We start from the raw sequence: 72,089 nt of genomic DNA, 5'->3' as shown, positions 1-72,089 counted from the left end.
TCAAGAAAACGCCCGATGTCAGCTTCCGCCGCCGGGCGAAAGCGCGCTAGTCGAATAGTTGCCTGATCGATGTTGAAACCAATGCGTCGGGATGGCTAATCGTCGAGCTCAAGGCCGATGCCGAGCTGATGCAAAACACCAAGAAGAACCGCTAAAGCCAAGCCGGTAAATCAGTGTCGGAAAATGATGCCAATAGCTGATGCTCGAAGCCATGGAGGAGAAACGCTAGGAAATCGTCGAATTAGTGTCAAAAACTAATGTCGAGAAAGTCAAGAAAACAAGCCGATGTTGGGTGATGTCCGGGCTTACTCGCTGCCTGTAGCCGAACAGAATGTGTTTGCTCTCTCTCAAGCTCTCTCTCTCTCTCTCTCTCTCAACTCACACGCTCACTCTCACTCTATCTCCAAGCTAGGGGTGTGTTCACCGATACCAGGTTTGGCCAAAAACCTATCCGCTCTCCCTCTCTCTCGGGGTGAGAGAGTCGTGATGTGAGAAAGGCGAATGGCCATAGTGTCGAGGAGTGGGGGGGGGGGGGGGGGGGGGGTTGTCGAGAACCCTGTGGGAGCTTTCCCTTGGACATAAAATGGTGTGTAAGGATGAGATTTAAAAGAAAACTAAATTCACTATCGTGATGCAGGTTCACAGACAAGCATCGAGCTTCCCCTTTCCAGTTCTCCTCGGATGCTGCCCGACTTTCTTCCCCCAATCTCGATGCCTTTGCTCACACTACCGTGCTTGCCTCGGCTATGGTCGCTACCTACACGAGTGTATGTGCTGTGTGTGTGTGTAACGACACACACAAGCTACTGGGTGAGCTCCACAATGCTTTGATTAAGCCCAATTCCAAATTGCTCAAGGCCTCGTTGCCCTGCTCCAAAAAACACTGCCTTTGCTTTCTTGCTTCAAGATTTTGGAATCCCCCCTGCAAGCTTCAATGCCTGGTGCCTGATTCTGCCGTGATGCTCGCTATCTTCCAAGATACTGCCTATGTGTGTGTGTGTGTGTGTGTGTGAGAGAGAGAGAGAGAGAGAGAGAGAGAGAGGGCAACACAATGCCATCTAGACTCGCTGTCGACTGGTTGCTCATTAAGGTTGCTGCCCAAATTTTCAGCCTATGAGCTCCACCAATTTTCACCTCTAGTAATGCTCACACAAGCTCTGAATGTCTTGCCAAGCTCTCAAAGCTCTGTGATGCTCGACCTGCTGGCTCTCTTTGCAATGCATCTCACAAACTACCTGCATTCAATTCCCCCTTTGCTTCTCACTGTCCCGATTGATTGGCTGCTTGCAAGCTCTCCCTCAAGTAAGGTGCTCGATTGCTAACGCCTCAATTTCCCCCCAATTTACAGCGCTTGGACTCGCTCTGTTTCCTACAATGTTGAGCCCTTGCTTGGTGCTATATTCTTCCAAGATCCCCGTCGAGCGCGATTGAGCTGTTGCCCAAATTCCAACTACAATTCCATCTTTGTCTTGGTTTGCTTGTAATTTTCCAAGCTCGCAGTGCCCACATCCAGTTACCTGCTTTGATTAGTGCCCGATACTATCTGATTCAAGTTGAACTGTCTTGCCAACATGAGCTCTTGATTTGAAGCTTTTCCAAGCATCTATAGAAGATCTCCTACAGGTCTCTATTTTTATAGAGATGCCATGGTTTCTCTTCAAGATTCTCTCCTCCGGAGAGGGGTTGCACATGCCGAGAAGCCGGGAACCACCCGATTCTCTTTGATCCGTGTCGGATCCACCCCGAATCAGCTTGTCCGGTGCCGTGAAGTGCTGAGCTCCAACTGAGCTCCGCTGTTGCAAGAGATCACCGCCACCGTCGAGCCGTAGCTCTGATACCAATTGATGAGTGCACGTGTGCACAATTGCATACGTACGTGCACGGTGTGGTGTGTGCGGGAAAGGGGGAAGAGGACATGCCGGTGTGGGTGGAGCAGCCTCACAAGACTAAAGATGAGGAGCTCTTTATTCTCATATGTAGTGAAGAATAAGGATATGTGCACACGTGGGCGGGCAGCCGGACATTGGACGTTCAGGTGGGCAAAAGGCGTAGCACCTTTACCCCAACAATGCGGTGCGCAAAAGGCAAAAGATGTGCGCAAATCGGCAACCAGAAGAGCTAGTTGACCCAAAACGCACATAGACAGACACGTCTGGGCGTCCGCCATGGGAAGGGGAGGACATACCAATGAAGCATAGGGTGGGCACAAAGATGTTGCCAGGCCAGATGGGCACGATGCCATTTGGCTTAGGTCGCCAAATTGTGGCCGGCAAATCACTGCCGAGAGGAATGGGTGCCATGCCTTCTGATCAACCCAACAATGATGAGCGTAGCAATGATAATGAGGATTATGATCTGGATGAAGATGCCCCCCAGCCACCTCCCAAGCACTATCCGAAGTCAAAATTCTATAGGAAGCCACAGAGGCCACAAGGAGCTTAGAGGCCCCCACAACATCGACATCCAAAAACACGATGATTTTGTCGAGCGTTTGCTGAAATTCGGCATTACCAGAAGACAACATGCCTACTTATTAGGAAATCACCATTCACACGGACATGTAAGGAAGTGCTACAAAGCTACAACATAGAGCTTTGGATGTCTGCAATTGCCCTCGAATCAATTTAGGAGGCTAGAGCCTTATTTTGGTCAGTCTCTTTGAGGACATGTTCTTATGTGCTGTCCATGCCAAGCCTGTAACAATCATGGCCAAGGGCATGCAACTTGCACATGGCCTAAGGCATGAGTGATACCCTCTAACTTACAAACCTTTTTTTGTAACTAACTGTTGTGTTGGAATCAAGTTTAGTTTGGAACCCTTGTACTGGATTCAAGTTTTCTTGTGAACTCAATGTATTTGCACTTTGTGACAAATACAATACGTGGTGCAGCCAAAGTGTGTCAACCCTAGCAGAGGGCGCATACAATGATGTGTATGCTTACAGGTGCAGGCACGGGTGATAAGGCAAGTACGAAGGCCCATTACAAGCAGGGAGATCTAGGAAGTATATGTTTTATGTGGTTATGAAGGCCTAAGCGTAGAGATTTCATGTTTGAAGAAAAGGTTTTTACATGTGAAAAGGCTCTTAGGACATGCAAGGCAACTTGGGTTGAGGATAACATGTGGTCAGTGGAAAAAAGGAAAGTGTGTGAGAGATTTCACACCTCTGCATGAGGGAGGCCAAAAAGTCTTAGTCTATAAATTTTTTGCAAAATTGGCTTTTTGTAAAACTGGGCCATTCAAGGACAAGGAAAACGGTGTTTTGAGCATTTTTGTGTCTCACGCACATAGGAAAAGTCTGCACCGATTAGGAGATATTTAAGTTTTTGAACTCTGTTTTATTAAGAGGGTGGCAGACAGAATAGAGAGGGAGAGAGATTTGGTTGTTGTATGCTCCACCATAGCTCATCAATTGAAGAAGAAGCAAGCTCTGGTTGTGTTGCTTTTGGTGTTGTTCCCCCTCCCCTCTCTTTTCTTCTGCTCTGTTGCACGGTGTTTCTGGGTGTGTGTAGGCAGGTGTGTCCCCCTCAAGGGTGTGATGTGCAAAGAGAGAGAGAGAGAGAGAGAGAGAGAGAGAGAGAGAGAGAGAGAGGTGATTGTGTGCAAGGGAAACAAGAAATTGATGTGTTTATGGGTGTGAGGTAGATTGTGGTCCACACGAGTTTGTGCGCATTGATTCGGGTGTACTTACGAGCTTGTTTGAGAAAAGTGTGTGTCTGTGTGTATGATTCTGTGTGGATAGGGGTGCAGCGGTATCCCTGGGCTATAGAGAGGCAAACATTATGTGTGCTGGGTGTGTTCCCTCTCCGCCCTTTCCAACGTCTCTTTTTATCGCTCTATGTAAACTTAATGTCCACATTTAATGTCTATATTTGTCTACATTTATTTTGTTCAATGGTTGAAGGTGAGATGCTAATCAATTGTATAAAAGGTTCTCTACTTGGCATGCATAGCTTAGATGATGGCAACCAAAGCTAAATTATTTTTTTTGGTTGGCTTGAAATTGTCCATTAGGTAAAAGATTTTCTCTTATTAACCAGAATATTGCAAAACTAGTCAAATTGGTTGTGTCCACAAGATAGCAATGTTTAGCCAGACAATAGGCTTGCAGGGCTAATTCTTGCTGCCTTGTGGATACATACAAAATTGCACAAAAAAAGCAATTATATGCTATTTTTTGGACAAGTTTTTTCCAATGTACAAAATCAACATTCAAATAGTTATACATATTTCAAATGGGTAGAATTTTCACAGTTTTGCCTTCACTGAACATGAACAAAACAGCAAATTGAACTTTGCAAAAGATCATGGACAAGAGATAATTTTCATTTATAAGCTTGTACATCCGGTTTAACTATCTTTTGATAGGAGGCACTTTGCGATCTCTCTACGATGCTCTATAGCAAGGGGTAGAATGGATGTAAGTACAGAAGCAGCTATAGCTTGGGCACTGTCAACCCCCAGGGCTTGAAAAAGTGCTATGCATGTCATGACCTTACTGCAAAAGCCAATGCCAAAAGTGGCGATTGCAAGTAATTTTTTCACCAGAATAACTACATGGGTTGTTTGAGGGCGTGGTGGCTAAGCATAGAAGTTTAATTGTAGCCTTAAGCACCCACAAAACAAAATGGTAGTTTGGGGAGAAATCCTTGTGTATGATGCACACATCCAGCATTGATAGTTTGTTAATGTAGTGTGCTAGGCTGCTTGAGGCCCAAACACCGTGCGCTCTCCCCCCTTCCGGCTAGCCCACTCAGATAAACTTAAAGACAGTGTGCTGCCAACCCTCCACTCCTCTTGCCCTCTCATGGTTGCCTCCATCCGCCTAACAATCTGAAACAAAAAAAATGCTTTTATAAAGACTACCAATTAGCACATGTAGACAACATAAAAATTAAACACACCTTTTTTCGATTGAGACGAAAGTAAGCATCTTTGATATCTTTGTAGCCCAAGATAATCAAATGTTCCTTTATGTTGGTGAGTCTCTAGTGTTCACTAACTTGCACAATCTCAAAAACACCATTTGACAAAGTAACGGGTATGTCAAATGTCACAAAATTAGCAACATTGGATTGTAAGGGTATCCACTTTCCACTCTTACACATCCAATGCTCATATATAGTGGAAATGTAGGTACAAAGTAGTGCACACTTTCAAATATCATATCCCTATATTTGAAGCCCCCACTTTACACTTGTATTATCTCCTTGGTGCACTCCCTCAACCAGTTCCCAATTATCTCCAAATACTAGTTTTAGTGATTCATACATGACATTCTTGCTACAAAGCATAGTAGGTGTGACACTAAATGGCAATGTCTTGAACATGTGTACAAAAACATGCATGGGGAAGCACCAACTAAGCCCTATCGATTTGGAAGCCTTCCCAAATTTTAATGAGGAGCAAATATCGGAAAGCATCTTCTCCTTCACTGAGAAGAGTGACCACGCATCGGGTTGTGGCCATTTCAGGCTCAATAATGAAGGTTTGTCAACAGCAATGATCTTACGATTCCATCCTTTGAGGCCGACACTACATATGTATATGAGTAGAAGAAGATTCTGTGTTGCAACAGAATCGAAGGTGGTGAGTTGGGAAGCATCATAACACCAATGTCGACAGGAAGAGCATTGAAGGTTCCTGTGAGACTCTTGATTGGTTGTTCCTTAACAAAGTCGGATGGGAATATGTCTATGACAACACCAAAAACTATCAATTAAAAAATAAATAACAAGCGTTTAGAATCAGCAACCAATAATGTTTTACGACTTACAATGTATTGGAAAATCTCTTGAGCTTCCATTCCTCAAGCGCATGGAACGCCAAGAGTACACGTGTTGAACAATGGCCGTTGTACCATTGACTCTATGGTTCTTGAAACCAAGAAGCCTCCCCTTTCAATGTTCGTTAAGGTTGCCACGGTTTCAAACTCGATAAGGCACGATACCTGCAGGTTGCATGAAGATCCAAGATCCTTTAGAAAACACATGCGACACACATTTGCCATCAAAATCCCTAGTGTTATGCAAGCAAACTGCCTCTATCTCATCCTTTGGCTTCCTTGATGTGGAGGGGGGTGACATGGTAGCACCTGAAGCAGAAGAGTTGTGGTGTTAGAGAGAGAGGCATGCTCCTTCAGGAATGAAGTGAGAAGGAATGGTTCAATGGGAAACAAGGGAGGAGAAGTAGTTCAAATGGATGGTGTGGATGAAAGATGGAGGCAGGTGGTGCAGCTATGGAAAAGTTCCATTTGTGATGCAGCTATGGAAAGCTTGGAGGGGGGGGAGAAGTGGCTCAATGGGGAGCAAGGGGAGAAGAAGTAGTTCAAAGGGATGGTGTGGATGAAAGGGGGAGACAAATGGTGCAGCTATGGAAAGCTTCCTTATGTGTTGCAGCTATGGAAAGCTTGGAGGCAGAAGGAAAAATAGAAGAGAGAAGAGGTAGAATAGAGGGTACTGTTGATGAGAAATGCAAATTTTGGTAAAAGAAAATAGTTTTTTCACCATGTATTTGGTTAGGAGATCTTTTGGAGAGTGAAAAGTGAGATTTATAGATTTTTTAAAAAAATTGAAATTTTAGGGTTACTTCATGGGTGCCCATGAAAATGGAGGAAACCCCCCCTTTTCCCTCTTCTCTTTCGTTCTAGGGAACAAAGCTATAATGAGGGGAAAAAATAGGCCCCCATGTTTGCTACTACCCTACCTTTTGAGAGGGTATAGCTGTGGCTACCGCTCTCTTCCTATTGCTCCATGCTTAATCACCCCTTAAGCTAAAGAGCCCTTTTGGGGTTCATAATTTTCCTAATGCTCTTGTGCTTTCTTGACAAAACCGCAAGATTGTGTCATATAAACTTCTTCAAATATATCACCATTCAAAAAAGAAGTAACAATGTCGGATTGATGTACATCCCAACCAGAATGAGTTGCCAATGCACAGTAGTCATGAGACAAGTGGGAGAAAAAGTCTTTTCATAATGTATGCCTTTTTTCTGTGCATAACCTTTTGCAATAAGTTGAGCCTTATGGCGATCGATCTCACCATCCGGCTTGCATTTCAACTTGTAAATCCACTTCGTACCAATGGCCTTTTTACTAGGAGGCAAATCACATAAAGGCCATGTTAACCCTCACGGCTCACGGACACCCATCACCTACGATGGACGCGTATTATGTATTTGGTAGAGTCAGGTACCGGGCTTGTCGGACCAATAGGGAAAGGTAGAGTGATCGTCGATGAGAGGCGCACTTTAACTGGGACATTCAAGGGATTAGTTGGTTAAGCATGGGCGCCCAAGTGTGAATGGGGTGAGCTCCTATAAAAGCCAACTAAACCTAATTTTTACTCATTCTCTCATTTGTGCAATTGAAGAGTGCTCTTGCTCCATCTCCATCTTCTTCTTCTTCACCTCCTTGTGTGTGTGTGAGAGAGAGAGAGAGAGAGGGAGAGTGTGTGTGCGATCAAGCATTACGAAGGCACGACGGCGGCGAAGCGGTTGAGCGCGGCACGACTGCAGCTTCTTCTTCATCGCGGCGAGGAATCCACCACGAAGGCGAGCGTAAAGCGGTGAGTGACACACCCTTTGTTTTCTTGAGCTTGCTAGTTTAGGCTTGTTGTGTGTTTGGAGCCGTTTGTGGCTCGCATACGGTGTATTGGCAAGTCCCTTGCTTCGACAGTGCGGCAAGGAGCGCACATTTTTGGCGCCGTTGCTGGGGATATGCCCTACACTAAGCTCGGTTAGCACTTTACGCTTCCTTGTGGTGCAATTTCTATCATAGGAAAGGCAGGGAAGGAGTGTGTGGAGATTTCTGTTTTTTGCGTTTTCTGCATTTTCTGCCAAGTTTCAATTTCTGTTATTGTCTGCGTTTTTTCAATTTTTGCAATTTCTGCATTTTCAAGTTCGGCGTTTTCAATTTCTGCAATTTTCAATTTCTGCGTTTTCAATTTCCGCAATTTTCTGCATTTCTGCGTTTTTCCAATTTTCTGCATTTCTGCATTTTCAATTTTAGCGTTTTCAATTTCTGTATTTTCTGCATAAAAAAAAAAAGTTTTTTTTTGGAAAAAAAAAATTAAAAAAAATCTGGGAAAAATTTTTTTTAATCAAAAAAAAAAACAAAAAAAAATCGGAAATTAAAAACGTGAGTGAGCAGGCGGCGAAATTTTTCGAAAATAAAAAACGTGACTCTTAAAACGGACGGGTTGGTTTGTATAAAAGATAGATCGGGATCATTTTCCCAAGCCCAAGCCCAAGCCCAAGCCCAGGCCCAGGCCTCAGTCTTCAGTCTTATGATATATACTAAACTCACTCTTATATATATACCCTACTCCCTCAAGAGAGAATGAGAGCATGTGGGACAAGTCCTCCACTCTCCTCCTTTCTCTTCCCACTTGCACCCTTAGACTTTCTAGTTTGGGCCTAGTTCCCTACTGGAAATTGACAGTTTTAGGGATTCCGAGGGCATAGAGTGACCAAACGGAGGGCTGTAAAGCACGGGACGACCCTCTGACCGATACGCTTGTTTCTAGCTATCACACGGCCCATTCCACGACACGCTCTAAAAAATCTAGCAAAAAAACAAACAAAAAACACGCTAAAAACTAGTCACAAGGCCTCCTAGAGCAGCTTTTTGACACCTTAGGGTATCAAAAGCACATGCACTTACGCTCTGGGCGGGTGCTAGAACACGAGCACATTGGTAGTTCCTTTGTTCATACGGACACCCATTACCCATCCACGATAAGCTCTAGACCCTCAGCAGGGACACAAGGTAGCACCACCCAAGACCCTAAAATAGCCGCTAGTGATTCCTCCTCCGACTCAGAAATCATGGAAGCATACCCTACCCAAAACACTGAGAGAGAAGGCCATGCACCTCCCGAAGCTCCACAGCCTAGTACTAGTATGTTTAGCCGTTTCATGGAAACATTAGGTAGAGCTACTCGCTCGGAACCTGATGCAAATGAAGCACACGAAGGGGGTGGGGAAGTGGACTCTCCTTTCACATCGCACGTGGACCCCACACCCCCAAAGAGTGTCCATGTGGATATCCTGCCAACTTCTTACCAAGAAGGCCCTGTTGAGCTGCCTCCTTCAGAAGTTCCCTCTAGAGTACCGTTGGTGACAAGTAAAACCACGGAGAGCAACATTGCTTCTACCTCACAAGAAACCGTTAACACGTCGACTCTAGAAGGATTGTTCATTAATGATCATTGGACATACGACCTCCACACTGAGGTGTTGACGGATCTACACTCTGGCCACGCCTACCATGTAGGATGGATAGAGATTGTACAATCCACCTCTAGTGCCACGAGCATCGAAGATCAACAGAAAATGATCTGTGATGTTATCCATGGCATTATTCAATCAGAAAGGCAAAACCGAGGGGTAAATATACTCTCAACTGGCCCCATGAGATTTTTGGATACGAGTAAGGCTCAACAGCCTACTCTATCACAAATGGAGACTCCTCTAATGAGCCCCATGGACCCATCTTACGTCATTTCACCTGGGGTCTCTATGCAATCTGAGCCTCCGAGCGAAAACTTTAGCTTCCCTAACTTGGCTCAACCCTCTATTAAGGAAAACCCAGTGCTCACTCCAGGGATAAGCCTGACAGAGAATGTACCGATGACATCTACGGTTAGCGCAGTGCCACTACCTAGTGTCGTAGTACCTAATATGGGGCCTCGACCATATGTGCCTCTAGCCCCTTATGCACACATGGCCCCCACACCCCCAATTGTACCACTTGCTTATGCTCCTCGAGTGCCGCTCCCTAGCTCTTATCCGAGTGGACCTATGCCCGGTTATGTTCCATATCCTGCATCATCCACACATATGCCAAGACCGGCACCCATCCCTCTCCCACATATGATTCCAAGAGTACCTCCACCGGCCCTGCCTCCTCACATAGGTGACTTGGCAGCGTTTGCTCAAACCATAGGTCGATCTATCGCGGAAAATATGCGTCACGCATCTGATAGAGAGCCTAGAAGTAAGGCAGTACAAATTGCCAAACTCACGCAAAAATTCAATGGGGACGAAGATGCTAGAAAACACATTGAAGTGTTTGAACAAGTATGTGATTCCTTAGGGGAACGCAACGAACTACATAAGTGCAATGCCTTAAGCTTGACATTAAGTGGGAAGGCTGGAGATTGGTATAGGACCCTAAGGGTGGACGAGAAAACAATCTACCCTACCCTTCGAAGGTTGTTTCTAAAGGAGTACATACGAGAAGGTGTGCTTTGGGGTGTAGCATCTCAGCTACAGAAGGCCGAACGTAAGGAAGGAGAGTCAGTAAGGGACTTCATTAGTCGTCTAAAGCACTTAAACTCTCGCTGCCCTGTAAATGAGCGCTTCAACAATAACCAACTGCTTGATCGATTCATTCGAGGGTTGAGGAATGAAGGAATCTATAATGGACTAGTGATTAGAGGTATCACAACCTGGGAAGATGTCACTGCCAATGCAATCCAATTAGAGGACAACTTGATGATAGCAGGCATGAGGGTGTCTACTGACACGAGATCCACTAGCTCACAAGCCATTGAGTATGAACCCATGACTGCAAAGCCCATTGCCAATGAGCCAAAGGTATTTGAGACATTCTTGACAGACCTCACCAAGGCAATCCAAGAGTCTCTTAAGGATAACCGACCTCCTCAAAATAGTCACATGTATCCAAGAAGGGAGCAACAATGGTGTTCCATTTGCTTAGGTCCACATAGCACTAGTGAGTGCCCTACGTTTAGAGTAAAATTTAATGGAACTTGCAACGCATGTGGTAGGTATGGTCACCAAGCTAAGGATTGTTTAATGATCAAACGTATGATGGCAAATAGACCACCTGTAGCCTGGACGGATGCGCCTCGAGCTCCTGTATTGATGCCTACTCCACCTGTTGAGCAACTACCGCAACACATGGTCCCTAGATCTCAAAATGTTGTACAAGCTACACCGCTACCACCTCCTGTGCTAGGACCGCAGCCCCCACATCCAAGAGTCGCCCCTATGAACCAAGTAGGTTGCGAGCCATCAAATGCTTATGCAGATGGTTGTGAGGAGGAAATAGACACTAGTATTGCCTACGGACTTGATACATTGGAAGAGTGTCCTATATACTACATGGAAGATTGTTGGGGGCAAGTCAAGCCGGTTTATCAAGCTGCTGCTCTCGCATCCAGAGGTCAAAATATCAACACCCAAGCTAGGAGGCCACCTCTTCAATGCTACGAGTGTGGTGGACCACATCGAGCAACGGAGTGCCCTATTAGGCTGCAAAAGAATGCTGCACAGATGCAAATGAATCAAGGGAGCACGTTTGCAATGCTAATACTCACATGTAATCGTTGTGGCATAGATCACTTGATTGCCCAATGCCCCTATAACCCAAATGCGCCTAAAATCACACCCCTAAATTTGGTCGAAATTGCTAGTGTGACATCGCCAATACCACCCGTCGCACCTGCTTATGCGATTACACGGTCCATGCTTCAAGGGCCAGGCCATATCCTCGAAGAGAGAGATACCGCGTCAGTTATCCAAGCAAAGAAAAAGAAGACACGAAGGAAGAAGTCGCAGAATACGGAAAATTCAAAGCCAAGTTCCAAAACAAACATAGGAACAGGAGATGACCCCGTGTATATGAATGACCTCGAGGATGATTCAGATTCAGTCGAGACAATGGAGACTAGAACCAATACCACAAAGGGAAAGACCGACAAAGAAAACCGTAACATGGAACCAAATGAAAACCGAATAAGAGAAAACCATAAAGAGCCTCTGAAAACACCACAAGTGTTTCCAAATCCAATCCAAGACCCCCAAGATAAACCGCAGGGGCAAAAAGGGAAGAATCGTAAAAAGAAGATTGGGACGTACCCAAACCCTGTAGACGAGATTAAGCAGGTGAAACATCTAAGAGGTTTAGTGGAGGAGACTCAAAGGAAACTAGAACCAGAACCCATGCATATCAAAATTCATGACACAGTGTTTCCCACGCAAGTTCATCCACCCCACATGAACCATAGACCGTTAGCCATATCTAGTATCATCCAAGAAGGGAGTGAGGACGGGACATCAGAAAGTGAGCATACACCCTTCTTGTTGGAAGGATGTTTAACGAAGGAATACCTGATCCCATTGAGGAATATGAGATTCCATCCTCACCAGTTCCTAGTCAAGGACCTACACCCTGCAAAACGCCAATGAATGTTGCCAAACTAGTGGACTTCATGTCTTCTGAGGTCCGAACCACGATCATAGCAAAGCTGTATGGAGATCCTGAGTTATTCCTTGCACTTCGAGCATTCCTTAACGGAGAGCTACGAACGGGATTACCGCAGTTTGCGCAACCAAATAGGCCTGACTCGATTATGATTGATGAGGAAAATCATGTGCAATCACTTGACTTAGATGGACACGAGTCTGTGATCGAGGTACCCATTAACGAATTAGGGCAGTATTTTGAAGGCGACGAGTCTAATGCGACCCTACCCATCACTACCAAGGGATTAACTATAAAGGGAATTCTTGATGGTGGTGCAGGAGTTAGCATCGTTACAAAAGATTGTTGGGAATCCATGGGAAAACCCCGCCTCAGTGTTACTAACATTGTGGTAAAGATGGCAAATGGTACCATAGCCAAACCTATGGGGATGCTCAAGGATCTTAAGATCAAAGTTCTAGGACACAAGGTACGACATACGTTCATTGTAATGGATTTCTCTAAACACCTTATGTCATATGAAATGATTTTAGGACGACCATTCATGAGGGAAGCACAAATGGTTCACGATTGGTCTAAAAATCATGTCTATTTGCAATTCCAAGACTCTGTCCTTAGAGTGGATTTGGTGACTGGTAAGGTACACCCCTTAGGGAGTAAAACCATTATTGATCATCGCTCTGACACCACAGTTCACTCGGCCCCACTACAATATTGTTACACTTGTAAGAAGGATACAGACATTGGCAAGATTCTCCTTATATGGATATCTTACCTGGGATGACTGAGTCGGACAATGTGGATTGGGTCCACCTAGCATCAACCATAGACACTTGGGGAAATAGGGGGACGACCTGGGTAACACCTGAGGGGGATGAAATGCATATACCCTTAAATATGCTACAAGCAATGCATATCGCTTCTGACAAGACTCATCCTAAGGTAACGAAGAAAACATACAAGTGGGTCCCTAAAGCTTCTTTAGTGACCATAGCTAGTGCAAAAAAACAGAAGCCTTGTAAGAAACGTACCACTCGCTCCAAGAAAAGTAAGAAAATGTTGCGATGGATCCCTAAACGACTATTGGAAGCCCAAGGCTACTATCAAGGAAATGATCAAATCTGGGTGCCAAAACGTAGATTGTGCTCTTACCTAACACCTGACCCAAGTGAGCCCAATCCCGTAGCTCCAAAACGAATCAATGATCATGGAAAGAAAAAAATCACAGAATGCTACACACCCGCTCCCGAGCTAGTTTGGGTACCAAAGAAAGAACGATTTGTTCCACCTAGCTCAGGAAGGGGGGAGTCCCATAAAGATTCTAGCTCCTCATGTAATACATCCATAGAGGTAAAAGCTTCTACACCGCTTCCATCTATAGTAGTGGACCTCCATGAAGCTACAAAAGAATCCACACCTCCCAGTGTTCAAGAATCACGTGATGAACCACTTCAAGTTCGATCCTGGGAGAGTACCTTACCACCCTTGCAACTTGACGAGGCACCTAGGGTAATAGAAAACTACTGGCAAAAATCCTCACCTATTACCAACTGGAACAATTGGTTTCAAAGGGTGACAAGCTCATTTCAAATGGTATAATCTACCCAAGGAAGGGGGGAGTGTTTGCTGACAGTCATCATTCACTTGCTTCCCTCTCAACCTTTTTCCCTGACCTCTCAATCACCAATCTTAGGGAATGTACATATAAAGCTTTATACTCACAAAAAACAAAAAAAATAAAGAGCAAGAGCAATTAGCAAACGAGTATGCACATTAAAAGTCAAAACATTGACTCAGACCTACACATGTCACATTTGGTACAGTGAAACAGAAACCTATGCCATAAAACACCTTTGATCCTCATCACTTGAGTGATGGAGGGTAGGTAAGATTAGTACGATAGAGTGTTTCTGTTTTAGAGTTGAGTGATTAGCAAAGATCTCTTTTCCCACTAATGTGCCTCCTGGAGGTAGTCCTTTTGTTTTCTAGTGTGTACAGGAGCGTGTTGCTATTGATAGGATTTGGACCTTCATGGAACCTTCAAATCAAGCGTGACCATCAACACAAACAGGTGTTTCTTGTCCATTAGCATTGCCCTTATCTTTTTGCATCCATGTTTGTCTGCCTTGATTGTGATTGGTAGCATAATATTCAGCGCATTGGCTTAGTATCAAACATTTAATTCAATGTAATGTTTTGTCATAATCACTTGTTTAGGTGTAAAAATCAAGCAGTCCGACTAAGCTAGTTTGACCAAGCTAGGTATTAGAAATCTTCTCTTAATACCATGGGGAATGCCTTCCTAATAAGCAATGGTTACTTAGGTTCTTAATCCGATTTAGGCAGCATTGTATGAAATGTACTAGGGCTTTCTAGTGGGCTTAACCCTATTGACCTTTAGCTTAAGTATTATAAAGGGAGTTTACTAATGTGATGAGCCTGGGGAGGGTAACAGTGTTATATGACCCCCCAAAGTTAGAAATCTTCTCTTAATACCATGGGGAATGCCTTCCTAATAAGCAATGGTTACTTAGGTTCTTAATCCGATTTAGGCAGCATTGTATGAAATGTACTAGGGCTTTCTAGTGGGCTTAACCCTATTGACCTTTAGCTTAAGTATTATAAAGGGAGTTTACTAATGTGATGAGCCTGGGGAGGGTAACAGTGTTATATGACCCCCCAAAGTTACAAAATTAAAATGCTGAAAATGAACAAACAAAAAATCAAAGTGCCACAATGTAAAATTTTAAGCTGGAAGAGAAATCTCAGCTTGATTTGGTACTTCACTCACATGTATTGCCTATGGTACTTGAGCCCTAGAGGTTCCCAGTGTGGGCGCTTTTCCTTGAAAAGCAAAAAACCCAAGGCATACAAAATAAGCACCCACTTCATAATTGAATCAATGTGAAAAGACTTTGGGGGGTCAAAGAAAAAGTAATCAGTCAGGCGATGATTTCATGAGAAATTCCTTTTATGGTAGCTTAACTACAAGGTTTTCTAGATATAGCCTCTAGTCAGCCCTCGAACATGAATACTTGGCTCTCGCGATTAAACAACTTAATTGACCACAGAAAATTAAGAAGCTTACCCATGGTATTAATATTCGATCTCTAGTACCTTTCGACCGTCAAATTAGTGACCCCAGACTTGTTTAATTTTTTACCTTTACATCTGTTTATGCATTTGATTACATTGCAATTTAATGTTCATTGCTAACAAATTGTTTGAAATTCTTTTACCAATCAATGTGTCTACCTAAAACTGCATATGCTTTTTAAGAGAATGCAATTACTGTGCCAATGTTGTTTGATTTTGCAGTGACTGAAGAAGGCTAAGGACATTCATCTCAAATGCTCTTCCACCTCGACGAACCAGCTTCAACTCAATAGCTTCCGAGGACGGAATCTACATCAGGAAGGGGGGCATGTTAACCCTCACGGCTCACGGACACCCATCACCTACGATGGACGCGTATTATGTATTTGGTAGAGTCAGGTACCGGGCTTGTCGGACCAATAGGGAAAGGTAGAGTGATCGTCGATGAGAGGCGCACTTTAACTGGGACATTCAAGGGATTAGTTGGTTAAGCATGGGCGCCCAAGTGTGAATGGGGTGAGCTCCTATAAAAGCCAACTAAACCTAATTTTTACTCATTCTCTCATTTGTGCAATTGAAGAGTGCTCTTGCTCCATCTCCATCTTCTTCTTCTTCACCTCCTTGTGTGTGTGTGTGTGAGAGAGAGAGAGAGGGAGAGTGTGTGTGCGATCGAGCATTACGAAGGCACGACGGCGGCGAAGCGGTTGAGCGCGGCACGACTGCAGCTTCTTCTTCATCGCGGCGAGGAATCCACCACGAAGGCGAGCGTAGAGCGGTGAGTGACACACCCTTTGTTTTCTTGAGCTTGCTAGTTTAGGCTTGTTGTGTGCTTGGAGCCGTTTGTGGCTCGCATACGGTGTATTGGCAAGTCCCTTGCTTCGACAGTGCGGCAAGGAGCGCACAGCCATGTGTCATTTTCTATAAGTGCATCATATTTTGATTGCATGGCAGCATCCAATTTTTTGAATTTTGTGCTTCATCAAAAGATAGAGGTTTCTTAGCATCATGTAAGTTAGACACAACCAAATTATAACAATCTGCTAATGCATAAGATGCATGGCGAGAACCTGAACGAGTACGACTAGACAAAGGTGCATCCAATTTACTGTCACGCAAAATATGCACCAGCCATTTAGGCATACCTCTAGCTTGCTCATTCTCAGCCCTTTCCTCTTCAAGTACATCATGTACATCTGCATCAGTAATAGGCTGATATGTAACATTTTCAAAAACCCCCATAGGCTGTACATTTGCCTCATTAGAATTTACATTTGAACTTTCGCCATTGAAAAGAGGCAACAAAGTGTCATAAATGTCATGTGAGCACATTACTATCTCTAGTACATGACAGTAAGGGCTGAATAGAATCTTCCACAAACACAACATCCCGTGAGACCAAGATACACTTTGTTTGCGGATGATACAACCTATAACCTTTGCTTTCAGCACTATAGCCAACAAAAATACATTTGATAGCCTTATCATCCAATTTTTTGCATTTTGTTTGTGGCACCAAAGCATATGCCAAATAGCCAAAAACACGCATGTGCTCAATAGAAGGCTTTCTATCATGCCATGCTTCATATGGAGTAGTAGACTACAAAGCTTTTGTAGGACACATGTTAAGTACATAAGTGGCACACATGATGGCCTCAAGCCAAAAAAAACGTGGAAAAGCTTGACTGTTGACCATACATTGTGCCATTTCCGAAAGTGGCCTGTTTTTCCTCTCAGCAACACCATTTTGTTGAGGCGTATAAGGCACTTTACACTGGTGTTTTATCCCATGACTAGAAAAAAGTGCATTAAAGTCATGAGACATATACTCTCCCCCTTGATCGGAACGGAGGGTGCTCATATTACATTTCGAGACATTTTTAGCCATAACCAATTTTTTTTTGAAGCACATCAATACTTTTGACTTCGCTTGAATATACCAATGCATGCCTGGAGTAAACATCAATGAAATTCATGAGGACGAAGTTTTCATGGGCATAACGTGCAGCCTACACGTGGCCCTAACTGAACCATCCTTTGGAAACTTTGAACAATACATCTTACCCAAAATATAGCCTTGACAAACATGTTCCACAGGTGCTTCAAGAGGTGGCAAAGAAGAAACCATATCAAATTTCTGCAAACGCAACAAACTAGCAAAATTGGGATGTCCAAAACAAGCATGCCAAAGTTTTGCATCTGAAATAGCCTTAGAATCCACAAGTGCATTTGCAAAATTCTGCCCACACTTGTCATACAAAGTGAGACTATACAGCCCACGATATAAAATTCTAGATGTAACAATTTCATCACCAAAATTGAGATCATGTACTGTACATCTGTCATCCACAAATTTGACTACAAGACCAAGTCTAGCAAGTGCAGATATAGACAAAAGATTCTTCTTGATCCCAGGTACATAAAATGCATCATATTAAAATACCACACATGTGAATTTGCAGCAACTAACATGCATGCATCATGGACATCAGGATTATAAGTGCACGTTACACTAAAAGCCCATTCTGCATCAGCATCAACATCACAGTCTCCTTTCAAAGAAGACTCAACAATAGCTGCATTTGTAATGGAAACAGCCTCTTTCTTCTTAGCCTCTTTGACCTTCAACTTAGGACACCGCTTGATCAAGTGATCATTAGCTTCACAATAATGGAAATGCATCTTCTTTTTGCCCTTATCACTAGAATTTCCAGACAAATTGTTGCCAACAGAAGCATTAGGAACATGTGATTTCCACTCCCAGAAGAACAATAAGAAGTGGCTGCATTGTTGTTAGCACCTTTTATTTGAGCAACAATAAAGACATGTTCAACTGCACGCTGTCTAGTTCTGTTTTTTTATGGAAAGTGACTCTTGCAACATCAATGTGCATAGTGCATCAAACTTGACAACTTCAGGATTTCCTTGGGTCATAAGTCTCCAAGTACTAGCAAAAGTTTGGTAAGAATCTGGCAGGGCATCAAGAAGAGTCTGCACAAGGGAATTGTCTGAAATGATTTCTCTTGCAGAAATAAGTTGCTCATTGATATCCTTAACACCAACAAGGAAAGAGTCCATGCCATCTTCCTCATGCATAATCTTTGACTCCAGCTCTTTACGTAGCAATGCAATTTTTGCCCATTGCGACTTGTATAAAGACCAGCCAGAATATCCCAAGCTTGTTTTGCAATTTTCACTAAGCAAATGTCAGGAATAATAGAGTGCATAACAGACAACACAATCAATGCATGATCATGTGCATCTTTTATATCCCAACGAGCTTGTTCTGGTTTAGGAAAAACAACTTTAACAATAGCAATCCTTGCAGCAAGACCTGCAACATCCTCAACATCGTCTGTATCCTCAGAACCAAGACGTACATCAATGCCTTGCACAATGTTCAAAATGCCCTTTGACACAAGAACATGTTGCATCATATAAGCCCACTTAGGGTAACTGTCCCCATCCAATCTGTCCTTAGCAGCAAACATCTTAAACACATCTGTGTTGTTGTCAGCCATGGTAAATGCTGCACCTGATGTGAAAACTGCCCAAAAAGACGAGAAGGAAAGCGGGAACAACGCATGCTATATAGAAAAAATCGTAGAAGACCGTACGGGACCTGTTATGCAAAAATGACACTGACAAAATTTTTGCACAAAATGACAAAATAGCTTGCACAGTACTGCTTGTAGTGGAAACAGACGTCCAAATGAGTCTGAATCAAAAATCTAAGCGGAGTAAGCTCTTAAGTTTTCCCCAAATATTTGTCAACCTGAAAAGGCTTGCCAAAGCTCACTAAAATTGGAGAAAGTGAGCAGGCGTGTGCTGGGGCTGCTAACAACTAAGCCCGAGAGGACGCAACCTGCTCTGATACGATTTGGGTTGCAAAAAACACACATAGCTTGAAGAGGACAAGGGAAGCTCAAGACACACAATAGAGAGTGTACTACTTAGTGTGCAATGAAGAGATAGATAGCCCTAAAATGATGGGTGTATATACAAATGCACGAGGGAAAAACCTCTTAGTGAGGGAAAAAATGCCATGGCAGTCCTAAGTTTGTTCACACACATCACTACCATATGTATATGGTAACATCAAGCCCTCTCTCTCAAAGGGGTAAGGAGGAAACTTTTCCAAAGACTACCCATGTTTCTTGAAATGCATTGTGGATGTGATCGGCTAAGCCTAGAGGGGTCCAATGAGCTTCAATCTTGAGCTACAAGGAGGGATCAACCAAGGCAAGCTGGAGGTGTGCTTGGGGGTATACTCTCTCACACACACTCACATGTTCTCATTCTCACTTTGTGAAAGTGAAAGAACTCCATCTTCTTCTCCAAGCTTGAGAAATTGAGAGCCTACACCAACACTATTGGCTATGGAATGAAAATTCAACCAAGAGCCATGCTTCAATGATATGCTTGCCATCTTCTTCATCTCCATTACTATGCTACTATGCTATGCTAAGCTCTATGAGTAATGGTATGAGAGGACACTATTTCTTTCTCTCATAAGAATAGTTCTTCTTCCTCTTCCCTTCCCTGATTCCCTGCTAGGTCTCTCCACATTTGAAAGGTGTTTGAGGTATCGGGATTGAGGCCGGGGACAAGTTAGTGCTTTCATTTAGCTAAGTTGTGGGCATACTTGTGGTGCATGAAGCTCTCTATCTTCATTGCACCATCAAGGTCTCAAGTAAAACAAAGCTTGTTTGTACCAAGTCTCTCTTTATGGGAGAAGCTATTTTTGGAGGGGGGACAGGCTCCACATAAATATGGTCCTCAACTGTTGTCAAGTTCTCTAATTCTCTCTCTTGCAAAGTATCGTTCATGCCAAGTTAATTAGGTATAATGGTTATGTTGCTACCTCTAATCAAGTTCTCCCTCTATTTTCTCAAAGTATTCTCATAAAAACCTCATTACAGTTTTCTTAATTCCTCTATTCTCAATGTTCATAGTCCGTTTTTGCTGCATTGGTATCAAAGCTATCTGTTTCTCTTTTCTTGCTTAAGAAGAGAGGTCCTTAAGTTGTCCATGAAAGGTTGGACTTTTTCATTGCAAGAGGGTAAGTGGGACAAAGATCTATTATGTTGGTTGAAAAGGACTTAGTTTGAGGTACACTATTGGGAACTATAGACTTAATAATGGAGTCTCTCAGGGCTTGCCTTTAGCTTAACCATTATTGAGCTACTAGCAAGCTCAATGGGAACCATAATCAACTGAGAAATGTTAGACCTCTCTACTACTCTTTGCAATCAACAAGTTTCCTACGACGTTAAAACTCTCTTTTTCTTCTTCTTCTTCTCTCTCTCTCTCTCTCTCTCTCTCTCTCTCTCTCTCTCTCTCTCTCTCTCTCTCTTTGTGGATAGATCTTTGAGGTCTGTTGGGATAGTTTCCTACAACGTTAAAATTCTCTCCTTCTTCTTCTTCTGTCTCTCCCGCTCTCTCTTGGGAACATTTCCTAAGCAAAGAACCAAAGAACTAATTAATAGAGAGAGAGAGAGTCGTTGTGTTAGTGTGATGTATGATCTTTGTGTCATATTTGTCATCCATTGCGCTTGACATGCATGGCACTTCATTGTAGCAAGGGTGCCCCTCTTTGATGGTTTGTCTTCATCTTCTTCATTGACTTCTATCTCTTTATAATCTACTTCATCTGCAAGACGATGGTTTTGCTTCCTTGTTGCAAGTTTGCTACAAAGCCTAGATCGGATGGTCCATAGAGGAACGATTGATAGAGCTTCGATACCACTGTAGCTTGCTGGCACCGCATGCTAGGTGGTAAACAATTGAACTTGAAACATAACTGTCAACTTCTAAAACCATTGCACACGAGAAATCTCCATGAGAGAGACATGAGAGGAATTTCCCTCGGAGATGATTTGCCCCCAAATATCCCCCTTGGTGGTATATCTTTATTTGTATTAATTTTGGCAAAGTATACAATTTGCTTGGAGAGCCCAGTGCTCAGCCCACTCTCTGAATTTGAGCTACAACTGGCACTTATTTGTGCTTCCGACTGCAAAAAGCATTAAAAAAAACTGCTTATGGCTCAAAAGCAAGTTGTTGACTTCTGTTTTTGTAAACAACTGGCCAAAAAGCACATGTGGGCTGCTGCCGCAGCTCTTATCTGAGAGACTCCTATTTTGGAAGTCTCAACAAGAGGCTTCCTAAGCTCTTTCTCTTCTTAGAGAGGTAGGAAAACCCCATAAGCACAAAGTTGTTGGGTAACTTCAGCTTGCAAGACAGGGTTGCTCATAGCTTGTTGCAACTTAGTAACAAGATAGTTCACAAACATTGGGGCATCATTGGTAGCACCTTCATGACCAAAATCAAAATTGTCAACATTCATTCTACTCTCTTTATGATTGTCAGCCATGCTAACTAAACTTATGTATATGTTACTTTGTGCTTTGGTACCCTCAAAAACCTCAGTTGCTACTCTTCTTTACCTTTGAAAATTAGCTCTCAAGCAGCCACACCCGTGGTTTAGAACAAACTGATTTGAAGGGTCAGAAAGCCAAGTGGGTCGAGATTCTTCGGGGATATGATGCCAAGTTTCGGTATCATAAAGGACGATACAATGTGGTGGCTGACGCTCTAAGTCTTATGCTGGAGATCAATTCTTTCTTGTTCACGAAACTTCGTAGTGAATTTTTGGATTCTTTAAAAGGCAAATATGAACATGATGAAGCATATTCCAAAGTGTGGAGCCATGTACAAATGAGGGATCCTTCTCATTCCAATGATGGTAGTGTAACGTTAACCTCCACACATAGTTCTCCTCTATCGAGTGATGAATTACAGCGATGGAAGCATCTCACCATCGACAATGGGTACCTACTCCATAAGGGGAGAGTTTGTGTACCGACGGACACAGACATTCTGCGCCAAATTCTTTATGAATGTCATGATAGTACAAGTGCAGGGCACCCGGGTATTAGAAAGACTTATGCTCTCGTATGACGGCAATTTTACTAGCCAGGTTTACATGGCTTTGTTCAAGCTTATGTCTTGCATTGCCAAAAGCAGGAGGACTCTTACATCCTTTGGAGATTCCCAATGGTAAATGGGAAAGTATCTCTATGGAATTTATTGTGGGTTTACCAACCACGGTATGAGGTCATGACTCAGTATGGGTGGTCGTAGACCGATTGACTAAACTATGTAAGTTTATTCCAACCAAATCAACGGTTAAAACTCCGAAACTAGCCAAGTTATTTGTGGACAATCTATACAAGTTGTATGGTTTGCCAAGTATCATCGTCAGTGATCGTGATCCCAAGTTTAACAGTCATTTTTGGAGGGCTGTGTTCAAACAATTGGGTACACAACTAAACCTCAGTACGGACGATCATCCAGAAACAGATGGTCAGACTGAACGAGTTAACCAAGTGCTAGAGAATATGTTAAGAGCATACATTAGCAAGAAACAGTCAGACTGGGAAGAATATTTACCTATACTTGAGTTTGCCTACAATAGTGCTAAGTATGTCACAACTGGATTTAGTCCTTTCATGATCATGTACGGGTTTCAACCTGGGTCACTTGTTACGGTGGGGTTGGCAACCGAAAAGCTCCAACAGGTTAAGGATTTTCTCCAAGACCACATGGATATGTTGAAACTCGCTCGTCAGAATGTTCGACAAGCGCAGGATCGGTATAAGAAGTACGCTGATGAGAAACGTCGGCAAGTTACCTTCGAGGAGGAGAGGAAGTATTTTTACGTGTGCCAGAACATTCAGAAAGTCTAAAAACTGGGCCAACACCTAAATTATCTCCACAATATTATGGGCCTTTCAAAATACTCAAGCGAGTAGGTGATCGTGCCTACAAATTATTGCTACCTACACATTCTCGTATTCATCCAGTGTTTCATGTAAGCCGTTTACGTAAGCGGTTACATGGGGACGACAATGTCATTGACCAACAGATTTTGGTTGATTTTGTTGAACCTCCTACCTTACCGCATGAACCTGAACGCATTCTCGACTATCATGATTTACGTACGCGTCATCATGTACGTCAACAAACCTTAATCAAGTGGAAAGATCGACCTGAGGAAGGCGCCACTTGGGAAAACATTAGTGTTCTTAAGAAGACGTTCTCCACTTTTGTTTTCGAAGACGAAAACTCTTCTTTAAGGGGGGAGTATTGTCAGGACAACGGCAAGGCCAGACTAGACAAGGGCAAGGCCGGGCTAGGCAGTGTGGAAAGGGAGTCCAACTAGGGCAAAGGGCTAGGAGCCATGCTATATGGTGGGTGGTTGGGAGGTGGACTCCTGGATTCTAGTTCCCCTTGTCTAACATATGGGCAGTAAAATTCGCGATGATATTGTCAATTTAGGGCTAATGAGAGCCTTTTGACGAGGATTTGGCTGGAGTGTATGCCTAAATGAGGAAGATAATGTGCACCAAAATGCACAACTGCCTCAACAATAAAAGCTCAACTCAAGTATCAAGCAGACACAATAAATATAAATAATTGAACGAAGGGGGAGCGTCATCGACTTTAAATCAATTTTAAAGACCAGCCTTAAAGACAAACGTAAAAACAAAGCTGAAGAGAATCCTATCGACTAGATTTCACATGGTCGTGTCAAGGGACGACAAGAGCTAGGAAGGGGGAAATGTTGGCAGATTCAATATACGAGCGCCCACTTAGATGGACACCACACTTGTACTCTGTTATTTTTCCAAGCTAGTGTAGCTAGAGTATGTGTAAATTTTGATTCCAGAGTAGCAGGTCGTTTCCCTGAATTGTAATTATGTCATGATATATATAAAGGCCCATGTGAGTTAGCCATTGGCCTTTTAGAAATCCCTAGGTATAAAAGATAATAACATTAAGGTGAAAAGAGGCTTACCTTTTGGAGAGAAAGTGCTCTGTTGTACGTACGCTCAAGCGGCCAAGCAGCTACAACTTGTAATCATCATAACTAATGATTGGGTAATCCATTTTCAATTCTAAAATTTACATTGTGTTCGTGTTTCTTTGCTCTTTTATTCAAGTGTATGCATTGTCAGCTTTGTTGTGGTTTGCAACTACGCGTCTATGAGCCTAATCTTCAAATTTGAGTGCTTAAATCACTATTTTTGACATTTTGACCTTAGGAAAGTATTATGAGACCTTAGGGAAACCTATTTGGGTTGTTCTATTGAAATTTCTATGGCTTGGATCATGATGGACCGCGATTTGTGTACCTTGTCAGAATGCAATGAGACTTTGTAGACTTGTCCCTTTAGGCCTAGTGAAGGATAGCATGGAAGTGACTCTCTCCTGAATAGTCCTATTCATGCGCTCATCAAATCCATTTTAAGCAGGCATGTATGGTGTAATAAGCTATCTTCTAATGCTTTATTTGCTACAAAAGTCCTGAAAATCACTAGAGACACACTCTCCCCCATTGTTAGTGCACAAAGCCTTCAACTTCTTGCATGACCGGTTCTCAACCATAGCTAGGAGCTTATGGAACGTGGCAAAAACTTTGTCTTTCTTCTTCAAGAGGTAGAGCCACACCTTTTTAGTAGAGTCATCTATTAAAGTCAAGAAATATAATGCCCCTCTTAGAGACTTATGCAACATAGGCCCACATAGATCACGGTAGAGGATTTCCTAACTTTCTATTTAATGGCAAAGTGGTAAGCCTAGTATGTTTCCCGTATATGCAATGCTCACATAAACTAAAATTAGAATGGTTTACCACAAAGATATAGTCAAAACATTGTAATTGCTTCATACTTTTTCCACTCATATGCCCAAGTCTGCTATGCCACAACTCAGTAGAAGACAGGTCAGCTACATAGATAGAATTCTCTTTCACAGAAGAGACATACAAAGAATATAATCTCCAATGTCACATATCTCAAAGTGATGAGAATCACTCTGCTCAATTGAACCATGTGTAGAAACATGACCGGAAAACCACTCCTTGTGAGGAGTAATATGAAAACTAGCACTTGAGTTCATGATCCATTTCTGTGCATAGATATGCATCTCTTGTAATGGGTACTTTTTTTTAGAGGTGAAAACTTTTTGTACATTTCAATCAAAACTTTAAATGGGCAAAAGTTGTAATCCATCATCTGAATCAATCATCTCAAGCTTATCCATCAAGATTCAAAAGACAGAAAGAAAGGAGAGCATGTGCAATGTGCATGTGCATCTGCATGGGACGCTACAGAGTTTGAACTTTGCAATTACGCTATGTAAAAACAGGCCCACCTCGATGACTTCAGGCCGAGTCGGACCGACCTCTGCAGGTTTCCAGCTGCCCCTCTTCAATACGAGAGCGGAAGGAGTTGCAGTACTACTTCAGCCTTCAGGTGGTACCGACAGTTCCGTGGCATCCACGTCCCTGCCCTCTGCGGAATGCTCCCTCGCAACACCCACTTCAGGACTTGGCTATGGCGCCCCTGCTCCTTTCCCTCTGCGTTCTTGTTTTGTTTCATGCCGCCCTAGATGCAGCCGCCCTTCTTTCTCTTCCTTCTGCTTCGCATTTTTCCCCTGCTCTCTCTTGGAGCACCCTGCCCCGTGCCTCTAGTTCCTATGTTGTGAACTCATACCCCTTTCTTCCTTATGGCCCTTCTAGCATATTTGCCCCCATCCTTAGCTCGTCTGCGTTCACCTCTTCCGACAAAGGCTTCTCTTTTGGCTTACTTAGCGTCTTTGATCACCCCTCTGCAGTTGCCGCCTCTACTCCTGCTCGTGTATTCTTGGCAGTCTGCTTGGGTACTGTTCAGAAGGACGGAAATGGTCAGGGCTTTGTGGTTCCGGTGTGGGTCGCAAACCAGAACGTGCCTCTCATTGTCCCCACGGAAGGCAGAGCTGGGCTCACTGTGAATTCCCAGAAGGATCTGGTACTTACAGATGGAGATGGAAGTGTAATGTGGGCAGTCCGAGGATCGGTGGCATCAATGGAGCTCTATGAGAGTGGAAATCTTGTAATTTACAACTCTGAGAATGACACATTGTGGCAGAGTTTTGATGACCCTGGAGATGTCCTTCTTCAAGGCCAAGCACTACCCATGGGGAAAGAGCTAGTGAGCAGTAACTCTATGTATGCGGCGGAAATGAGGGCAGGAGGCTTCTTGTTGTACATGCAGTCTTCTTCAAGTGTGCCTCTTGCATATTTCTTGATTGCTTTGAACAAGACAGTGGAAGATGCTTTTAGTGGGTGGCTCTCTCAAGGGTCATTACCACTTAGCAGGGATCTTTCAGTGAACTTCACTGCAGCTTTAGAATCTCCTGTGGTACCATCTCCCTCTGCTTGTAAACCAGAGACGCATAAGCATCCCCCGTACGCCATCCTTTATGCAGAAAATTTCACTCTTTTGTATGGAAGTGGGTGCCCATCTGACATCAATGTCTCATGGCCTGTTCCTTCTTACTTCCAAAACCACATACTTGATTCACTCTACAATTCTGACCTTGTCCGGCTCGACAGAGATGGCATTATGCGTGGCTACACCTACCTCCATCGTCAAGGCCAACATTTCTTCTCTTCTGATAGAGCTAATTTTAGTCTTTGCTTTGCCCCAAATGCTTGTGGCCCTCATGGCTTGTGTTCTCCTTATGCAGCTGGGCAGGAACATAGATGCAAATGTCCTTCTGCAGAAGATAATCCTGCATTATCCGAGATGTTTGAACCCATTAATTCACATGATCCGTCGCTTGGATGCCATCGTACGGTTCCTCTGCAATGCAAGGCCGGTTTAAACCAATCATTGGTGAAGATGGAAGGGGCCACCTTCATCTCTTTCAGGGCTATTTTTGAAGCTTCGTCAAGCCACAACATGGTTCCTCTTGAGGATTGCATGCAGCTATGTGCTTCGAACTGCTCTTGTAGTGGCATCTATTACCACAAGTCCTCATCTTTTTGCTTGCCCTTTTCTGAGAAAATGGCCATAGCCAATGTCAGCTTGCTGAGCCTCTTCACACAGGAGTATGCAACTTATCTCAAAGTGCAGTTTACCAGTTTTGGAAGCCATGTTGCCAGTGAAGATAAAGCTGGTAGTCTAGGAGGGAGCTCAAAGAGGCGCATTGTACCTGCATTGATTGCTGCTGCCGGTGTACTCTTTCTAGGATGCATAATTACTCTGTTTGTGTTCTACAGACGCAAGCAACAGCAAGATAATACTGAGTTCTTCATTGATGAAAAGGATCCGGAGCTTGCAGCCATTGTTCCTATGCTACCCACTCGATTTTCTTACCGAGAGTTACGACATGCTACAAACAGCTTTAGCAAGGTAGTGGGAAAGGGAGGTTTTGGCTCAGTGTTTGAAGGGGTGCTACCAGATTCACGGAGAGTGGCTGTGAAGAGGCTGGAAATGATAGTACCCCAGCTGAAACCGTTTCTAACAGAGGTGGCCACTATTGGGAGTATAAGCCATTTTAACATAGTCCGGCTACATGGGTTTTGCTCCGAGCGGTCGCACAGGCTACTCGTGTATGAATACATGGAGAATGGGTCATTGGAGCATTGGCTTTTCCACAAGCACAACAGCAATGGAGTGGATACAGAGAATTCTCAACAAGAGATATCAAAAGCTGCCAAGGTTGGGGCTGGGGATAATAAGAATAGTAAAGACTCATGGTATAATAGTAGTGCAGGAAACAAGGGGAAACTGAGTAGTAAGGAGATTAAAAAGGCTATGTTACATGCTAAATACAGCCTTAAAGGTAATAAGAAAGAAGATAGCAAGGTTTATACTGTGCTGAGCTGGGAGACTCGCTACAGTATTGCCCTTGGCACAGCCCGTGCACTTGCATATTTGCACGAGGATTCTCCTCGCCCGATCATTCATTTCGATATTAAGCCGGAGAACATTTTGTTGGATGTAGATTTTGTGCCCAAATTATCAGATTTCGGTCTTGCCAAACTTGTGGAGAGGGGGGCCTCATCTGTGTACACACTGGTACGGGGCACTGCTGGTTACATGGCACCCGAATGGCTCTCACATTCACTTGTAAGCAAGAAGTGTGATGTTTATAGCTATGGAATGGTGCTACTGGAGCTCATAGGAGGTCGCAGGAATGCAGACCCATTGTATGCATTGACGGACCAATGGTATTTCCCCAAGTGGGCGGCGATGTGTTGCCGAGAAGGCAAGGAGGAAGAGCTTGTAGATAAGAGATTGCAGGGATGCTATGATGGTGAGCAGCTGAAGAGGCTTGTGCAAGTGGCTTTTCTTTGCATTCACAAGGAGCCCGGCCTGAGGCCCTCGATGAGTACCGTGTGCAAGCTGCTTGAAGGGGGCTTGTCAGTGCCTTCTCACCACAAGGGGGATATGGATACAAGCCGAGGGGACCTGCCTCCTTTGGATCGTCTTCTGCATGAGACTCTTTCTCAATTTGATAACTTGCAGGGCTCGTATTCTGAAGTTGCCAACACCAACAAGAGCAGCCCTGTTAGTGGCCTGTATTCGGCTATTGAGGGTCGCTGATTTGTCCGATGGGGAAAAACTTGCGACAAGCTTCTAATGGTACACACTTGCCATGTGCTTTTGTGCTCTTCATATATAGCCAAAGGCTGCAGGAGGATACCCTTTTCTTTGGTATAGCATACAAAAGACATTAGGGCTATGACACTGCTACCTTAAATGCATTTCCATGGTATACTGATTTTCAACAGCCAATGTTTATGGAGGTTACATAAAGAAGGGCAACCATACGTTCAGTGGTTTGGCCATGCCATCGCTTCATGCATAGGCCTGCCATTATGCTCATGCTTTTTGCTAGGCTTCATGCACCTTGCCTGTGTTATAGAAGGCCATCATTGGGTGCAGAAAAGCATAGTTTTGCCTTTTAATCCCCTTTCTCCATCACCTGTTAGGACTTCACCACTCAACTACAAAAATGTCTTTTTTTGAGGGAGAGAATGGGAGTGGGTTTTGGGAGGGAACTCTTGCATACAGTTTTCTTTTGTCTTAGACATGGAAGCATTATTTTCCTCCAGTTTCCATGCATCTTGTAAGCCACCTTGGAGTCATAGTACTTCCTCTGTTGTGGTAGTTCCTGTAGCAAACTGCTTTTAGTAGTCTGCTTATGCTATGGTTTTTTCGGCGGACATCTTTTGTCGGAACTTTGATTCAAGATCAGGAGGCAGGAAAGTTGCGTGCCATTCCTCAAGGATATGTTGTAACAAGCCTTTTGGTTGGGATTGTCTCACAAGTCGAGACACCATGCACATGATGCTTCGTCAAATGTGGATTATGATTGTCTGAGATTTACCTTAATAAATCCTCATTAATGAAACTTGTTTTCATATTATTTCTCATGAAGTGAAGACATTTTATTATGTCTTCATGAAGTGAAGTATGACTCAATTTGACATACATGTTAGATACAAATGGAAGTGTTGCCATATTGGTTTTCTTGGAACATTCTATGTATGCTTTAGTGTTTTAAAACCAAGTAGTCCATCTATTTATGCTATGCACCACACAAAGGAGACATGTCGGACAGGATGCTGATTATCTCGACGGTAATTAATTTTGTAAAGTACTATGAGTTTTATATCAGTTATCTCGGATTGAACATATTTGGTGGTGTGGGGCATTGAGATTGTACCGATTAGTTTGTTGCATCAGGAAGTTTGTAAGGTAATTCTTGTTCGATGCAATTTGGTGGAATGGGACACCAAATTTGTTTTTAGATTAGCCGTGCTTTTCTATTTTTATAAGGGTTTCCTTTAGGCAACAATTGGTATAGCCTTAATATTATTTTCTTAAGATAATCAAGAACATCGTATGGTTTGTTCTAGTATAGTTTGTGGACGCATTGTTACTCTGTCCTGCAAGTTATTTATTCTTGATAGGACATCCTCTGACATTGCCTACTTAGCTCTAATTGTGATCCATAGATGGTAGTCATCTATTATGAGGCGGTGTTCTGTGAATGAATATTAGGCTTGAGTGCAAGTTGTGATGGATGTTGATTCGAGTGAGATTATAAGTATGCATAGGGGACTCAAGGAGTCTTTCACCACTTGGTTACTCACGAGGACCAGAGGTTTAGTCCATGAACACAACTTAGAACATTTGGTTGTTGAATGAGAAGGTTGTGACCTAGGATATGATCCACTTGTAATCATATACAAGGTGATGAAGTCCTTGATATGAGTGAAATTAGAAGTATGCATAGGGGACTCCAGGAATCTTTCATCATTTGATTATTCAAGAGGATTAGAAGGTTTAGTCCATGAATGTTTTCACAATGTACCACATTTGGTTGTTGAATGAGAAGGTTGTGACTTAGGATATGATCCACTTGTAATTGCATACAAGGTGATTAAGTCCTTGAAGTTCAGGGACACGCAAGCTCTAAAGATGGGGCAATTTCTTTTGATAGGTGAGGTTGATGTAAGTTCTTATTGGCAAAGTACTTTTTAAGTGATAAAAATGCAAAAATATTGATGTTCCCGTGACGAGACTTCCACTTTCATTTTTGAGGACAAAAACTTTTCGAGGGCACAATATTGAAAGGCCGAGGGAAAGAGGAGAGCCTTGCTCCTCTTCTCCATGGCCCTACATAGAGGAGATGAGTTGTATCGAAAGCTCCGCCCAACCAAACCCTACAATAGGAGAATCCTCTCTTCTATTAATAGGCCCCTTGCCATTGATGCAACCCTAGGCTTGCTCTTAGCTTCTCTTAGCCGTAGCCCTCAAGATTCTTGTCTTGACATTACTGCGAGGGCTTGACATTACTCCTCCCTCGGAGTAATGTCAGGATCAAAACCTAGCTTTGATACCAGTGAAAGGCCTTGCAAGGGAAAGAGGAGAGCCTTGCTCCTCTTCCCCATAGCCTTCTCCATAGCTCTCCACAATAGTTTCAAAACTTTGCATGCTTCCATCTTTGAATACATCCACCACGTCCACCATTCATGGAGTCCTTTAACACCCCCCCCCCCCCCCCCCCCCTTTGTGATGGTTTGAGTTTTCTTCTTGGAGTAGTCAAAGCTTTGAATGACATGGCCAGTTTTGAGAAGTATTCCAAAAAAATTCCTTCCAACCAATGAAAAGGATTAGAATTGATTAGATTGGGATTGTGTTCAAATCAAAAGCATCATTCATTGAACGAATATATTTCTGATTATTGGGATGTTATCTTAAAATTGGAAGGGTTGGATGATTTCCAGCAAGTTCATGGTTTTGTTAGACGTCTTGCTATAGAGCTTAAGAAATAGATCAAGACATAAGATTCTCAAGATACTGTGGTTCAAGAGCCAGCTTTTGGACCACATTAGCTTGTGACAATGCGTGGCACTATCAAGGGGCACAAGGTGTGTATCTTAGTAGATGATGGCGCCTTTCAAAACTTCCTTAGCTATAAGTTAGTTAACTCTCTCACACAAACTCCCAATTCATATATCACATAACTATAAGGCAACACTGATTAATGAGAATAACACAAAAGTATGGGATACCGGTCAAAAATGTTTCCCTCGAGCTGCAAGGGCACAACATGAATTAAACTTCCAAGTTGTGAGCATGGATAGGGTAGATGTAGTTCTCAATGGAGAGTGGTTGCATGGTTGATTCAAACAATAAAACAAAGTAAATTTTTCTTAGACACTTGTTAGGTCAAGCTTTTACTTCTAGTTCAAGTTAAAAGTTCCGTGATGAGATTCTTTTAAAGATGAATCTTCTTTGACATTGCATGTTGCTTTGTCTTCTACCTTTTTTATGATGAATATACTCAAGCTATAATCTTACATGATAATCCCGCTACTTATTTATGTGGTGAAAAGCCCAAGTTACATTACAACTCAATAAGTTGCTTAAGGATTACATTGATGTTTTCCCTAGTGATTTCCTTCTAGCTTACCACTTAAATGAGTTGTGCAACCCGGTGTAGATTTCATTCCAAGTAGCAAATCTATAAGCAAGATGCCATGTTGACTTAGTTATAAAGAAGCATCTAAGGTAGAATGCTAGCTTGCTAGTAGGGGTTTTATTCAACGCAATTCCTCACACGGGCTTCTCCTTTTAGTAATGAAGAAGAAAGATGGTACCTTGCGCATGTGCATATATTACATATTAAACTCAATTAGTATTAATAATAAGTATTTGCTACCATAAGTAGAAGAATAATTCAATTATTTACATGGAGCATATTATTTCCAAAAGTAAATTTAGGTTCAAGGTTTCATCAAGTATGCAAAAGTCATACATATACACCCAAAAAATGTCTTTAAAACACGGTTTAGGCATCATGAGTTCTTGTGGCTCGACCAATACCCATGCTAAAATGATCTTTGGATAAGTTTTTTACTGTTTTCCTTTGTGAAATTCTAATATACAATGCTACTAGCAAAGAGGAGCACTTGAAACATCTCAAACATATTTATTACATCAACATACGCTTTATGAAAAGGAAAGCACATGTGATTTTCCTCAGATGAAAGTTCACTATCTTGGGCATATCATTTTAACATATGATAGTTATATGTGGTAGTGATTTGTGTGAATACACTTAGGACCGTTGGGGAATTTTTCCCCTCACTAGGAGGTTTTTTCCCATGTGCATTGTATATACGCCCATTATTCTAGGGCTAACTTATCTTTCTATTGTGCACTAAGCAAAACACTCTTTGTTGTGTGCCTTGAGCTTTTTCATCTTCTCCAAGCTATGTGTGCATCCCTGCAACTATAATTCTAACAATTGGTATTAGAGCAGGTTGTGTCCTCCCATGCATAGTCGCCAATACCCATCTGCTCACTTTCTCCAATTTGGGTGAGCTTTGGTGAGAAAAAGCAATTGGTATTAGAGCAGGTTGTGTCCTCCCATGCATAGTTGCCAGTACCCATCTGCTCACTTTCTCCAATTTGGGTGAGCTTTGGTGAGAAAAAGCAGGTCAAATAATACTTCATGTAATCTCAAAGAGCTTGGTTTGCTCAAAATTTAGATTTGGACCAATTTTGACCTCCGTTTCCACTACAGATGCATAGTCGCCAGTACCCATCTGCTCACTTTCTCCAATTTGGGTGAGCTTTGGTGAGAAAAAGCAGGTCAAATAATACTTCATGTAATCTCAAAGAGCTTGGTTTGCTAAAAAATTTAGATTTGGACCAATTTTGACCTCCGTTTCCACTACAGGAAATACTGAGCGAGCAATCTCATCCTTTTGTGTAGAATTTCTATCAATGCAATTTTATACAGAATAGGTCCTTTACAATTTTCTTTGGGTTGTGCTATATGGCACATGTTAGTCCTATTTAAATTTCCTCTTTTTAGACAATCTTTACATTAGGTGTAGTCACTCACCATGGCTCACAACAACACAAAGGTTTTCAACATGTTCGTTGTTGAGGATAAACTAGATGAGGATAACTACCCAATGTGGGATTGCATGATGAAACATGTTCTTGTGTGCAATGCATTGATGTACGTCCACCCTCCGTTCAGATCGAGGGGGGAGTATATGTCTCATGAGTTTAATGCATGTCTGGATAATCGTGAGTTAAAACACCAATGTATAGTGTCGTATACGCCTCAGTAAAATGGTGTTGCTGAAAGGGAAAACACGTCGCTTACAACGATGGCATGATGTATGGTCAAGAATCAAGCTTTGCCACATTCTTTTTGTCTTGAGGCTATCATATGTGCCACTTATGTACTTAACAGATGTCCTACCAAACCCTTGTAGTCTATCTCTCCTTATGAAGCATGGCATGATAAAAAGACATCTATTATTGAACACATGCACGTTTTTTGTTGCTTAGCTTATGCTTTGGTGCCACAAACACATTGCAAAAAATTGGATGATAAGGCTGTTAAAAGAATTTTTGTTGGTTATAGTACTAAAAACAAAGGTTACATGTAACCATCCACAACAAAACATATCTTGATTGCACAAGATGTTGTTTTTGTGGAAGATTATGTTCAGCCTTTGTTATCATGTACCAGAGACAATGATGTAAGCTCACATGACACTTATGACACATTGTTGCCTCTTTTTAATAATGGAACTTGAATGTAAATCCCAATGAGGCACATGTACATCCTATGGGGGTTTCTAAAAATGTTATAGACTAGCCTACCACTGATACAGATGTACATGATGTACATGATGTAGAAAAGGTTGAGAATGAGGAGGCTAGAGGTATGCCAAAATGGTTGGTGCATGCTTTGCGTGATAGTAAATTGGATGCACCTATGTCTAGTCGTACTCGTTTAGGTTCTTGCCATGCATCTTATGCATGAGATTGTTTGTGCTTTGAATGTTTCTAATTTATGTGATGAGGAAGGACCTCTTTCTTTTGATGAAGCACAAAATTCAAAAAATTGGATGGTTGCCATGCAATTAGAATATGATACACTTACAGAAAATGACACATGGATTTTATGTGATTTGCCTCTAAGGGCAAAAGGGCCATTGGTACGAAGTGGGTTTACAAGTTAAAACGTAAGCCGGATGGTGAGATTGCCATGCTACAAGGCTAGACTTGTTGCAAAAAGTTATGCAAAGAAAAAAAGCCTTGATTATAAAGAAAACTTTTCTCCCACTTGTCGTAAGACTACTATTCATTTTGTATGTGCATTGATAGCTCATTTTGGATGGAATGTTCGTCAATCACACATGCTGGGGTCAATCCAACTTGGGAGGCCAATTATCATGTGAACATGTTGTAATGACCATGTAAGGCCTAAAAAATTTAGATACAAAATCCTCTTTATTTTTCAACACTACGTGTGTGTATCCCCTCTCTCTTTCGACACACATTGCTGAATTCAAGGCTAATTTGAATGGTGCTTTCAAGATGGAAGATTGGGGCTTTTGAATCATTACTTGGGTATACAATTTAAGCAGTGTGATGAAGGTATTGCCTTGTGTCAACAAGCTACATAGAGTCATTATTATATGTAAGTTTGGCCTTGAGGACTACAAACCTATTGCTACTCTAATGGAAACAGGCTTGAAATTTAGTCTTCATGATGCTAGTAATCTTGCAAGTGTCACTCTTTACTAGATTGCTATTGGATTCCTTATTTATGTATGTAATACAATGCCATATATTCAATTTTCAATCTCACATGTTAATAGATTTATCCATATCCCAGGGTCTAAGCATTGGTAGGCTATCAAGAGGATCTTTCACTACTTGAGTGGCACTTTATAACTTGGGTTTTTAAATCCCAAGGGGCGATCATTGCCGCTAGATTTGCATGTTGTTTTGGACTTAGATTGGGCTTGTTGTTATGACACGTGAGTGTCCACAAGAGGTTTTTGTTTCATGCTCGGTAGTTCATGCTTATCATGGTTGAGCAAGAAGAAATCTATTGTGGCCACTTCTAGTTGTGAAGCTGAGTATAGAGCAATCTTCACAACTATGGTTGAGTGTGTATGGCTTAGACGCCTTATGGCTGATTTGGGTGTTGGATAGGACACTGCCAACATCATTTTCCTTGATAGTTAAAGCGCATTGGTAGTTGCAAAGAACCCCATTTTTCATGCTTGCACAAAGCACTAGGAAGTTTTTTCCTCACTAGGAGGTTTTTCCCTTGTGCATTGTATATACTAGTATGTGACCCACGTGTTGCTGCGGCCAAGGAAACAATGCCTCTATTCTCATAGGGCTCTCTTCTCTTCCAAGTGGAACACTATCAATATTCTCTTTCTACACGTATAGTCTATCGCCTTTATAAAAGTGATGCATGACACGACCTCTTAATAGATGCTGCAAAGCGTTCTTTGATACCGAGATTGGAAGCTTCTCATAGACATTATTTTTCATGAGTTGCTAACCCTTGTTCAACAAATTTATTTTTCATGAGGTGCTAACCCTTGTTCAACAAACTTAGGAGTGCTCTAATTCTATTGGGGTGTGTGTGTGTGTAGGTAGAGAGAGAGAGAGAGAGAGAGAGAGAGAGAGAGAGAGAGAGAGAGATATTCCTCCTTTTGGTCTACCTTGATCTAGCAATGCTACCAAGCTTGATTATAGAGATTAGATAAGTTAGCATGGTGTAAAGAGATGAAAGCTAAGAGAAGTCAATGTAGTAATAAAACTTTTTTTTAATAAATGGAGTGGGTTCTAGGATTGGTTTCAATGAGAGGAACGCAATTGGATTCAATGTCTCTGCTCCACTCTTTTTCTTGCTGCTATCCTTGTACGTATGTATGGATGTATGTATACATATATATCTATATGCACAAATAGTATACACACCCATACACACACGTATATATATATATATATATATATATATATATATATATATATATATATATATATATATATATATATATATATATATATATATATATATATATATATATGTATATATGTATATATGCTTGAAGCGAAGATTTGTCACATAGGTCTTGAGGCATCTTGATATGTTCCAATTATGTCTATATGTACACATAAGCGCGCTCGCACGCGCGCGCGCACACACACACCAAGGCTTGGGAAACATTTTTTGTGGACTCGTCTTTGGAACCTTTTCACACGTATATAAGCTGACTAACTCTAAATTTGAGGGGGATAATTGCACTACAAATCTCATATTATAACTAAAAATTCCATAATTTGAATTGGCTTGACAACCTTCTTACCCAAATTTGAGCCGGCCATTTTTCATTATGAACAGGCTTTAGATAAAGCGAACCTATCTTTTTTCGAGCCGTGACATACACATACACACACACGCGCGCGTGCGCGCACACACACACACACACACACACACACACACACACATATGCTTGAAGGAAAGATTTGTCACATAGGTCTTGAGGCATCTTGCTATTGTTCCAATACACTAACTATGACATTTAAAGTTTCTATGCTCCCCTCGTCCCCCCCCCCCCCCTCCCCCCCCCCCCCAAAAAAAAAAAACCCCTCTAGTTGAAGTAACGATCCCAGGTGGATATTTAAAAAGGAGAAGCGAACTTCTTTTTCTCATTTTTGTGAAAAGAAAAGTATAGATGGCTATTAATTGGTCTACATCTCTCTCTCTCTCTCTCTCTACCATCGGATAAACCTTTGAGATCTCATTGGATGTTCCTACAACATTTCAAATTCTCCTTTTATAAGAACGTGTGAGTGTGTGTGTGATTCTCCTTTTATCAAAACGTGTGTGTGTGTGTGTGTGTGAGAGAGAGAGAGAGAGAGAGAGAGAGAGAGAGAGAGAGAGAGAAGATGAAACAAAAATAACTTTATTCTTACTCATGTTGTGAGATATATCTTTTGGGATTGTTATGATGGCATTAAAAACTTTCTCTCTCTCTCTCTCTCTCTCTCTCTCTCTCTCCCCATAGATATTCACTTTTGTTAAAGACTTGTCTTGTAAATTTTAAAGTCACTTTAAATTGTTCCTACAACAAACATTTTGTTCTGTCTTCCTCTCTCCTCCTGCATCATTTGTTGGACTTTGCATTTCAACACATTAAATACAATACTAAAAAATTTTCTTTCCTCCCCCCCCCCCCCGCTCTTCTCTCTCTCTCTCTCTCTCTCTCTCTCTCTCTCTCTCTCTCTCTCTCTCTCTCGTTGATTTTAGATTGCGACTCTCGTTTGCCAAAATTTAAAGGAATTTATAGATTTTTAAGCATGGCCCACATGTCAACTCTTAAAAATAAAAAGAACAAAATATCCAAGAATTGGTAAAAGGTCCATCAACTGGGAAATCTCTCTACCGATTTGGGGAGTTAATGTGAGGTTTGGTCTTTGTCGAGCATTTAATCCATTTTTTACGGGTGAAAAACTTTAGCTATCCTTTTAAAAATATAATAATGTCAAAAAATAATATCTTGAAAATTTAAAAAGTACGTAAGCTCAACGATAAAATCTTTCTTTCTCTCTCTCCCCCTCATAAATGTACATGTGTATGCACACACGCAATGTGATGGTTTCTCTCTCTCTCTCTCTCTCTCTCTCTCTCTCTCACACACACACACACACACACACACACACACACACACAAGCAATGCGGTGGTCTCTCTCTCTCTCTCTCTCTCTCTCTCTCTCTCTCATTCATGGTCAACAATGTAGATAACGACCCCTGCATTTGCATGTCATGCATGTCCTCAAAGCGAGACAGTCCCAAGTCGACGCTAAGGGAGCTTTTTTCTTTTTCTCAAACTCTTTAAAAAAATACATACTTCCAAAATTTTCTAAAACATATCAATATTGGTCTTGTGAAAAGCCCCTTGAAAAGATAAAACCAAATATATCTTCAAAAATTACATTTCCATTAAACGAAAAAAAAATCGATGGATTTTTTTTTGTTATATCTTTAAAAAGTAAATCCGCATTAAGTAACAAAACCTACACTAAAGTTATCCCCTTTTTGTTATCTGCAATCAAACTTCAACATTTATTTTATGTAGAATACAAAGTCTTTTGACTTTAGATTTGACAAAGACATTTGAAAAGGCTTGTTCAGTTCTTACATTCTGCAAAAGCTAAAGCTGGCATTTCTTACAATCTTACCTTTTACTTTTACATTTTAGATTAGATGTTTTGTAAGGTGTTTTTGGCCTGCTGAAGAAAGGCCTTAGTGTTGGGCCGGGTTGGGCGTCCTTTGACGGATGGAGTCCACGTGGACGGCCAGTAGGTTTTTAGCTTTGTGTGAAGGCGAGGGCTGTAGGACGACATGACTCGATGTGATAAGAGGAGGAAAACAAGGCCAACCTGCTGAGGAGTGCATTGACGTTGTGGAGAAGGCGTGCGAGTTCATGTTACTGTCACATGACGCTTCTGCCAGCTCGCGTGTGGTTGTAGCTTGTCTCTCTTTCACTCTCTCACAGGAAGCCCTCTTCTTGGCATCCCTATTGTATGTGAGATCTTCACCCCACAGTCTGTGGGTGAAGAGTGTTTCACTGCTGCCTATGTTGAGAAAATATGGACAAAATTTGTGAGTGCTACCCAGAGAGAGTTTGAGTCTGCTTTGAATGTATTTTGTGAGTCCCGAAGTGCAGAGCACGCCAAAGCTGTGAGGATTAAAGCTAGTGCAGAATGCTTTTTCTTGCCATATCTAGTTGACAACCGTAGCTCGGTCTTAAGCCAGGTCGAAAGTGTTTACGAAGATATCAAACAATTTGTATCTTAATTGCAACCGTAGCTCGGTCTTAAGCCAGGTCGAAAGTGTTTACGAAGATATCAAACAATTTGTATCTTAATTGCAAGCCCTTAAGGCTTGGCAAGAAGAACAAACCAGCAAGCGAGCAAAATTGGAGAGGAAGAGGAATCAAATACTTGTAGCTAAGTTGCTGGAGTATGATTGTTTGCAACCTGGAAGTGATGGTAAGAAAACATTTTACTGTATAATCTTTCAATGTAGGGCTAAGCTTCTAGAGTATGGTATATGTGCTTAGGTAAAGATTTGCATGCTAAAAAACTCAAACTCCGAGTTATGCTGGACAACCTCACAGAATAGGCTAAATTGGTTCGAGAGCAATTAAATGAACTGGTATGTGTGCCCTGACCACTTTTACCTTCGTGTGCCCATTTACATTGTTATGAGCTACACAACCTCGAAAACGAGAGATGATGCTACAAGAAAGGTACAGTGACCAATTCTCTGCTCTAAAAACTGGCTTTTCCTATCATCCCAAAAATTTCTATTTTTTTTCAACCATATGCACATTGAACCAATCAAGGCACATTAGTTGTTGTTATGCATATGCATAGCTTTGGTGCAACGGTTATGTGAGCTCGACTGTGCCATCTAAATATGCGAGCACGTATAATATCCGTCTAAATATACGCACCTACTAGTTATACCGCACATCTTCCAAAAACCCTACTGCACATCTTCGAAAACCCTATTGCGCTGGCTGCTTGGTAGACATGACGGAACCGGAAAGGAATTCAGATTTGTGGAAGGCCATGCTCTATGAGCTACATGTCGATTCGAAGCACGTTTCAACAGGCAACTATGCATGCCATTACGATGAATGCAGGGGGCGTCAGCTCTCTGGAATAGCACGTTTGAATCGGCATATGCAAAAAGTGCATGGCTGGCAGATACTCTACCCCAAGCTCAATGTTGGGGAACATCTGCCTTCAGAAATAGAAACCTGGAGCACCATCTGCAACAAGTGGAGAAGTGGCTTGTAAGTAAAAAAGACACAGCACTTTTTTTTTGTTAAGTTTAAGTCACACCATTTGTTGAGCTAAAATGTTATTAAGTTACTAGTGCATTAGTATTTTCAATAAATTAGTCTCATCAACTTAGAAAACAATTTTTGGCCTGCCCTAGTGATGCCTTACCTTTTTGCTAATGAAAATTAGAGTTCTGAATTTATTAAAACTAAATTGGAAAAATATTTGATTGGCTTAATGTCATAGGAGTCCCTCATTAGTAAGGCAAGAATGTAAGAGCATTGATGAGGGTTTTCCCAAGTGAACTGTTTGGAAACACGTGGATCAGTACACCAATTTTATGTGTTCAAAAACAGGCTTTCTGCGTTACAAATAAGGCATAAATTTCAACAACATGCTTTCTACATTACAAATAAGGCATAAATTTCATGCAGACTACATACACTTTGTCAAGATTGAACACATGACATTTCTTGTCTACCATGCATAACTTTTAGGACTGGTATTATCTCAAACACCTTGCTTTTCTATTTGGTTAGTGCTTTACTTCTTACCCATTCAAAGTGGCAGGCAATCTATTCTTCTTGATTTGAAAGTTGATGTAATTGTCATGTTCCTAAAAGTTGCGGATTTCTAGAGCTTCCATCCATTGATGCTAACCACAATTGCAATATTCTGGAGATGGTAAATCGTGTCGAAGCAGCAACTCAGACCTGGTGTAGAAAGCTTCAAACAAGACAATCTCAAGTGAATGCAAAGGTTGGAAGGAGTAGTTCCAAGTCTTCATGGGAACCCCAAAGGATGGTGCCGTTGACTTGGAGAAACGAGAAGGGTTGGTTGATAAGGCAAAGACCGTGTTGCTCTTACTGAAGCAAAAATTCCCAGGCCTTCTAGACATGAGCAAAATTCAATATAACAAGGTTCTTGAGTGCTCCTATTTCTCGTTTTGGGTTAATCGAAGCGAAGTCTAACTTCATTTTGGGTGCTTCAGGATGTGGGTCAATCAATCAAGAGCTATTCGAGGGTGCTCAAAAGCTTGGCTTTCAATGTTCTTTCAAGGATGTTCTTGCAAATTTATATGTGTGAATGTGGTTGTGTTGGCACCTAGTAGTACCAAGTGTATAATGTCTTTCTCAATGCAGATGATGCTCTTCGGCCATGGGGAGTCAATGCACCTAGTAGTATCAACTATATAATGTCCTTCTCATTGCAGATGATGCTCTTCGTGTTAGAGTTTAGGCATCTCAAGTGAACTGCCCAATGTGAACCCATTATTTATTTTGGCTTTAGGTATTTATTTTTACTTATTTGTCCAAAACTTGGGTAGGGCAATTTGCTGAGGTTGGTATATAAGCAACCCTCAGCCCCCATAATTGACATGGTATCAGAGCTCGGCGCTTTTTGATCGCGGGAGAGGATCAACACAAGTTGAGAGGATGAGCAAAAGATCCATTGCAAGGGCCCATGCACTGTCTGAAGCGTTTTTGGAGTCGCCAGATCGCAAGGTGCAACAGGCAGCATTTGATGCATTACAAATCATTGGTTCAGAAACTGAGGATAAAAGAATGGAGAGAAAGATTGAGGAACAAAGTGGCAGGAAGCGCCACAAGAGAAAACATGGAGAGGGTGATGCAGCTTCGACGGATGGTCACAGGAGCTCCAAGCGCAGATTGCTGACAACGGGCGTCGAGGTCCTTCACAGTTGGATGTGCGAGGGCATGTTGACATCCTTAACGGCTGTGTCTCTTCCTCGAAAGCTGGTAGGGCGGCTGCTTGTCGTGCAGCGCGTGCTTTGGCGAGCTTGCCATGCAAGCTGAAAATGTTGGGCTCGTGGTTGAAGAAGGGTCTGTTGCTGCGTTTTTGACTGTGGACAGGAGTCGGCGGGCAGGGTTTTGGATCTTATCCATTGTAGCTCTTGTCTCTGCAGCGCCCGGCAAGACGGCAAACAAAGACCTGCTGTCGTCCAAGGCCACCTTCCCCAAGCTCATGGCTCCACCAGACCCATCCACAGTGCAAGCTCTCTCTTCGCTACACACACACGCGCACTCTCTCCAACATGCACCCGTCTAGAGGTAAGCACAACTCCATCAGATCAGGCAAGCATATTGGCATTTTATACCCACGCAAATCCTACATTCTTGCTGAGTTAAATCTTTTCAAGCTTTAGACTACCTCTCTATCCAAGACTTGTACCTTATTCGTATGTCTTTGAGCTGCTCAGCTTAGCTCAATCTTCTTTTTGATCCTTGTAGACCAAGATCATCATCATCATACAAAGCCGATTCTGTATTGTGCGCTTTCCAATTCAGCTGTATGACAAATTATGGATCCTTAATTTTAGCTCAAACCAATTGAATCATAATTTCTAGTGGCCACGGGGGGCTTCTTGGGGCTTAATCAATGCTAATTTGAACATTCTGGAGAGATATATTGGGAGCTCTTGTTAAGAAGGGCACTTGATTCAAAGATGATGGAGATGGCCACAGATGGAGATGGAGGAGGTGCGATCAGAGGAAAGAGCTATGTATGGGCAAGGAGGTGGTGCAAGTGAAGAAGGGGTGATGTGCTCAAGGGGTGCGAGCGACGAGGGCTTTGATGAGGAGCTGTCTGTGCTGCCGCGCCACACCAAGGTCATCGTGATAGGCAATAATCGAACAAAATCTGTTCTAGTTGGCCTGCAAGGAGTTGTGAAGAAGGCGGTTGGCCTTGGAGGCTGGCATTGGCTAGCATTGGCTAGTACAATGCCATGACATTATATCTCATTGCATTATCTTGGGAATGTCTGCTTCTGCTTATCTTGGGAATGTCTGCTTTGCTGTGTTGCATTGTCTTGACAGAAAAACAAACATCCCCCATACCACCTCTGTCAATCTTTGAAGACCACTCTCTCGCACCTGAATTCCACATTTTAATTTTCATGTTCAGGGTTAGATTTTATTCTGCCTTTGAAGTAAGCATTTTCTCAGCTGCAATGAGAGGAATCTATTAATATTTAAACAAAAAATTACTAATCATCTCTGCAGGCCATCGTGACTCCTCACCTTGTTTTAAATGAACCAGGGAGTGACACGTGGACACCCTCTCCTTCCTTGAAAATTTTAAGGTGCATTATAAAGAGTATAGATGCCCATTATTCTAAGGATAACTTGTCTTTCAATTGTGCACTAAGCAATACACTCTTTTATGTGTGCTTTGAGCTTCTTCATCTTCTCCAAACTATGTGTGCATCCCGCCAACCCTAATTCCAAGAGCTAGAGCAATGAATACTTCCTAAATGGATGCTATTTTTCAATAGACTCATCCTACTGATTTGAAAGAGCTCCAAGTTTTACATGGATTGGTAAGTTTTTATTGTAAGTTTGTTAAAGATTATGCCAAATTTGATGGTCCTACAATGGACTGATTGAAAGGCAAAGCTACAACTTTCTTTTGAGGAGATATCACAACATAAGTTTGACAAGTCCAAGGCACCTTCATAATTACAACCTATACTAGCTATAGTTGATCCACTTAAACCATTTTTTTCAAAAATTGATTCTAGTTCTAAAGCTATTAGTGTAGTTTTACTTCAATAGCGTAGAATGTGACTTTTGTGAGTAAGAAACTTGGTGGTGCATAATAAGATTACCTACGAAAGAGATCTCTATGCTATTTACATGCTTTGAAAAAGTGGTGACATTATTTGTATGTAGCTCAATTAGACTTTGTGTTTTACCCATGAAAGCATAAAGTAGGCGTGTCCAACTTTGAGAAGCATTGAATTAACAAGAATCTAAAAAGATTCTCAAAAGGGTGGAGGAAAAAAAGGGGTGAAAGGCACATGGAACAAGCGCCAAGAGAGGGGGACATGCCATGTGTCGATGTCTGCAGAGATTGGTGGAAGGAAAATTATTTCATTGGGACGAGGCGCAGAGAGGGAAATTTGGGATGCGCACTTGTCGCATGTGTTTTCCAGGGTCAAACTCTCAGGCCAGGGCAGTGCACGCGAGGTAGGATTGGAGAACTGTGTGATCCCGGGGTGGGTGGACTAGCTGAAGCAGGGCATGGCCTTCAGTATTAGTTGCATGCTTGGCATCAAGGTGAAGCTTCCCAATCAAGATGGAAAAAGACAGATCATGCAGCGCAAGAGGGCAAGGGACGTCTCTCTCTCTCTCTCTCTCTCTCTCTCTCTCTCTCTCTCAATGTGCGCAGGGAGAATACATGCATGCTTGTGTCTTGCTACTTTGAGCTCGGAGCTAGAGATGGCGTGCCGGGGGGATGATGATGAGGGGCCAGTTTGCCTTCTCCATTGCCAGAAGCTGTGGCACAATCGGCCAGGTAGACCATCGCTGCGTTAATAAGGGCGATGGGAAACTGTTCTGGGCGGATCTCACTGATGTGGACTGCATACGCGACGCTGATTTGGACTACGTGTTGAATTGCTTACCAGAATCTGTGTAGATTCGCGTTAATAAGGGAGTAGACCTGTAAGACCTTCTTTTGGGAATACGATCATCAATATAGATTTGACAAGCTAAAGGCAGCTTTAGCATTAGCATGTATGCTAGCTATAGTCGTTTCAGTTTATTTTTAACCACTTTTTATGAAAATGGATTCCAGTTCTAAAGCTAGTAGTGCAGTTTCAATCCAATGGGGTAGACAACTAGATGGATACATTATTTGTATGGAGCTCAATTTAACTTTGTGTTAACTAGCACCGCTATTCGTCAAGCATTATAGCATGCTTTATGGTTTTTCTAGTAACATAGTAAGTGATCGTGCTCCAAAGTTTAACAATCACTTTGGGACGGTTGTTTTTAAAATGTTGATGCAATTGAATCTAAAGATCTCTGATTATCGAGACCATCCACTGACACAAAAAGTTGACCAAGACGCTTTGTACCATTGTAAGAAAACTCTAGAATTGGAAAATAATCTTACAAGCATTTGTTAGCAAGAAGCACACAAATTGGGAAGATTATTTTCCTATTCTTGAGTTTTCTTACAATGGTACAAAGCATGTGACTACCAAGTTTAACCCATTTCACTAGTTTCATTGGGGTTAGCCACAAAGAAGCGTCAACATGTCATGGACTTCCTATAGGAACATCTAGATATGTTATGTACGGCTCATCAAAATGTTTGGCAAGATCGTTATAGACCATATACATATGAAAAGAGACACTAGTCAATTTCAAGGATGGTGATGCGGTCTTCTTGAAAGTTCCAGAGTTGTACTCATAAGTGTGAAAATTGGACCCACACCTAAGTTATCTACAAGATATTATGAAAAATTTAAAATATTGAAGTGAGTAGGAGAAATGGCCTACAGATTTTCTTCCACCACACTCTCACGTTCATCTATTAATTCATGTAACTCGTTTATGATAATGCTTATATAAGTACGATGGCCATTCGAATCAAGATGTCTTGGTTGGTTTCATTGAACCTCTAATTTTCACCCGTGAACTTAAATAAATCATGGATCCTCATGAGTTACGAACACAGCATCACGTTCATTGTAAGGTATTAATATAGTAGAAACACAAACCTGAATAAAAATGCCACTAAAAAAAACAGTAGTGTTCTTAAGAAAACAATCCTCACCTTTGTTTATGAAGATGAAAATTCTTCTCTAAGGGGGGAATAACATCAAAACATGAGCCCTAGGGAGAAGAACTTCTTGACAACATGCACTGTGTATATGGGTTGGATGGGCAAAGTGCATAGGAGGTCGTCATCATTTGCCCTTTCAGCCCAAGATGTCGAAGCTTTGCTCTAATATCAATTGTTGGAAAAATTACGACTGCAAGAATGTACTCCAAGATGAACAAGTCAAAGGAGAAGCTCAAGGACACACAACACATAAAGTAGTTTTACGAAGTGTGCTAATAGAAGGATAAGCTTGCCATAGAATGATGGGTGTAGACACAAGCCGCAAAGAAAACCTCTTAGCGCGGGGAAAAGGTAGCTTGGTGGTCCCAAAATACATTAAATCACATCACTACCATAATACAAAAACAAAGATCGGGATGTTGTAGTACAAAAAGGCCTAAAAAAGGTAATAAATGTGATTTTTTTTTTTCCTTATCATTTATTTGATCTCCCGGTAGTGATTGAAGAGAAAATTGTTCACCTAATTAGCTTTGGAACCTGTTGGAACTTGTTCTGATCCAATGTCAAGAGGTTGTCATAGCTACCATAAGAGATACACATATTGCTTGAAGAAAAATGGCTATTCTTATTTGGTGATGGGCAAGTTGGATAGGATTTAGTATACACACAATGACTTTTAGCAAATAGATATCATACACCACTTCTAGACCTTGCCTTCAAGGGCAAGGGTTATAGTAATTGCTTTAAATCATTTGGAGTATGATGTAATTGATGTATATCTCCCCAAATAGGCGGGCCCAATTTTGCAAGTGGGAGACTGTCGTGAGATGCTGTTCATATCTTTGAGGAGAAAAGAGGGAGGGAGGACACGTGTAGAGAGAGATAGAGAGAGAGGATATTTATATTTTTGCCATGTGGACAGCGAGGGCGAGACAGCAAGGATTTTTTGGGCTGGTCCTCTATCGTCTCCGCGGAGAGGGGTGCACTGTGCAAGTTCAACAGGGGACGAAGGTCTATGCGCTCCGCATTACGATGGTGAAAGGCCCAAGCTCTTGTGCAGGAAATGGTCTTGCTCTGGGTTGGACAGGATTGAAGCGGATGCGCAGAGCTGGAGGACACGCTGTTCAGAAGTAGGCGGGGGGTTGGAGAGGGGGGGGGGGGGGGGTCTGTCCTCAATCGGCCGTCCTCAGTCGGTATGAAGCTGCAGAGCATGCACAGGAACACAGAGGACAAATCGAAGTATTTTCTTTTGCTTGACGTGGGCAACACGAGTCTGCCAAGATTCGGCTTAATTGGGGTGTATACCCTGCAGTAACCAAATACCCATTTACTAAGGAAAGTATCCAATATCTCCTTGTTGCGATCGTTTTCATTACCATGGTAAAGTTTGGGGCTTCATGCTCTTGAACAATTCAGCCACCTCATTTGGGTTCAAAGGAAATAACAAGTCATTACACAAGAAGTTTTGGATAAATTCTCACACTAATTTCCACATTGTGACTTACCTCAACATCATGAGCTTCTGCGAGGGAGGCACCGTATACCTAGCTAGGTATGCGGTGCCTCTCGAGCAGAAGCTCATGATGTTATGCATTGTATGAAAAACACTGAAAAAGACTCTATTTTCTTACATGAGAAGATTTCTAAATCTTCTTGTGTTATCAATAGAAGCATCAGCCCCTTGAGTAGTTTTCTCTATAGGAGCTACTAATGGGGCCGATGTAGGGGTGCTGATTACAAGGCTGTAGCCTTGCTCCCTCCTGCTAAAGTAATAAAATATACAATGAGGTTAATGAGATGTGTAACATTCTCATTTACTACAACAATTTGGTGAGCTCTGATGCATTATTGCATGCCTCTCATGCTTTAAAATTCTAACTTTTGACTCTACATCAGAAGCTAGGTCCTTGTCTATGTTCGCCACATGCAAACATCAAGCATAGGATTAGCACGATCGGTAGGTCAGCAGCCTTGCTCAAGGTCGAAGCCTTGGGGTGCCCAATTAAGCTTTCTCCCTTGAAAAAGTGTGAGATTTTTTATTTTCTATAGAGCTATGGTGGCCACAAGTTGGGAGCAAGAAGGGCTCTCATTGCTTAGTAGAAGGAGAAACTGAAAACAAGGTTGAAGCATGACGTCTTCCCCTTGCCAAGGTGATCCCTTCAAGCCACTTTTGCCCAAATTGATATAGGTACCCTGCCCCCTTGGTGTGTAGGCGATCATGCACACGCCTCATGTGTTTGAAATGGAGAGTGAAGAGCTCATCTCTCTCTCTCCCTCTCTCCCCCCCCCCCCCCCCCCCCCCCCCCCCCTCCAACACACACACACACACACACAAAACCACCACCACCACCATACCATTAAAAGGGCAAAGCATGATGATTTCCTATGCATTCCTCCATAACCCACCCCTATGCATAGCTTAGCTATAGGTCCCCCGTGCATGTCATTCTCTTTAAGGCTCCTATTTTAACATGCACAACATCACCAACACCTCCTGACTCACTTTATAATATCAAGGTGATATTTGGTGAGCATTCAAAGAGTGACATATACTTCGCGTAAGCTCATACAGCTTTCTATCGTTGGAATTTTTTACGTTCGTTTCCATTATTGCACATACAATTTTGTTCTTTTGTGCAAGTATTCTGACAATGCAGGCTTTTTGGACAATGCAGGCATTTTGTAGTCTTTAGTGGGTTATGGTATATAGGACATGTTGGCTGTCTATGCAAATTTTCCTCTACACATGCAACTTTTGCATAAGACACAATTTTTGGCCTTAATTGACAACAATTATGTTTTTAGCACGTTGTCTCATGAGGAATAATTGGATAGCACAACTACACACTTTGGGCATACATGATGCAATATATCCCTGTGGAAACATTGTGTAGAGCTATGATGTAAGGCCGGGTCTTGTGGATGACGGTGTTGGTTCAAGCATTCTCTTGGTAGAGTTGTTTGTTGAGAATCCATGTTGGGATGCTAAAGATGCAAAGGCACATATATTTTCCTAGTTAAAATAACAAAACATGCATAGGCTAGCTTGTTTTTATGCAAGACAGACCTAATAACGTAGACATTGCTTACCTATGTAAGCAATTAGAATAAAAGGTTATGGACAAGAAGGATGCAAGACCTAAAAAACGTAGACATTGCTTAACTATGTAAGCAATTAGAATAAAAGGCTTTGGTTTAGTGGTGAATAGAATGTCACATAGCATCTTCTATTTCATGCTTAGCATTTGGGAGCAGGCTTACCATTGCCAACTACTAATTTTAAGCTTGGTGACTACTCTTTTTCTTTGATGACTCATGCTTTCACCTCTTGTATATCTACTTATTCTCTATAATCAGGGACATACGGTATTCAATTGCCAACTACTAATTTTAAGCTTGGTGACTACTCTTTTTTTTTTGATGACTCATACTTTCACCTCTTGTATATCTACTTATTCTCTATAATCAGGGACATACGGTACTCGCAGGATCTTCAGTTTATTTATTAATCAAGAATATTCCATCTTTTTACGCAAGTCTCCTCTTCTAAAAGGATTAGGCATAAGTGTAGGCTATCGAACACATGCGATCTGGAATGGCAGCTATTGCTCTAAGCCAATCGAGTGTATGCATTGCGTGATGCAAGCTGCCCTTCATAGGTTTTAGAAAAACTAATCAGGCAGCAACAACTCTTAGAAAACTATTGTTCGTGCTCAGTGGATCTTGTTCTTTGCCCCACGAATGTTGTGCTCGCCCCACCTGCCTCCCCACCCCTCTTCTCATCTACGCCATCTGGGTGCTGTTTGCGTAATTTTTTTCTAGGCTACACCTCTCCAGAGCAATATTTTGAGAGATTCGCTTTATTAAGGCCTTTTCAAAATGTGTCCGACATAGCTCCGACATAGTTGGTGGCTTTTCAAGTTTATTGGAGAGAATCTAATAAGATCCCTTCCCTAGCCACTCGATGTGAAGTAAAACCCTCACCAAAATCGACTTACCATGGGGTGAAGTCGAACCAGGAACCTGAAAAATCTCAAAGAACATTTCACCTACGCCATGCGGATGAGCGACAACTGACTTCCAAGCACCCAACCTTTAAAAAATATGATGAAGACCCTCTCTTCTCTATCACAAGCTCGCTTCCCAGCCTACTGCTCATGCCACCCCCTCCTCCGATGTTTACGACCGTTTGTGACATGAACTCGATTGCCAACAACTGACCATGCGGACGACACACCAAGCCCTGTCCCATCCCTCCTCCTACCTCGTATGTTCTTCTAGTATTCGACTTTCGGTTTGAGGGTATCTCAGGTACATAACCACTAAGAGCCAAATCCCACAGCACATTCGCACAATTAGTGATTTTAATGTGATCCCTTTGCTAAGTAGTCACCCATAGTGTTTTGTATATTAAATAGTTCAAGGAGACAACTTCGTAAAGATAGAAATCTTCTAAATACAAGCCTTTTTGCTTGTATTTCGAAAATAAAGAAGAAGGCTAACGAATGGAAAAGAGCGCAAAATTCTCATGACTTTCCTTAACATCCATATTTAGCATGTATGTTGCATCAGCATGTATGTTGTTTTACTTCACATTTCGATTCTGATTGCATTAGCATGTATGTTGTTTTACTTCACATTTCGATTCTGATTCTTGTGTACGACCACTCATGCAAGAAAATATCACTGGATTCGGCTCTAATAAAACAATTTGTAAAATCGTGACGACATTCTACTGGCTCGTTCGTTGCTTATATGACATATAGTGGGTCTACCTTGCACCCATTAATTAATTACCGGCTAAGATTCCCGCCCCCTTTCTCTTGCAAAAGCAAAATTCAGCACTGATGCGTTCCCACGCACCCCGCCCCACCATGGCGGAAGGCAAATCAGCCAGTATCGTGTTTCGCCTCCATCGGCATTCCTCTCCGCCTCTTGCGAACGACAGTGGAAATCTCTCTCTCTCTCTCTCTCTCTCTCTCTCTCCCCCCCCCCAACTGGTTCGTCCTGTTGCGCTTGACGCACGATGTCTCACTCTCTTCCTTTCTCCTCTGCTACAACACGAGGAGTCTGCGATCGTCAGACAAAGAACATGCTCAGCTCTTTGCCCCTTTGTGGCTTCGCTGTCACACATCACATTTCCACACACACACACACAGTTTTGTGTTCGCAGCTCAGATCACACAGTTTGGTGTTCGCAGCCAGAGAGAGAGAGTCTCTACTGATGCGCAGAGAGAGAGAGAGAGAGAGAGAGAGAGAGAGAGAGAGAGAGAGAGAGGCCAGTCGACGAAGCTGGACTCCCTCCCCAGTGTTGTTGCGCCTAACCAATACCCTTGCGACCTGCCTGCACTGCTAGGACTCCTCTCCTTGCATGTCCGCCATCTAGAGCACCCCGAAAATCTTCACAATTTAACCGGACGTCTGCACTGCATGACAACGACCTGCCCACTCCTCCTTTTTGTCTTCACTTTGAAGTTTGGACACACTTGCCTTTTCCAAAGCAGCGCATCTCCTCAGATTCCTCCTAATTCGACGTGCTTGCAAAATTGAGCAGACATACTACTGGCTCGTTCGTTGTTTATTCAATTACTTGCACGATTCTTCCCACTTTGGCAAGATTTCTCCTACCCACCTCGGTAGTACTACCCTTCAAAATTAGAACGCAAGAATTGAACTCACCTCCGTAGGTGTCGTTAACTCGTGGACATCTCCTAACCAGTGGAGCACGCTTGTGATGTTGTTAGCGGTTGCACATGTTAATTAACATAAAAAAACAAGCTTGTACGACCCTCGTCTGACTGTTGTTGTCACCTGATGCCCGTGCGTCCTCATGGCCTTTGCTGCAATCACTTGATGCCTCATGTTGTCTCCCCCGTTGATATCACCACATGCCGACGAGCCCGTGGCCACAATTTCCTTTCCTGCCAATGCGGGGATCTTCCTCGATTCCCACTAATCTATACTACAAATAAAAGGGCTAAGGATTCCGGCAAACCCCTCTGACACGTGGCGATAACTCCTTCATCTGGCCAGGTTTCGGTGGTGTGCCCTGCAACCCAGTGCGCTAAGCGAGAGGGAGAGCCCATCACTCTAGAGTCTAGACTTCGATAGACTCGAGAGTGGAGCACATTTGCGCAGAGAGGGTCAAAGGGTCATAGAGAGAGAGAGAGAGAGAGAGAGAGAGAGAGAGAGAGAGAGAGAGAGAGAGAGAGAGAGTCGCCTGTGGTCTGTACTGCATTGCCGACAAAGTGTGTGTGCGAGAGCGGCTCTAATAGAAGCTCGCAACCGGAGTAGGGGCAGAGAGGGAGAGGAGGGCGCGAGAGAGAGAGAGAGTCAGAGAGAGAGAGAGAGAGAGAGAGAGAGAGAGAGAGAGAGAGAGAGAGAGAGAGAGAGAGAGAGAGAGAGAGAGAGAGAGAGAGAGAGAGACCCATGTTGTGGGAGCCCGTGTGTGTGTGTGTGTGTTTAAAAGCCCTCGGGGCAACAGAGAGAGAGAGAGAGAGAGAGAGAGAGAGAGAGAGAGAGAGAGAGAGAGAGAGAGAGAGAGAGAGACCCATGTTGTGGGAGCCCGTGTGTGTGTGTGTGTGTTTAAAAGCCCTCGGGGCATAGTGCCGCAAGGCTTGATGGGCTGGCAAGAGGCACGTCAGGTAGAAGGGATCATCGCCATGGCCAAAGGCCTGCCGTTGGAAGGGGTGGTCTGACAGAGGGCACATATGGCGCATGTAGGCTGCTCCAATAGCAGCTCACAGCAGAACAAAGTGTGTGTGTGCGGCTTATTACGAGCAGCTTGCAGAGCTTGGTCAAGGCCAGCGGGTGGTCAAGTCGAGGATGCGGCAGGTGCCGGGGCCGACTGCGGCTGATCACGGTAGCGTAAACGAAGCACTAAGGATGGCAGCCTGGAGGTTCTTGGATGGTAGCTCAGATCAACGCGGATCACCTACACGCCCCCCCTCCTTCTCAACCCAACATTCGACATGTTCAATCTCCTACAGCTTCGGTTTTCTATAGCAAGGGAGCTCGCCTCCAAACCCCCAAGGGTCACCACCAAGCCAATCACTACACCTAGCTGCCCCGAGGGCTCTAACACACACAGACAGTCTACTGCTGCTAGGAGAGCGTGACCTGTAGGAGGTCAAGAGCTGCAAATACTAAGAGATAGCTGCAGGTGGGAACCTGCAGGGAAGAAGTTGGCCACCATGAGTTGGCCGAGTGCAATGAGGAGAGAAACGCTGGATGCAAAGTGGGCTGGGATGGGAGGCCGTAGGCTATTGTCCTTGCATGAGATAGGAGAGGAAGCAGGGAGCTCCAGGGCAAGGAAAACGAAGCGTTGTATACAAGGAAAAGGGCCTTCAATTGCCGAGGGAACTTACATGATGCAAGTAGCGGGTCGGTCACTAACTTACGTGAGGAACTACATTGTAGAGAGGAGCTAATTATAAAGGGCTGTGTTGCAGAAGGGGCACATGTCTGAATATAAAAACAAAGTTTACGTCGGGGATTATGAAATGAAAGTGTCACAGCTTGGAGGTCGGCCGTCAGCATTTGACTGTAGGCAAAGCAAGGACTATCCAAGGTTGTGAGCTGCAAGAGAAACGCAAGGAGGAAGCGGTTGGAGCAATTGGAGACCAAAAACCAAGGGGGTTTGGAGCGCTCTATTTGGCTGAGGTGGTTCGGCATGCTTGGAAATCCAGATTAAGAGCTGCAGGGTTTGATTTGCATGGTTACAAGCAGGTGACAGAGCTTGGTCAGGCCCGGAGGGTGGTCAAGCCGAGGAGGCAGTAGGTTTTGGGGGCCGAGAGTGGCGTAGGCGGAGCAGTTAGGATGGCAGCTCATGAGCCAACCATCTTGGAGGTTGCTAGCGGACAGCTCGGCCTCCTCAAGGAAGAATACCTGCCAGGTTAGGTGGAAAACACCAATGATAGAGCTACAGAGCGCGCCCTTATCCCAGCATGCATCTATGGAAGTGCGAGTGTAGGCCTCCTTTTATATGGTTCCCCATGAAACCCCTTATTATTAAGCAGATGGATTTGCCCCAAGATATGCTGATAATGCAAGGCACTACACTAGATAAGATGGTGATATTCAGGTTGATGTAGATGGCTGAACTCCTTGCTGAATGGCAAGGATGGTCCCTCCCTCTGCAAGGGACTGATGCTACTCTAATGGGTCTCATGAGGTTATGGGAGGTTGATGGGCTGATCTACGATTAGCTGTCAAAACTCTGAAAATGTTGATGTATGGGTTGAACAAATGGTGAATGGCAGCCAGGACGAGGATGGGACGATTGCCTAGGTATGGGGAATGTCAGATCAGCCTATGGGCTTGCAAAACACAAGGGATGGGTGCTGCACTAATGGGTGAGGAGGCCAAGAACTGGCAGCAAGAGACATGTAAAATGCAGGCCCTAATGTCAACCGCAGGCCTTCCATTGTGATGGATGATCGTCGACCCTCTTAGACGAGTTTAACGTCGATCTCTCTAATGGCTCATGGCCGAAGGGATGGGGGTGATCGCAGATTTGGCCTCCTCAAGGGAGAACGTCTGGGAAGCGCGAGTGATAGAGCTACCGAGCAATAACATTGGAGGAGGGCTATGGGGGATGGTCCCCCTTAGGAGGAAGACATCCTGTAAAGGGGATGGACACAATGCACATGGCACGAAATGCTATGTCCAGTAGATCCTATCAGAATCTCTTCCTCCTATTTCCTCACGCATTTACCTCTCGGTTCTCGAGTCCTTCATAATGTTTTCTCAAATCGCCCACTGTTCCAAGTGCCCAGTGCTCATTCTTTTGTGAGGTATCAGCGCAGCAATGGCTCCCAAATATTCCACTCGATTTTGAAAATTTGTGAAAGGCTACAAGAATTTAGGCATGATGGGTCCCATCATCGGCCATCGGCTCCCTTGCTGGCTTTTGTAACAATCTCCAACCTCAATCTCTCTTCAATGATACAATGATAGATATCCATCATTGCTCAGCACAAAAGTGCATAAGGTTGCTACATTGGTCTCAGTTGGTAGCCAAGAAGTAGGCAACATCAACTGGGGCAAGTTGTTCAATAAAGGTTCGGATGGTTTTTAGGGCAGCCTCTTGGAATTAGCATTGATACTCAAGAGGGAACATCAAATTGACTTGGTTTGTCTGCCTGGAGGGAAGTCAGAAAGTCTTGAATGATGGGGTTCTCAACACTGCCATCGAGTTTTGCACCATCGTTGGTTTAGCAAGCATAGGACTCGCCATTCAAGGGACTGATGCTACTCTAATGGGCCTCATGAGGCTATGGGAGGTTGATGGGCTGATCTATGAGTAGCTGTCGAAACTCTGAAAATGTTGATGTATGGGTTGAAAAAATGGTAAATGGCAGCCAGGACGAGGATGGGACGATTGCCTAGGTATAGGGAATGTCAGATCAGCCTATGGGCTTGCAAAACACAAGGGATGGGTGCTGCACTAACGGGTGAGGAGGCCAAGAACTGGCGGCAAGAGACGTGTAAAATGCAAGCCCTAATGTCAACCGCAGGCCTTCCACTGTGATGGATGATCGTCGACCCTCTTAGACGAGTTTAACGTTGATCTCTCTAATGGCTCATGGCCGAAGGATGGGGGTGATCGCAGATTTGGCCTCCTCAAGGGAGAACGTCTGGGAAGCGCGAGTGATAGAGCTACCGAGAAATAACATTGGAGGAGGGCTATGGGGGATGGTCCCCCTTAGGAGGAAGACATTCCTGTAAAGGGGATGGACACAATGCACATGGCACGAAATGCTATGTCCAGCAGATCCTGTCAGAATCTCTTCCTCCTATTTCCTCATGCATTTACCTCTCGGTTCTCGAGTCCTTCTGTTACGAGATTGGGCACCCTCCTGTTGTAGTGGTTAACTGCAATTGGGATAGCTGGGCGTAATGGTTAATTATGTGCTGTCTATTTAGTTTACTAATTGAGTTGATGATGATTTTGTAGAGTGGAATGCGGGGAGTTGATGAAGAGGCGACGGCAATTATTCTTGGCCATTTTATATTTGCACAGTATCTTAGAACATCATTTCAATAAGCCACTATGGCTCTGTAAATAGTTGTAGTGGGAACTCCCCTTATGGGTCATGCAAGAACTAACGAGCTTCACTCATTTGCAAAAGTAAAGTGGTTGTAAAAGAGGGGCCTCAATTTTTGGCACCTCAAACTCAAAAATAATATATTAAATACCAACTCCACAAGAGAGGTGCCGTGGAGTTTGGGGCTAGATTTAGGCCTTTCTCTTGCAGATTCTCTTCTCTACTCTCTTAAGCTATGGTTATTTTGCTGTGTACTCTCTAATCTAGTCTCCATCTCTTACACATCTCTTACACCTCCTTACAAGCATGTCTATGTTAATTCTATGTTTACTGTGTGTGTGTGTGTGTCATAGTTTAGGTGAGTGTGTGTGCTTGGAAATTGGAAGAAGAGGTGGACAGGTTGATGGTGATTGCTTGGAAGCTTGTGTTGAATAGTTTAAGCGGTCGATCTCCCCCTCTTCTCCCAACAGTGGTATCAGAGCCTCAGGTTCGAGGATTAATCGGCACCAGATTTCAGTTTTAAGAAGGAGTTTTCTCTAATCGACAAAACCCCAATTGCAATTCATCGACTTTGCAATTCAAGGATTCAAGAGTTCGTGGAAATTCGAAGTATAATTGATCGAGTTCACAGAAGAAAAACTCGATTGTTAATTGGTGGCTAATCGGCAATCAAGTTTCAAATTCGGCTTCAAGACGATCAAGAACGGGTATGTTCAGTGGTTAAATTTAAGCACTAGTTAACCTTGCGTATACATGAAGATACGGACAAGACAGTGAGCTGACGCATAATTGAAAGAAGTCGAAAAACTTAATTACAACTTTGAAAGAGAAGTTGAAATTGGGAACGAGAAGGCGGATTATGGTTTACTAAAGGAAAGAGAGAGCAAGAGTCAAAGCAAGCAGGGAAATTTGAGTCACATCGATTCGGCTTGTCATTGGGAAGCGACATCGGAAGGCATAAACGAAGAGAAGAAAGAAGGCGAGAAATTTATGTGAGAATCCTTGCTTACACACAAAAAAATTTCTCGATCGACCTATTCGAAAGAGCTCGAAATTGCTATCAACATGGATGCCCAAGCTGTCTTGAGAGAGCTCGCTGTCTTCAACTTTTTCCATGCAATTGCAATTCATAGCTTTTAATTCAAAGTGTGGCCATTAAGAAAGCCTCAAAACTTTACATGTTAAAAACTGAGGCCATTAAGCTTCAAGCCTCAAAACTTTACCTCTTTAAAAAGTGAGGCCATTAAGCTTCAAAAAAAACAAAACAAAAAAGAGTGCCATTGAACATTAAGCTTAGAAGACATTCCTTACAAAGTTTGGCCAACTCAAGGGTTGAAGTGCATAAGAAGGTGGTCACTCTGTCTTAAGCCGGTAAGCGAGCATCAAAAAAAAATAATAAATGAACAATACCTGCTCCATTGGCCTAGTTATACAGGAAACTCAAAAATAACATTCAATTTAATTGGACGGTGAAATTACCAAATGTAATACCATTAATTTTGAAAATACGAGAGATCGGGTGCCACGAAATTCAACTGGCTCGGTGACACACCGTCGGACTGTCTATTCTCTGGCAATTTCCTAGCGCATCGCCATTCTGGACTGGATGCCACCGCTCTTTTTCAGCTAAGTACATTACATTTCTGTTATTTATTTTATTTTATTCCGCATATTGCATCTGTGAATATCACCAAATAGCCTTTTTAAGCATTACCATTTAATTATTTACTTTTTTTAAAGAAAAAGAAAGAAAAAAAAAATAAAAAAAAGAAAAAAAAAGAAAAAAAGAAAAAAGAAAAGCACGCAATCATGGCACATCTTCCTCATGCACCCACGATTGCAGAGCAACTTCAAAATTTGCAGCAGTCACTCACATATGAACGCATGCGAAGGCAAGAACTTGAAGATAAATTATTACATTCTGCACGCACCGAATCTGCACCGGCACCCAAGAAAAACAAAATTAGCAGAAAAGCCTTCACTTTCAAAGATTTTGATGGCACTAAAGATGCTAGCACGGTTCTAGCATGGGTTAGTCAGTTAGATGACTACTTTCATGATGAAGACTTTCCCGAGCGTGAAATGGTAAAGTGTGCATCCAATCATCTCCCTAGCAGCGCTGCATTGTGGTGGAACGCCACCACAATGCAGCGCTGCATTGTTTGGTGGAACGCCACCAAACAACATGGAAGAAGACCACGCACCTGGAATGCATTCAAAAAAGTATTTTTACCCCAATTTTTGCCAACACAATACAAAGCTAAAGCACGACGTCAATGGGATTTAATTCGACAGGGTAGAAATGAAGATGTACAGGGTTACACTGACCGTTTTTGGAATTGTCTAATTCAATTGCAAGCTATTGAACATGTTAGTCGCAGGAAATTGAAGCGAAAGTACATATCAGGCTTGGCACTACAAATTAGTGCTGAGGTAGATATGTTCGAACCAGATTCTTTGTCAAAGGCCATTAACTTGGCTCTCAATGCAGAAAAGAAGAAAGGTGGACATTCCTCTCACACTGATCAACCTGCTAACACTAACCGCAAAAAGAGACCTCCTTTCTCTCCTAACTCTGACAGAAGCAAACACCAAAGCCGTACCTTTTTCAAAAGACGAAGATTTGACAATCCTCCTGCCACTGCTCAACCTCATACGAGCAACGACCACAACAACACTCAGCAACGAGGCGACCAACATCCTTTCAACCAGCGTTTTCCTCCAAATTCTAATGGTAACAAAAAGGTGAAGTGTTTTAAATGCTTTCAATATGGTCACTATGCAGATAAGTGCCCAAATGGTCATGCTAAGGGCAATGGTCAATCCAATGGCCATTCAAATGGAGTCAACAGGAATTCAAGTAAAAAATCCTTCAACAACAACCGCCCCAACGGAGCTACTCTTAACGTCATCGAAGATGCTACACCCGACGACAATGAAGTGGAAGTTAACTACGGTGAGGGATATGATCCTGATTATGATAACGATGACAACCCATCCTCAGGTACTCCTATATCTCCTCACACTTTGTTTAAAGTGCAAGGCACTGTTAAGGGTGAAAATGTCACCATTTATCTAGATGATGGTAGTAGCCATGATTTCATTTCCACACGATTGGCACAACAACTATCACTCTCTGAAATTTCATCACCCCACAAGGTCAAAACTGTTTTTAATAATCAACGTTTTAATTGTAAAACTCAAGTCACTGTTGAAGTTTGCATTGGTGAATTCACACAAGCACGTACATTTTTGGTAGCACCATTGCATGGACTCGATATGATTTTGGGAATGCCATTTCGTCATGAATTTGACCCGTTGATTAATTATAAAACACGTACAATGTCTCTCACTCATAATAATAAAAAATTCTCCATCCAAGCAACATTGGCACATAAAAAATTTCCACTCCTCTCTCACACTCAAGCCAAACGAGCAATTCGAAAACAGGGGAAAACATATCTAGTATTGGTAAATCAAATTTCTGTTGAAACTGAAACTTCACGTAACTCCACACACGATGAATTTCTCTCACAATTTAAAGATTGTTTCATGCATGATCTCCCACCTGGAATTCCACCATCACGCCCAGAAGACCACCAAATTGACATCATACCGGGTAGTGAACCTCCTTGTAGAGCACCTTATCGTGTAAATCCTACCGCACACAGGGAAATACAAACTCAAATCACTGATTTACTTGACCGAGGCCTAATCCGACCTAGTAGTTCACCATACGGAGCTCCAATACTTCTTGTCAAGAGGAAAAATGGAACCTTTCGTATGTGTATCGACTACAGGGCTTTAAACAAGATCACCATTAAGAATAGGTTTCCTATTCCTAGAGTGGATGATCTACTAGACAAACTGAAAGGGGAAAACATCTTTAGCAAAATTGACCTTAAATCAGGATATCACCAAGTCAAAATGTTTGAACATGATGTCTACAAAACTGCTTTCAGAACACAAACTGGGCACTATGAATTTCTTGTCATGCCATTTGGTTTGACAAATGCACCAGCTACATTCACACGCATGATGAATCGAATTTTCATTGACCATCAAGATTTTGTGATTGTATTTTTTGATGACATTTTGGTATTCAGTAAATCTGAAGAAGACCATAAGCAACATTTAACACGTGTATTTGATCTGCTTGCACAAAATCACTTGTATTTGAATCCTGAAAAGAGTTCATTTTTCCAATCTGAAATTGAATATTTGGGACATATTGTATCGGGTAAAGGAATTCATGTCGATCCAAAGAAAATTGAAGCCATTCAATCCTGGCCTAGACCCAAAAACTTGCATGAGCTACGATCTTTTCTTGGTCTTTGCAGCTATTACAGGAAATTTGTTCGTAATTTTGCTTACAAAGCACATTATTTGACTCTCTTGTTGAAGAAAAACACGCCTTATGAATGGACTGATTTGCAAGAAAGCTCATTTAATGCACTTAAACATGCTTTGACTAATGCACCTGTATTGCAATTGCCTGATTTTGAACGACCATTCTTTGTGGTAGTCACTGATGCTAGTGGTAAAGGTATCGGTGCAGTCCTTATGCAAGATAACCATCCCCTTGCTTTCGAAAGTCGTAAATTCAAACCGTCTGAAATAAAGTTCAGTACTTATGATAAAGAATTGACTGCTGTGGTACATGCATTGAAAATCTGGAAACACTATGTAATGGGTACTGACTTGATCATTAAAACTGATCAACAAAGTATCAAATATTCACTTTCTCAACCTTTAATAGATGATAGACATATTAAGTGGGCCGCTTTTATTCAAAGTTTTCAGCCCAACATTCAATACCAGCCTGGTAAAGAAAACGTTGTAGCTGATGCCTTGAGTAGAAGACCCTCACTTAATCATCTATCAACCATTACGGGAACTTCATTTGACACTATGCCTGACACTTATGCACATGACGATGACTTCAAAACGACATGGTTGCACATGCTTGATAATTCTGTACACACATTTCTCGAATACACTATTCAAGAAAACTTCCTTTATTTCAAACAAAAATTGTGTGTGACTAAATCTTTTCGTACATTAATTATTGAAGAATTGCACAAACCACCTTATGCTGGACATAGAGGATTTGCTGCAACTTTTCAAAATTTATGTCGTGATTTCTATTGGCCTACTATGAGAATGGATGTTAATGAGTATGTGTCCACTTGTTTGATTTGTCAAAAAATCAAAGCAGCTACAGGTAAGAAATTGGGACTTTTACACCCTCTCCCCATTCCTGAAAGACCTTGGGAACATATTTCCATGGATTTTGTTACTGGTCTCCCACTCACAATGCACAAACATGACATGATATGGACTATTATTGATCGTTTCTCTAAACAAGCGTATTTTGTTCCGTGTAAGAAAACACTCACAGCACATCAAGCTGCACTTTTGTTTCTGAAGACTGTTTTTCCACATCATGGTTTGCCTAAAGTGATTATTTCCGATCGAGACTCAAAATTTTGTAGTGCTTTTTGGACTACTGTATTTGAAAATCTTGGCACTACACTTGACTTTACTTCTGCATTTCATTCTGAATCTAATGGTCAAACCGAAGTCACCAACCGCACTATTATTGACTTGTTGAAGGCTTATGTTTCCTCTCAACCTAAGAAATGGGATGACTACCTACATATTTTGCAATTTGCATACAACAACACCACTCACACTGCCACGGGTAAATCTCCCTTTGAAATTGTATACGGTCACTCACTTCCTACTCCTGCTTCACGTCTTTCTAATGTTGTGCCTGCCGCTGATGATTTCACTACTAACTTTCATGATATTTATGCAAGTGTGCATTCTGTCATTAAACACTCACAAGAACTTTACACCAAGCATGCTAACAAGCACCGCAAGGCACACCAATTCAAAGAAGGTGATCATGTTTTACTTCGCATCGAAAAACGAAGGATCAAAAGTGTTGATACTAATGTCTTTGTTAAGCTTGCTCCTCATTTTTATGGACCTTTCAAAATTTCAGCTGTCATTAATGATGTTTCTTTTCGTTTAGAATTACCTGCACATTGGCACATTCACAATGCATTTCACATTAGTCTTTTACGACCATTCAGAGGACCTCTACCTACACACCACATTTACGAAGACCCACCTTCACTTGTAGACCAAGAACAGCAACTCATCCTTGACAAAATAGTTGACCATGAGACCACCACTACACGCACTGGAATGGTTTATAACCGTTACCTTTTGACTTTCAAGGGCCACCCTAGAGAGGATGCCAAATGGATGCCTGAAAAGTTTTTTCGCAACTTTCCCAACCTTCTCCACACTTTCCATCACTCACGGTCCAGTTGATTTCTCTATTGAGCAACTGAGGACAGTTGCTATCCCTGGTGGGAGGGATGTTACGAGACTGGGCACCCTCCTCTTGTAGTGGTTAACTGCAATTGGGATAGCTGGGCGTAATGGTTAATTATGTGCTGTCTATTTATTTTACTAATTGAGTTGATGATGATTTTGTAGAGTGGAATGCGGGGAGTTGATGAAGAGGCGACGGCAATTATTCTTGGCCATTTTATATTTGCACAATATCTTAGAACATCATTTCAATAAGCCACTATGGCTCTGTAAATAGTTGTAGTGGGAACTCCCCTTATGGGTCATGCAAGAACTAATGAGCTTCACTCATTTGCAAAAGTAAAGTGGTTGTAAAAGAGGGGCCTCAATTTTTGGCACCTCAAACTCAAAAATAATATATTAAATACCAACTCCACAAGAGAGGTGCCGTGGAGTTTGGGGCTAGATTTAGGCCTTTCTCTTGCAGATTCTCTTCTCTACTCTCTTAAGCTATGGTTATTTTGCTGTGTACTCTCTAATCTAGTCTCCATCTCTTACACATCTCTTACACCTCCTTACAAGCATGTCTATGTTAATTCTATGTTTACTGTGTGTGTGTGTGTGTGTCATAGTCTAGGTGAGTGTGTGTGCTTGGAAATTGGAAGAAGAGGTGGACAGGTTGATGGTGATTGCTTGGAAGCTTGTGTTGAATAGTTTAAGCGGTCGATCTCCCCCTCTTCTCCCAACACCTTCATAATGTCTCAAATCGCCCACTGTTCCAAGTGCCCAGTGCTCATTCTTTTGTGAGGTATCAGCGCAGCAATGACTCCCAAATATTCCACTCGATTTTGAAAATTTGTGAAAGGCTACAAGAATTTAGGCGTGATGGGTCCCATCATCGGCCATCGGCTCCCTTGCTGGCTTTTGTCACAATCTCCAACCTCAATCTCTCTTCTATGATACAGTAATAGATATCCATCATTGCTCAACACGGGCAAGTTGTTCAATAAAGGTTCGAATGGTTTTTAGGGTAGCCTCTTGGAATTAGCATTGATACTCAAGAGGGAGCATCAAATTGCTTTGGTTCGTCTGCTTGGAGAGAAGTGAGAAAGTCTTGAATGATGGGGTTCTCAGCACTGCCATCGAGTTTTGCACCATTGTTGGTTTAGCAAGCATAGGACTTGCCTTTCTTCTTCAAGAAGGTCTAATTAGGCAATGAGCACAAATTTTGCTTCAGGTAGCGATGACTTCAAGGCAAAATTGCAATGCTGCACGATACAAATGAAGATCTTGGGCAGACGTGACTGATCTCCCACACACTCAGTATTTGCAAGTTGAGAGAGAGAGAGAGAGAGAGAGAGAGAGAGAGAGAGAGAGAGAGAGAGAGAGAGAGAGAGAATTATGCAGCCATTCAAAAGAGGTGATCTTGAGGGTAGAGAGAGAATTGTCCATATTTGAAGTGAAAGAGAGGGAGGATCTTGGTAGTCAAGAGCAGCAGCAAGAAGGATTGTAGAGCTCTACTTGGGGTGAAGAGTTCCCTAAGGACTCTGTTAGGATCCACTCGAGGCTGGGTAATCCTTACTTCCATCTCTTGGTGGTATCGGTTTCTGATCTCTACAACTTCTCTATGGTTGAGTTTGGGTGTTTGAAAACCATGTACTTTCTTTCTTTGGCTATCTCTTAGGCTCTTGGCTCTTTCCAATGTGACCCCGTGTTGGCATGCCTAAGTTAAGAAAATCCGAATAGCACTGTCGAAGGCAGTGCCGCCGCCGAAGGCGGCGGCGTTGTACTAGTAAAATATAAAAAAAGATTGGGTCTCTTCTACTACTATAGTGACTATACTATTGGCTCTCCCTTTATTATATTCGTTTCTTTGAGAGATTCCTTGAGATACCCTTCATTCCATCTCTAGGCAATCAAATCTCATAAAAAAGGAAGAGAACAAGGAACTCGAACCCACGTGAGCGTAGCATTGCACCTACGTAGTTTTGTCTAACCACTCGAGCAACAGCTTTGCAGGTGTTGCAGAGCCATCTATTTTATTAAAAAAAAAACGTTAACTCGTAGCCCACCCTTCCGTTGCGCTAAACCTGTCACTTTGCCCACCGCCTTGCCCCGTCCCCTTGCTCCTCTCCCTCTCTGCCCCGCCACTGGGAAAATCTGCTCGAGAGTGCGCCGATGTATTACCGTCGCAGTTTTTGTTAATTGGCTGCACGCAACATTCATTTGCAACACTTCAGATTCCACTCCTATTTTCTTTTTCTTTAGCATGAATTGTTGTTTACTTCTCTCTTTACAAAAAGCATTCGTAAGAAGATACCCTCTAAAAAAACCCTTGGTCATCTGCGCCTCAACCCGCCTTCGCCATCTGTGCCCTCGCCTGCTCCACCCACCTTCCCCATCCCCCCCATCTCCTTTGGGCTGAGAGGCCTACTCCCGTGCACCTTGCCCACCTTCTCCATCTCCATGTCTCTACGCAAAGACGTCTCCTCCGCCCATCTCCATTGGTATGCACAACGTCCTCCCTTGCACCTCGCCCACCTTATACCTCTCTGCACGAAGATGGCACATACCATACTCACTTCATTTTGCATTTGTCAAAACGAGATGTCTCTCTCTCTCTCTCTCTAGAGTTCCTTGATAGTAAGTACTCATGCACGGACCTCAGTTCTACTGGAACTCCCACTCTCAAAGCTGAGAGCATCTTTGAAGATTCTCTCTCCCATTTCTTTTTCAAAATGTGTAACGTTAACCTATTACTTAGAAATAACTTCCAACATTCTTGACTATTATCCGTGCCTTAGTAATACAAAAGTAGACTCCTCAAGGCCACCCAGCAATCGAAGATGCCGGTTTTCTTCACTAAATTCACAAAAAGCTATAAATACACATACATAAAAAGACAAACAGAGCATTCGCATGGGCTGTCGTCATCCCACATATCGAAAGGCAATCCTGAAACTTCCGTGTATGTAAAATTATGAATATATATTTTAATATGGTCATTCTGCTTACAGCTCAGCCAGTTTGCCCGAGTGGTTAAGGGGGGCGACTTAAGATCGCCTGCACTCAAGTGCGCGTGGGTTCGAACCCCACAGCTGGCATGAAATTCTGCGTAAATTCTCTTGGCTTTTTTTGTAAATGCCAGCTGTGGGTTCGTGATGAATTTCTCCCTCTTCAATTTCTTGCCTTTTTATAAATGCCAGCAGTGGTAATTTCTTGCCTTTTTGTAAAGTATGAATTTCTCTATCTTCGTTTTCTTGTCTTTGTTATATTTCCTTTGCTCCCACCCTTGAATTTTTTTTGGATCAATTTAGACCTGTTTTTACTGTGTCTTCATTCCTTTCAGCCCCTCTTTGAATAATTTGCATGCATATTGGAGTAACTTTGCAATAATTACCCCTTACGTGAACGAACACGAAGGCAAGTTTACATATGAAGACACATATTAACAGCGTTTCAAGAAAAAATCATTTTATCACACACACATTATTTCTTTTTGTGCTTCACCTTGAAGTAAATTGAACTAATTTCTGTAAAACATTTAGAGGGATTGTCTCCCTTATAGTTCAATAGGTAGAACCCATGTTTTGCAAGCATGAAGTTGCCTCATGACCTGTAAGAAGCGAAGATTCAAAGCTTTCTTCAAGCAGCTTTGGCCTTTTGCTCCACAAGCGTGCCAACGCTTTCTCTTACTCTCAACCCAACAATACTGAACTTCCAAATGGCACAAATTGTAAGCTGATACGCATTTTCCCCGAACTCCGGTTCTCATCGCTATGAAAATAGACACAATTGTAAGCTCATTTTCCTTGAACACCAACCCTCATCCTTGTGTTGAGTCCTAATAGCCATTCTCTCAACTTGACTCACATAATGATATACACTTGATTCTCAACTTGACATAAGTAGACCACAACACATAAGAAGCCATTGCAAGTACAAATGCCAATTGATCTTTTACTTTCCTACCACAAAGCCTCTTCTTATCAAATGCCATAAGTCAATTAGTAGGAAGACAAGAGCTCGTAGCCTTTGCCGCTAGGACTTCCATGGTGCCCATTTGACCACATCCTAGTGACATTCTCCAAATGTCAACCAAATGAAGTTGATCATAATTCATTCTCTATGTTGAGGACATAAAAGTGCAAGACAACTTAGATTTGCCGATAATAGTACCTTGTATACAAATGCCCCAAGGTGGAGTTTGAATTGCCAAAGATTGATCCGTACCTTGAGCAATGGTAGCCACATTATTCTTTTGAATTATCCAATAAATAGATTTTTGCTCCAATTGCTCCTTGAGTTCAGTCACCATCTCTATCTCATAGGGCGTCAAAGCATTCCATGTCTTAGTAACAACATCATACAAAGTGAGTTTGCCCCGAGTGAGCCTGGCCTTGCTAGCTTATGAGAGACTAAAGCTCTATGAATCCATGTCTCTAGTAGTAGTTGGTTTGCTTTTATCCTGGTCTCAAACGACACTTTTGCCATTTTGCACAACTGAGGATGATGCCTTGCTTGCCAGTTCCTTCTCTGGGATTTTGGAGGCTTCTACAGATAACTGAAGTAATTCATTTGTAATTTTAATCGATTGTCGAAGCTGATCTCTCCACTGGTGCATTTTGCTTCTAAGAGATGCAAATCACCTTTCAATTCATCCACAATAAACTTCTGGTTAGTCTCATTCAAGGCATCTATCCAAGCCACACTCTCTGCTCTGGTACCCTCATACCATTCCCGCAATTGATCTACTATCTAGATGCAGTGCTACTGATCACCTGGCTCATTGTATTTGAGATATAGCATAGGGAAAAACTTAGGCAGTTCCTCCTCCTTCACAAGTGCATACAACAAAATGGGTGAGTTTGGAACATACTCAATAAAGTTCATGACTATCTAGTTTTCCTAGAGCAACATCTTGCTTTAAATTTTGATAAGATGAAATAAGTTTTTCAGACCCATCTTCTTATATAACACTTCTCTAGAAATCTGCATCTTGAACAACATAGATTTGATTTTAGTGTGGATATCCTTCATACATTTGTATGTTGGTTTATCTTCCAACAACAGTTTAAGTTGAAGTCCAGTACTTTCGAGATTCACAATAGATGGTTTCTTCAGATGTGGATTGACAATGATATCATCAATGGCGAGCATCCATTCTGATATTCTCTCCAACACTGGATAGTACTGGGATGAGGTGGTAACTCACATGTATCCTGCTTATGATAACTGATCATGTGCAATTGCTCCACCATTCTCATGGCTCTGACATATACAATCAGTCTCATCATGTAAGTACTCTTGGATCTGTGTTGCCTTCTACTTTCTTAGTTGCCCGTTCAATGTCAAAAATTTAGCGGAATAATTTGGATCTATATCTGAATCTGAATTTGAACTTGAATCTAAATCAATCACAATATCTTTTCCTTTCTCCATCCTCAGAGGTTTGGATGCCATTAGCTCACTTTCTAGACTGGCAAGTGGCAAGAAGTATATTGTGGTAACCATTGAATATCTCACTTGGTGGGTCGAGGAAAAGATAATGAAAGAGGTACATACTCACTGGCTTAGTTTGTTTTTGATTGCATTTCATTTTGAAGGGCCTTGGGTGTTAATTTTGATAGAGATCAAGGTTTTTGAAGCAAACTAGTGTGCGCACTAGAGGAGAAGTTGGGTATCCAACATCAATTTTCTTCACCCTACCATTCATAGTGCAATGACTTGGTTGAGAGTGCCAATGGATAGATTTTTAAAATTATTACAAAGTATGTGTAAAACCCGGGGTGTCCACTAGGAAATATGTAAGATAGCACGTGCGAACAAAAAAAGGGATTTATAATTAGGTACATTTACAGAAAAATGTACTTACATAAAGGGGTTTGTAATTGAGAAAGTGAAAATTTTCATACATAAGGGCTAGTTTTTTTACAAAAATGCATACATAAGGAGTACATATAATACTTGAAAATATATGGGTAAGGGATTATTTAAACACCTCTTGTTCGCAGTACTATATGAAATATTTACATAATGGACTCCCCAGGCTATAAAAGCAGGTTGAGGGTTGGGAGGCTAATCTTGAAAAATGTTTGTGGGCTTACAGAACATCCTGTAAGGTTCCTACCAATTTCACCCTATATGAATTGGTCTATTGGGTGCGTGTGCTGTTAGTTTTCAGGCCGATTGGCTGGATAACCATCACACTAACCATACTAACATTATCTATTCTTTTGATCATATATAACAATAATGAGTAGTGAGGTATTTTCCAAAACCCTCACTGAGCAGTGAGAGTTTCACTCACATCGTTCTTGTGTCTGCTTCTTCTTCTCCCTCGCACTCTGCACTCACCGCACACTCTTCAACTGGTATCAGAGCCGGAGTGAAGGCCTTGCATCATTGCACAACATTGCGGCAAAAATTGCGATGAAGCTAAAAACCTTTCTTCACAATTTTGCAAAAAATTGACTAAGTAAAATATCAATTTCTGGCTTGGTATTCACATTATTAGCTAAAAACATCATGATCTATAACTTTATAGTTGAAATTTTTTCCAGATTCTACATTGTTTCTCCTATGCGTTTGGTAGACTGTATGCAGGTCGAGGATAGACAAGTGCAATTTTGTTATAGATTGGTTTTGACTTGCAAAATATCTCATTCCATGTCAATTCCTTGAATTCTCGACCATTCTTCCAAGATATATGACTTTGCAGAAGGAAGTTTCTCCAAATTCTGAACTGTTTGTGAGATATCGACTGACCAGATGTAGGGTATTCAAGAAGTTGCAGATAGATATGTAGACCATGTATGCATATTGTGGAGATTTAGAGTGTTCTTGGAGCTTATTTGCTACATTTGAGCATCTTTGCTAGTCACAACCATTACAGTTCTAGAGGGACTTTGGATGAATATGGTTTATGCGTGACTGGCACTTGAGATTGCGTGTGCTCTATTGAGAGCATTTTACTCCCCGCAAGGAGCTAGTTTTGTGCTTTTGCTTGCATACACATTGGCACCTGTTTGTGCGCATGCCCTACAATTTTGTAGTGATAGTTTCACATTTTGGATGTATGTTGTGTTGCAAATACTGCCATTGTACATTGTTGTGGAGCCAATTTTGGCTTGTTTTGGTAGTCTCGACCGTTTTTGAGACTTGGTCCAGAAGAGCCCTTTCTGTGACACTGGTTAGTCATGTCTACATTGCCTTTTTTGAGGGTCGTTGCATGAGGTTTTTTGAAGCCGCGCACTTGGGGCCGGGGTACCCAATGTGTCATAAAATCTAATATCTAACCAACCCAAATGATTTTCTTATAATAAATAGATCATTTAATGTGGGAGAATTAACGAGAACAAGGGTTAGGATATAGACATGTGCTTATAGGTCTATCTCAACATGGGGCCAATGGTAAAGGGCCCCAAATGAGAGATGGTCCATCAAAGAGCAAGGTTAATCAATGGAGCATAAAGACCTTATGATTAGCTTCATTGAAGACCTCCAATAGTTAGTGTTAGAAGTCCTTTGACCTTAGGTAAGCTAGGAATGTGCTTGATGTGGGAACCCGGCCCAAGCTTGAGGTGCTTGTCATGCCTGATGACTGAGATTCTTGAGATGCTTGAGTTGCTTGTCATGCTTGAGATGCTAGGGCTGTACTTGATGTGGGAGCCCAACCCAAGCTTGAGGGGCTTAAGGAACAAGCTTATGGTGAGAACTATGCCCAAGCTTGAGGGGCTTGAGGTGGCACAAAAGTCAAAGAAAATCCCTACAAGGAGGGGTCGAGCCAAATAGAAGGGGGGTGATTGCTTGACCACTCTTTCTCCTTAAAGGGCACCCCTTGCTCAAGAGGCAAGTAGGACACATGTCAAGCCCCTAGCTAGGTTACCCTCATGGTGTGCCTAAAACCTATTGGTTGGCCATCCAAGGGCTCCAATGATAGTTTAGTGGATTTAATTAATTGATTTAGCATTTATCAAGCCCTCTCTCTCAAAGAGGAAAGGGGGACACTTGTCCCAAGGCTACCCTTGTTGCTTGGTATGACTCTTGCTTATGATTGGCTAGGCCTGGAGGGGTTCAATGAGCTTCAAGCATGAGCTACAAGGGGGACACTTGTCCCAAGGCTACCCTTGTTGCTTGGTATGACTCTTGCATGTGATTGGCTATAGGCCTGGAGGGGTTCAATGAGCTTCAAGCATGAGCTACAAGGGGGGATCGACCAAAGCAAGTAGGGGGCCTGCTTGAGGGGTATACTCTCTCTCTCTCTCACACACACACACACACACACACACACACACACACACACACACACACACACACACACACACACACACACACACACACACACACACACACACACACACTCTCATTGTATATTATGCAAAGTGCAAGAGCTCCCTCTCCTTCTCCAAGCAAGTAGAGATGTTGAGAGCCTGCACCAAAACTCTTGGATTTGGAATGCAAATCCAACCAAGAGCCATGTTTCAATGCTTAAGCTTTTCATCTTCTCCATCTTCATTACTATGCTATTATGTATGCTAGCAAGAAGAGTGATGAGGAACTAATTCTTTCTCCTATGGAATTTTTCTTCGTCCTCTTCCCTACCCTCATTCCCTGCTAGCTCTCTCCATGTTCGAAGGTGTTTGAGGTCTTGGGACTGAGGCTTGGGATAGTTAATGCTTTCCACAAATTTTATGTTATGCTTGTGATGCATGAAGCTTTCCAACTTCATTGCATCACCTAGGTCACAAGGAACACAAAGATTGTATTGTAACAAGTCTCTCTTGATGGGAGAAACTATAATGCAAATGTCTATTGGAGGGGGGACTGGCTCCACATAAATCTGGTCCTCAACTATTGTCATGTTCTCTAAACTCTCTCTCTTGCAAAAATATTGTTCATGCCAAGTTAACTAAATGCTGTCTTTATGTTGCTACCATCAATTATGTTCATGCTCACAAAGTAATTCCATAAAATTACTTCTCTAATTTCCGCTACTTTCAAAGTTTATGAAATTACTTCTCTAATTTTCGCTACTATCAAAGTTAATAGGCCAATTCCATTACATTGGTATCAGAGCATTTGGTTTCTCTTTTCTTGTTTAAGAAGAGAGGTCCTTAAGTGGCCTATAAATGGTTGATTTTGTTAATTATATTAGGGTAAGTGGGGTTGGGATCTTGTTAGGAAATATGACGCAGCTAAATAGATATTTGAGTAGCTTACTTAATGGAGAGAGAGAAATTTTGACACACGAGAGAGAGAGAGAGAGAGAGAGAGAGAGAGAGGGAGAGAGAGCACATGATATACGTGGTTCACCCAATGTGGGCTACAGCAACGGGAACACATCCACTTAATGGCTTTAGTACTTCAAACAAGAAGTAGGTTACAAAGGGATTATTCCCTTAATAGAGCTCACACCTTGCTTCACTCTCACCACCTCACACCCACCTTGTTGCATCAACTTCACACTACGAAATGTGTTTAGAAATGACCTCTTTTTATAGGTCAAAAGGGCTACCCTCTCTCATGAGAGGCAGCTATGTGTAGCACCCTTGTGTAGACAAGTCCAAATTGGACCCCTAAATCTGTCCATGTGTGGCCACCCTTGAGAAGACAAGCCCGTCTTTGAAATCGGCCATAGGTCACCTACCATTGACTTTCGACCACCGGCCCCCACCGACCAAAAGGTCGGTCGTTTTCTGACCACTTTCGGGCTGCCGTCTGACCATAATATTCCAGCAAAGTC

At 42.4% G+C, this 72,089-nt stretch overlaps 3 protein-coding genes and 1 non-coding gene across 4 annotated transcripts; all 4 read left to right on the top strand.

Moving 5' to 3' along the window:
• Positions 1-25,497: 25,497 nt before the first annotated feature.
• LOC147442227 (G-type lectin S-receptor-like serine/threonine-protein kinase SD2-5) lies at positions 25,498-29,706 on the top strand. Its single transcript, XM_086528470.1, has one exon. It carries the CDS (start codon positions 25,731-25,733, stop codon positions 28,767-28,769), a length of 3,039 nt encoding a protein of 1,012 aa, XP_086384596.1. The 5' UTR covers positions 25,498-25,730; the 3' UTR covers positions 28,770-29,706.
• Positions 29,707-39,849: 10,143 nt separating this feature from the next.
• LOC147442226 (uncharacterized) lies at positions 39,850-41,150 on the top strand. The gene is made up of 2 exons (XM_086528469.1): positions 39,850-40,384; positions 40,808-41,150. Exons 1-2 carry the CDS (start codon positions 40,119-40,121, stop codon positions 40,830-40,832), a joined length of 291 nt encoding a protein of 96 aa, XP_086384595.1. The 5' UTR covers positions 39,850-40,118; the 3' UTR covers positions 40,833-41,150.
• LOC147442225 (uncharacterized) lies at positions 41,151-42,748 on the top strand. Its single transcript, XM_086528468.1, has 2 exons — positions 41,151-41,663; positions 41,762-42,748. Exon 2 carries the CDS (start codon positions 41,810-41,812, stop codon positions 42,188-42,190), a length of 381 nt encoding a protein of 126 aa, XP_086384594.1. The 5' UTR covers positions 41,151-41,663; positions 41,762-41,809; the 3' UTR covers positions 42,191-42,748.
• Positions 42,749-65,365: 22,617 nt separating this feature from the next.
• TRNAL-UAA (transfer RNA leucine (anticodon UAA)) lies at positions 65,366-65,448 on the top strand. The gene has a single exon. It is a non-coding gene; the product is annotated as a tRNA-Leu (tRNA).
• Positions 65,449-72,089: the final 6,641 nt, after the last annotated feature.

The sequence above is a fragment of the Adiantum capillus-veneris genome, chromosome 14 (assembly GCF_014529385.1).
Source record: "Adiantum capillus-veneris isolate H3 chromosome 14, ASM1452938v2, whole genome shotgun sequence".
NCBI lineage: Eukaryota > Viridiplantae > Streptophyta > Polypodiopsida > Polypodiales > Pteridaceae > Adiantum > Adiantum capillus-veneris.
The sequence above is the reverse complement of the archived record's forward strand: the minus strand, read 5'-3'. Positions and strand labels throughout refer to the sequence as shown.

What these genes read in the sequence shown, in the direction of transcription:
- LOC147442227 (XM_086528470.1), top strand. Translation starts at nt 25,731, where the DNA reads ATGGCGCCCCTGCTCCTTTCCCTCTGCGTTCTTGTTTTGTTTCATGCC.
- LOC147442226 (XM_086528469.1), top strand. Translation starts at nt 40,119, where the DNA reads ATGACGGAACCGGAAAGGAATTCAGATTTGTGGAAGGCCATGCTCTAT. An exon ending in AACAAGTGGAGAAGTGGCTT is followed by an intron (nt 40,385 to 40,807) that starts GTAAGTAAAAAA and finishes AATTTCATGCAG; the next exon opens with ACTACATACACTTTGTCAAG.
- LOC147442225 (XM_086528468.1), top strand. Translation starts at nt 41,810, where the DNA reads ATGAGCAAAAGATCCATTGCAAGGGCCCATGCACTGTCTGAAGCGTTT.